Below are 72,089 nucleotides of genomic sequence, written 5' to 3' on the forward strand. Positions count from 1 at the left end.
TAATTGCGTTAATTTCATTGTGCAAAGTGTGGAGGTGTGAAAAGAGCTTTCATTATGATTCCTCTGCACTCTGCATAGTGAAAGCTTTCGTTGCACCTCTGCACTCAGTATAAGCTTTATCTGCACTTCAGAGTGAATTCGAAGCAACTATTGTAATGACTGTGAAGAGTGCATATCTCATGGTTTAGGATTCATTGTGCGGAATATGGAGGTGTAGACGCGCGGAGGAAGCTTTCATTGTATGCAATGTAGAGGTTCGGTTTGCGGAAATGAAATGTTCTCAAATAACAACATAGTGAGGTCCCCGCACAAAAAAGACAAAGATTATGTTTTTATGCCTCTATCACGCTTATTAATAAAACATATAATTCCTTTACCTTTAAAATCTATTATAAAAATATTTACCATATATTTACATTATTTAACTTAATACAAATTGGTTAACTCTTATTATTCTTGTCGCTGGCAGGATATACCGTCTTTGATATTCCATTGACTTTAGATTAGTTGTAGTTGGACTAAAAATCAAATTTTTATCTCCAAAGTTAACATTAGTAAATGATCTAGGAGGATCCTTGAAATGCTCAAAGTTCAAAATTGTCAGATGCTCACAAAACCAATGCCAAGTCGAAGAGCTCATCTCGTTGATTCTGATAGTATATTCAGTTTCAAAAATGGCCTCCGTATGAGTGAGAAAACACACTCTGAAATTTATGGCAAATAGGTAAAAAAATGGGCCTTGCAGGCCGACTGGCAGTCTCTCAGTGTGACACATGGCAGTCAACATAGTTTAAAGTCAACACAGGTGGTCAAAGGTCGGTCGGATGGATAGGATCGGGGTTGAATTCGCAACCAATATGATATGCACTTGATTTATTAAAGTTTGGGTGCATTATTGTATATATTGTTTTCAAGTATGGCAAGTGGGGGTAAGGTTGACGGAGCCTGCCACATCCGGCAACCCCGCCAACCCAAAGCTTGGTGTTTATTTTGTATAACAACAATTCTTATATAGCGGAGGTCTCATACCATGAAACAGAGTATTGATACATGGCAACAACAATCCAACAGGCGCGGAGTGAAAACGTTATGTGGCAACAGAGTCACATGGCACGAGATGCCACAGGTTGAGGTTGGGTTCCACTGCCACGGTTATAGTTAAGACTTATGCCATAAATACATATTTTGCCAATCTAATAGATATTCTGATATTCTATGTATTAAATACAATGCGCCAAATTAAATCTATTGTTATAACATATGGTTTGTAACCATATGGAATTGCGCCAAGTATTAAAACTATATGCAATGATTTTCCATTTATAGCCTGGGAAGTCCACAGGCTTGAACTTGGGACCTTCCAGTGGCCTTAAAAAATTATTTTCCAATGCGCCATCAGCACGGGTGTTGTATAGTGAGGATAAACACTATGTAATACTTGTGCCTGCAAATGCCTTTTTTGGCATATCTTGGCCATCCTTGGGCCTTTTTGTAATCTGAAAGATGCGTTGGAGAGCTAAGGCTGAGAGCTATCAGTTGACAAAAAAATTCTAATGTAAAGAGACTTACGAGCATTTGTAATACATCAGACGCCCACTTAGAAGCGGATCGATGTAGTCCAGGAGGGACGAACTCCGTCATCAAACATCTTGTGCTTGCTTCTTATTTTTGTTGTTTATGCTTATGTTCAGATTTCAAATTTATGTTTTAAGGCACTTAAAAATCAATTTTCTCTCATTCATTCACATATAAGAAACCTTAGTTAATATTCAGTGAAATTGCGCAAATAGTCAATCCTGTGTTTTCAGATCATATTTTGGTATCAAAGTGAGGTTCATCATGTTTAAGCAGGATATTTGCCAATGTGAATGTTGACTAGATCCAGGTCGCAAAGTGGAGAAGGGAAACTTGAAGAGTTAAATCCAGAGATTGGAAGAAGGAAAGTATCGAAAAAATGGCAGGTTCAAATGAAGGATAAGCTCTTGAGAAAAGAGCGAGGAGAAATTTCAATAGATGTTCCTTAATATACAAAGGATGACTGCAGAACTTTATGAAGACAAGAAGACTCGACATGCAACTTCATCTTCTAAAGGCACGAAAGTGAAAAGGGGCAAGGAAAGCGCTAATGGTAATGAACCTCCTTCTCCTCCATCTTTGTCTTCTTCTTCTTCCCCATCCTCGTATCATTCCAATTCAGATTCAGACTCACAAAAGAAACCAAACAAATCTCCTTTTTTGAAGCTTGACGTTAAGTTTGAGTTGCCAATATATGATGGTGAAATGAATCCTTAAAAGTTAGATAAATAGATAAAGCAACTTGAGGTGAAATGTAGAATTCAGAATATTGTTGATGAGTTTGCAAAAATTTAGTTAGCTACACTTAGAATGGGGGGAACAACTTTGATTTGGTGGGAAAGTAAAACTCAATCGTAAAGCATAAAGGTAAAATTATATATTCATGGTCTAAGTTTGTTAAAGCTCTTAGAAAACAGTTCTATCCTTTAGGATATATGCAACATGTTGTAATAGATTGGCAACATTTAAGGCAAGGTAAAGGACAGAGTGTGCAAGAGTTTACACAGGAATTCAGGAAAAAGGCATTAGCACTTGATGTTCCATTAAACACATGGGAAACTTTGTTAAAGTATATTGGAAATTTTCATTCTTATTTGCAACATACATTGCTTATGTTTAATCCAACTAACTTTGATAAAGTCTGTGTACAAGCCATTCATATTGAATCAGGTGGCAGACCTTTTTCAGTTCAAATTTTCAAAGAAACCATTCAAGCATTCAGAAAACAAAGACTCCAAAGACAGCAAAGGGAAGAGAAAATCAAAGGGGAAGAAATCGGCAACAACTAAGAAAGAAGGAGAAACACCTACTTATACTCATTATCAGAGGGTTGGACATGACGAGTCCAAGTGTTGGAAGCTTCATCCAGAACTTAAGCCAAAGAAGTTCCTTAAGAAGAAGGGTGAGATGAAATCTAATCCTGCAGTCCAACAAGATTTGGGATCCGACTCCGGTGATGAAAAGAAGATAACAACTATGGGTTTGACAGTTGATCCTTCTGAATCTAGCTCTATTTCTACTTGTTCTGATTCTTCTTAAAATCTAATGATGTGATTGAAGAAAAGAAGAGATTTGAATTGTTTCACATAAGGATTATTTCTAAGAACACTAAGATAGATACATTATTAGATAGTGGATCACAGGAAAATATAATATTTGAGGAGCTAGTAAGGAAATTTGGATTAGAAACTAAAAATCATCCAAAACCATACCCTTTAGGATGGTTGAAAGAAAACACTCAGATGCAAGTCACAAAACGGTGTCGTTTAAGGTTTGCAATTACAACTAATTTTGTTGATAAAGTTGAGCTAGATGTGATCCTTTGGATATATGTGGAGTTGTGTTGGGTATTCCTTATCTTTATCATCGAGATGTCATATTTCATAGAAAGGAGAATAAGTATCATCTATTTAAAGATTGAATTGAATGTGTTGTTAGGGTACAGAGAATTAAGACAAGCTTGGATTTAATCAATGTTAGTCAATGAAAAGACTCATAAGTTCCAGTAACAAGTATGTTCTCATGTTTGTTAAAGAACAAACCAAAGATAAGTATGATTCTTTTCAAGTATGTGATTCTCAGTTTAAGGACAAATTGGTTGAAATAGTATATTCTTATAAGGAATTGTTTAAAGAACCAAAAAGTCTACCTCCAAAACGAGAAATGCAACATGAGATTCAATTACAATTTGATTCCTTGGCATGTATCTTATTTCAGTCATAGAAAATGAAGAAATTAAGAAAAAACTTCAGGAATTGGTTGATAAAGGCTTCATTCATGCTAGTTCTTCTCCATGTGGATCACTGATCATATTAGTCCCTAAGAAAGGCAAAACTTCGAAAATGTGCATTGATTTTAGAGCCTTAAATAAAATCACCATTAAGAACACGTATCCTCTTCCGAGAATATATGATTTTATTGATCAGTTAAAGAATGTTTTTTACTTTACAAAACTGGATTTAAGAAGTGGTTATCATTAGATTCGTATTGTAGAGAATGATATATGGAAAATTGCATTTAAGACTAGACAGGGGCTTTATGAATGGTTGGTTATGTCGTTTGGTTTATGAAATGCTCCAACAACTTTTATGAGAGTGATGAATGATGTGTTTCATCCTTTTCTTGATAAGTTTGTCATAGTCTATCTGGATGATATTCTTATTTTCAGTTCAAGTTTGGAAGAACATGTAAAGCATGTTAAACAGGTTTTTGATTTGTTGCAAAGGGAGAAATTGTATCTCAAACTTTCTAAGAGTGAATTTGGGAAATCTTCCTTAGTTTATCTTGGTTGCATTGTTGGAGGAGGTCATCTCAAAATAGATCCAGCTAAAATTGATGTAATCATTAAGTGGCAAAGACCTCAAAATGTGACGGATGTTAGAATTTTCTTGGGTGTAGTTCAGTATTGATGGAAATTTATTTCTCATTTCTCTTTTATTGAATCACCACTTCATGCTTTAGGAAGTTCTAAAGTCTCCTTCCAGTGGGGAGGGAAACAACAAAAAACATTTGATACTTTAAAGCAAAAAATTATGATAGCTCCAATCTTAGAATTGCTAGATCTTCAACAACCATTTGAAATAGAAACTGCTGCCAGTGGGTATGCAATGGATGAAGTGTTATTGCAAAAGGAAAGCCTATTTGTTTTCATTCAGAAACATTTTCTAAAGCAGTTGCTAACTATCCAACATATGATAAAGAATTGTATGCATTATTGGAAAGTGTTAAAAAATGGAAACATTATTTAATGGGCAAAGAAAAAGTGATTCATACAGATCATCAACCACTTCAATATCGTCAATCTCAAACTAAGTTTCAACAGTCTTGAAATTATAGATGGATTTGTTTTTTACAACAATTCCACTTAGTAATCAAATATAAGAAAGGTACCACTAATAAAGTAGCTGATATGTTATCAATACCTTCTTTGAATGCTTCAATTATTCTGCAAAATAGTTCTTTAGCACATGAAATTTAGATTGATCAATATGCTAAAGATGTCGATTTCAAAGATGTTTATGAATCACTAACTCATGGTGTTGAGGTGGAAGAAGTGAATTATCATGTTCATGACAGGTTATTATACCATCTTGGTAATTTGCGCATACTGCAGGGTGAAAGAGCGCATGTGATCAGAGAAGCACATTAGTCTCGTATTTCAGGGAATTTTGGTGTAGGTAAGATAGTGGCATAGTTGCAAAGGTATTTTTATTGGCCTTGAATGAATGAAACAGTTGCTAAGTACATTAAAGGTTGTGTCATGTGTTCAACAAGCAAACCAAGCAATAGAAAGTTAGGTTTGTATATGCCTCTTCTAGTTCATTCTAGACCATGGGACAATATAACTACGGATTTTGTAGGAGGACTTCCAGTGTCTAGAAAAGGGCATGATTATTTATATGTTGTTGTTTATAGATTTAGCAAAATGTGTATTCTTGTTCCATGTAGAAATAAACTTACTGTTGAATACACTGCACAATTGTTCTTTCAAAATGTATGGGTTCATTTTGGGTTGCCTAATTCTATCATTTGAAATCGGGACTCTCATTTCATGGGAGAGTTTTGGTCCACTTTGTGGGGACTCATAGACACTAAGTTGAAAAAGAGCACAAATTTTCATCCACAAATCGATAGGCAAACAGAGGTGGTGAACATAAAAATGGTACATCTTCTCAAAGGCTATTGCAACAAGCATCCTAAGTTGTGGGATGAATCCTTACACTATGTCCAACATGCTTACAACCGGGCCTTGCATTCTTCTACAGGTAGATCTCCTTTTGAGACATGTTTTGGGTACCTGCCAAAATCACCAATGGACTTCATGTTTGGTGAAGAAGCTAAGGAGGATGGACATGGAGATGCCGACAAAGCAATCAAGTTCATTCAAAGAATCCAAAAGATTCATGAAGCAGTGCAGGATCAATTAGAGAAAATTCAGCGAAGTACAAAATGTGCCATGACAAGCATCGGGTGGATCATCACTTCCAGGTTGGTGATCAAGTATGGCTACACATCAACAAAGAAAGGATGAAAGGTGAAGGTAAAAAGTTGAAACCTATCAGGTATGGTCCATTTAAGATTGTTGAAAATATTGGGCACAATGCATTCCGGTTAAATTTGCCTCCATATATGCACATATATTCAATTGTAAATGTTGAAAATTTATTGTATGAACCTCCAATGATCATGGATCCAGAGGGAAATGCTCAAATTCCAGTTGTAGATGATTTTTCACCTGAATGTATGACTGAGTTACAGGAAGATACCATATTGGACAAGAAGGTCCTCACTTCCAAGCGTGGAGATGTCGAGTATCTTCATGTGGGACTCAAAGGCATGAATCTGAGAAAAACAAGGTGGATGGAGATTGGAAGGGCGAGGGAGTTGTACCCTCACCTCATGTCTTTTTAAAACCAAACTTTTGGTGGTCCAAAAGCTTCTAGTGGAGAGGAATGACCCAGGATGATCCTTGAAATGCTCGAAGTTTAAAAGTCTCATATGCTTGAAAAACTAATTCCAAGTTGAAGAACTCGTCGCGCTGATTTCGGCAGTATATTTAGTTTCAAAAATAGCCTCCGGATGAGTGAGAAAACACATTATGAAGTTTATGGAAAGAAAACACATTATGAAGTTTATGGAAAATAGGTAAACAAAATGGCCCTTGTAGGCCAAGTGGTAGTCTCTCAATGTGGCATGTGGCAGGATCTCAATGTGACACATGGCAATCAACACAGGTCAAATGAATTTTATGGAAAATAGGTGAACAAAATGGCCCTTGTAGGCCAAGTGGCAGTGTCTCAGTGTGTCATGTGGCAGTTTCTCAGTGCGTCATGTGGCAGTCAACATAGGTGGTCAAAGGTTAGTTGGATGGACAGGGTTAGGGTCGAACCCGCGACCTCTTCCAACATATTCCTAAACCTTACCAATACGCTATGCATTTGATTTATTAAAGTTTGGGCGCATTATTGTATATATTGTTTTCAAGTATGGCAAGTGGGGGTAAGGTTGGCGGAGCCCGCCACATTCGACGCCCCGCTAACCCAAAGCTTGGTGGTTATCGACGCTAAAAATAATTCTTATATAGCGGAGGCCTCATACCATGAAACAAAGTATTGATACGTGGAAACAGTAATCCAACAGGCGCGAATCGAAAACGTTATGTGGCAACGAAGTCACATGGCACGGGATGCCACGGGTTGAGGTTGGGTTCCACTGCCATCCTTAGAGTTAAGACTTATGCCATAAATACATATTCCGCCAACTTAATACATATTCCGATATGCTATGTAATACAATGCGCCAAATTAAATCTATTGTTATAACATACGGTTTGTAACCATATGGAATTGCGCCGAGTATTAAAACTATATGCAACGTTTTGCCATGTATAGCCCGGGAGGTCCGCGGGTTTGACCCCTGGACCTGCCCATAGCCTTATAAAACTATTTTCCAATGTGCCATCAGCAAGGAAGTTTTAGGGTGAGGCTGAAGACTATGTAATACTTGTGCTTGCAAATGCCTTTTTCGGCATATCTTGGCCATCCTTGGGCCTTTTTGTAATCTGAAAGATGCATTGGAGAGTTGAGGCTGAGAGCTATTAGTTGACAAAAGCATTCTGATGTAAAGAGACTTATGAGCATTCCTAATACATTAGACACCCACTTGGAAGCGGATCTGGAGATGTAGTCCAAGTGGGACGAACTCTGTCATCAAATATCTTGTGTTTGCTTCTTACTTCTGCTTTCTATGCTTATGTTCAGATTTCAAAATTATGTTTTGAAGCACTTAAAAATCAATTTTCTCTCATTCATTCACATAAAAGCAACCTTAGTTAATATTCGATGAAATCGCGTAAATAGCCAATCCTGTGTTTTCATATTAGTAAACTAATCTCTATGCTTGTTCCTCTTATTGTGTAATGATTATTCCTTTATACTCTTCTGAGCTCGGGCATGTTCGACTCCTCTAGTTTGATGTATACAATAAGTACTTGTTAGTACTACCTATATATAACCTTGTCAATATATAAAAATATTTAAACTTTCCCAAATCATCCATGTCCATTAATTAACCCGCTATATCCAACTTATCCGTGAGACCATTGCACGCCATCATATTTTGCGATATGAAACTAGACACATACCTACTATAGTTGTCAAAGCACTCCACACATCTAGAGTAAGTAGAATTGTGTTTGTTAGTATTTCAATTAAAACTATATTATATAAATATGATAACATCCATATAACAAATAGATTAACACTAACATGTTTTATGTTAAATAAATAAACAAAAAATATATGCATACATAAACATGGAGATAGTTATGAGATACTTTAATATAGTACATTTCTACTGTACTAATTTAAATAGAATTTATATAAATCACTATTCATTATTATTTTATCTTTAAGAGAAATTGTGATTCCATTATATATCTTCTAATAATATATATTATTATTATCCCCGCAGCAAGGTATAATGCACTTTGTAATGTGTTGACCTGCGATTAAGTTAAGGTTGACTAAAAATTAAGGGAACAATATTTAAGGTTTACATTATGCAAGAGAAACACTTTATTTTTTTAAATAAATTAATTTTTTTTATTTAAAATTTGATTGGTTGATTTTATTTAGCTCTTATTCTGCAATGATGACCGACATACAACTATGGTCACTTCATAAGATCTCCCTGTATATGGCTTCATAAGATCTATATGACTAGATATGGTAAAAGAATGTTGCACTTTATTGACAAGGCACAACATTCATCTATCAAATCATGCCTCAGTGAGGCTCCTTCTATGTTAGTATATTGCATGTATTTAAATGGCAAATGATGCAGGAGCATCCAGCTCTGAGGAGACAGAGACTCAATGACTGGTTCGTGCAGAGACAGGACACGACTTTCAAGGGTGATTGGACAGGTCACCAAAAGGACTAATTGGTTGTTGTTTTTAATTAATCATTATTCATTTCCTTTCTTTCATTTAATTACAGCACAAGTTAAGTTACTGGTAGTTAGCTAGGTAGCAACAACTGTTTTAGTTAGTTTATTGTTTAAAGAAACAGGTAGTAGTTATTGCATTCAGTTTCCAAACAGTTACATTCAGTGTAGCTCAAAAGGAAGAAAATACGATGTAAGAGGGTTCTGTTTTTTTTGGTTCACCTCAGAAGAGAAATTAAAAAAAAATATAGCAAGACAACATTCAAGCAAAAATAGAAGGACACCCTCTGTAATTGAAACTTTGTTTCCTTTTCCGAATATAAAGTATTGTTCATTACTTTACTGTGTTATACAACTGAGAGTTCAATTATTTGTTATTTTAAAGACAAGTTAATATAGAACGATATTCATATGCTGTAACTAGAAACATTGAAGCATCACAGGCCTCAGGCCGAAACCATAAGTACGTTGCCAGAACTATCATACAGCAAGAAGAGCAAGTGGACAAGCAGCATATGTGTACATCGTTGCGAGGATAAAGCAAAGACAGACTTCATATCAAGTCGAGTTACGGCCAAACCGAACAGAGCCCATACGCCAACACAAAGAGTCACACAGCCATTATTAAATCAACACAGCGACTATCAACAGAGGTAACAATTCCAGAACCATTTGTTTTCATTTAAATACAGTATTTCATAAGTCTTCGTACACCACAGTCCATTAGACAACAACAGAGTCATATAAACAAAAGCGGCACTGCCGTAACAGCAAAGTCTAAGATATAGACGCATGGAGGCCATACAATGAGACAGAGAAGCGAAACCCTGAAGATGTGAATGCCAGCGAAGGGCACGCCCATTCTACAAACCCTAACCAGCAGAACCCTACAGCTAGTCCGTATTACATACTCTAAAGAAATGCTGAAATGAGAATAGACCCTACCCGGTCAAAGGAAACCAGAGATTGGAGGAAGCCGAAGACTGTATAGAAGAAACCCTCACGAGCATAGTCCCAACCCACCTGCACAGGAGCACAGAATGAATTAATTCATCTCTATAACCAGAATAATGTCAGAAGAAGCCGAGTCATATTGTAAGTTGCAGGAGTAAAGGAACAGTGAACTTACCCAAGGGTCGACGAAGGTTGCCGAGCCACAAAACGAAACCACAAGCTGAAAGGCACAAGAACATTGTAAGTGTCGACAACAGATGGCAGAGGACGATAAATCATAGAACAAGAGGTTACCTTGAAGCCTGGTTGCGTTCGGAGGGAAGGTAACTCTGTGGCTGCGAATACCTGCACAGGACCAGAGTTCAGAGACTGGAAACCAAAAGACTGTTTAGCTAAAGCCATTAAAATACAAATCCTTACCACAGACTTCCAAACCGGGTCGACGAAGACAGCAGCTACAGCAAAGGTTTTGCATTTCGAACAAGAGCCACAACCAGTGACAGAGTAATGAATATGGTGGGATAACGCGCGAGAGCAGCGCCATAACAATACAGAGCAGGTAGCAGACGGAGACGGAGTGTAGCTGGCCCGAGAGGCCACCATCAGTGACAGAGTGAGAGCTAGGTAGGTGTCAGTGCACAGAGGGCAGCGCTATAGCCATGCGGAGCTGGAACAGAAGGGGAGACGGAAGCAAATGAGCCAAGACTAAAACCTTAAGGGTTTTACAAAGGCGGGAAGCCACGGAGAGGACCGGTGATCCACCTGGTAACCGGAAGATGAAAACTTAAATGCGCATCGGTGCTGGAGCAGATATTTACCCACGCAAGTGTGACCACGTGGGACTGAGGTGAGTCACGTGGCCGAGACCACGTCACCAGGGCTGGGCCATCATAAGTGGTATCAGAGCTAGTTTCTTGAGTTAGAACCAATGGAACAGGGAGAAGGTGAAGGTGAAGGAAGAGGAAGAGGAAGAGGAAGAGGAAGAGGAAGGGGAAGAGTAGTCCGGAGGGTAGTAGATGATGGACTTCGAGAGGAGATTCGAGTTTTGCGTGAAAGATTGGCAGTAGTGGAAGCTGGGGGAAGAAGAAACCCAGCAGATGACAGTGATGAAGAAGAAGTTGAACCAGAGGAGGAATTAGAGGGGGTGACACCAGAATTTAGATTGTTGAAGTCGGTCTTGCTGTCAAGTCATAAGCCAAAACATGAGTTGTCGACTTATGACGGAAGTCTGTCCGCAGACGTGTTGTTGGATTGGTTAAGTGAAGTCAACAAGTATTTTGAATTTGAGGAAACCAGCGAAGATAAGCAGGTGAAGTTCGCCGCCACCAAGCTGAAAGGACATGCGTCCTTGTGGTGGGACAGTGTTCAGGCGGAACGGAGGAGGCTTAACAAACAGCCTATAAAGAAATGGTCTAGAATGGAGGCCAAACTGAAAGAGAAATTCTTACCACAGGATTATCAGATTATGTTGTACAGGCAGGTACAGAACTTGAAACAGAGAGGAATGACTGTGAAAGAATTTACAGAAGAATTCTATAAGTTGAATTTGCGAGCAGGTTATGTGGAGGACACCCCGGAGAAAACAGCCAGATTTGTGAATGGCTTAAGGGGAGAAATCTTAGACGAGATTGGTATCCTTTCACCCCGAACAATGGAGGAAGCCTATCAGTTTGCACTGAAGGCGGAAGAAAAGATTAATCGGAAGCAGAATGCCAGGAGAGGAGGTGGAACTGGCAGGGGGAAGGGTAAAGTATTTGGAAGAGGTCGAGGTGCAGGCCCAAATGAAGAAAGCAGCAGTTCTAAATCTGCTGGAACAACAGAGAAAGACAATAGCACGAGAGGAGGACGACCACCCCAGCGAGGGCGAGGAAATGGTCGGGGCAGAGGAGCTGTCCAGTGCTATCGCTGCCACAAATGGGGGCACAAGTCTTATGAATGTCCTGAAGCTGAACCAGCAGGCGGAAGAGGGACTTATGTTGTTCAGACTGAGGATGCTGAGGCAACACCTCAGGAAGCAGAAAATGCACCAGAGACAGGTGAAGCTTTGGTGTTGAACAAAGTGCTGTTGAAACCAGCAAAGGAGGTTGCAGAACCAGATCAGCGGAAAGCCTTGTTCCGTACTGTCTGCAAGTCGCGGGGCAAGTGCTGCAAATTGATTATAGATAGTGGGAGTACGGACAATCTTGTGGCGGTAGAGATGGTGGACAAGTTGGGACTGAAGAAATTAAAGCATCCTACACCCTACAAAGTGTCATGGCTGCAGAAAGGGCATCAGCTGTTAGTTGATGAGCAATGTGAAGTAGAATTCCAAATTGGCAAGTACAAGGATAAGATCCTTTGTGATGTCATGCCCATGGATGTCTGTCACCTACTTTTGGGACGACCTTGGCAGTTCGATAGAGGTGCAGTTCATGACGGGAAAAAGAATTGCTACAAGTTTGTTAAAGATGGGATCAAGCACACGCTTGTACCCATCAAAGAGGAAAATACAGCAGAAACCAGTGGAGTGAAGGCATTGCTATTAGGAGGAAAGGAGTTCGTGAAACAGATTGAGGACAGCGAAATCAACTTTGCTGTCATAAGGAGGCCAAAGGCAGTAGTGTTACACACACAGCTGTCAGATTTGCCAGAAGAAGTTCAGCAATTGCTGCAAGAATTTGGGGACATAGTGGTGGATGATCTTCCAAATGAGTTACCACCAAGGAGGGGTATTAGTCATTGTATCGACTTTATACCAGGCGCAAGCTTACCGAATAAGGCTGCTTACCGTATGAGCCCCAAGGATCATGAGGAAATTAGAAAGCAAGTTCAGGAGTTACTTGACAAAGGGTTGATTCGAGAGAGTATGAGCCCTTGTGCAGTACCGACTGTTTTGGCTCCAAAGAAGGGAGGAGAATGGCGAATGTGCACAGACTCCAGAGCCATAAACAAAATTACTGTCAGGTACAGGTTCCCCTTACCAAGGATGGACGATATGATGGATTGTTTGAGTGGGGCAGCCTATTTCTCAAAAATTGATCTGAAGAGTGGGTATCATCAGATTCGAATACGAGAAGGCGATGAGTGGAAGACAGCTTTCAAGACAAATGAAGGCTTATATGAGTGGCTGGTGATGCCATTCGGATTGAGTAACGCTCCCAGCACATTCATGCGGTTGATGAATGAGGTATTGAAAGAGTTTAATGGGAAATTTGTGATAGTTTACCTGGATGATATTTTGATTTTTAGCAGGACTAAAGAGGATCATTTCAGGCATTTACAGAGTGTGTTGAGGAAGCTGCAGCAAAACAAGTTGCTGATAAATTTGAAAAAGTGTACCTTTTTCCAGCGAGAGCTAGTGTATTTGGGGTTTGTTATTGCAGAGAATGAGCTAAAAATGGATCCGGAAAAGGTGGCAGCCATAGTCAGCTGGCCGTCACCAAGGAGTTTGTTTGAAGTCCGGAGTTTCCATGGACTAGCCAGTTTTTATAGGAAATTTATCAGAAATTTCAGCGAGATTTGCGCACCTATGTTGGACACGATCAAGAAGGCAAATCAGCCTTTTCACTGGACTGAAGCGGCAGAAAGCAGTTTTCAAACTTTGAAGAAAAAGATCACTGAAAGACCAATATTGAGACTGCCAGATTTCAACAAACTTTTTCAAGTTCGTTGTGACGCCAGTGGGACAGCCATTGGAGCAGTCCTCAGTCAAGAGGACAGACCGGTCGCTTTCTTCAGTGAAAAACTAAATGAGAGCAGGCAGAAGTACTCAACCTACGACAAAGAATTTTATGCAATCATACAAGCGTTGAAGCATTGGCGGCATTATCTATTGGGAGATGAGTTTGTTTTGTTTACAGATAATTCTGCCTTGCAGTATATTATGCAACAGCACAAACTAAACCACAAACATGCAGCTTGGGTGGAGTATCTGCAAAATTTTACATTCGTATTAAAGCACATTAGTGGCCAAGCGAATAAGGTGGCAGATGCACTGAGCAGAAGAACCTTGCTTCTGCAGGAGAGTACAATGCAAGTTCTGGGTTTTGAACATTTGAAGGAACTGTATCAAGCTGATACCGAATTTGGGGAGGCATATGAAGCCTGTCAAAACCCTTTGACAAGGAATGATAGCATGTGGCTAGATTATAACTTGCAAGAAGGGTTGCTGTTCAAAGGAGGACAACTATGTATACCCAACTGTTCCATGAGGGAAAACATAATACAGGAGAAACACAGTGGAGGACTGGCTGGACACTTTGGTATCGACAAGACGGTTGCTCAAGTACAGCACTTTTATTTCTGGCCGAAATTGCAGCGAGATGTACAGAGGTACGTGAGCAGATGCAGAGTTTGCCAACTAGCAAAGGGTCATAGTCAAAACACTGGTCTTTACTCACCATTGCCGATTCCGAGTCGACCATGGGATTCAGTGAGCATGGACTTTGTTTTGGGTCTACCAAAGACACAGCGGGGCTTCGATTCAGTCATGGTTGTAGTTGACCGATTCTCGAAAATGGCACATTTTGTACCGTGCAGGAAAACCAGCGACGCTACTTACATTGCACACCTATTCTTTACTGAAGTCGTTCGGTTACATGGACTCCCGAAATCCATCATCTCTGATCGGGATGTAAAGTTTACGGGTCACTTTTGGAGAACTCTGTGGAAAAAGTTAAATACACAATTGCAGTTCAGCTCTGCTTATCATCCGCAGACTGATGGTCAGACGGAAGTCGTAAACAGAAGCCTGGGGAACTTACTTCGCAGTTTGACAGGAGGAAATTCCCGGACGTGGGACCGTGTACTTGCTCAAGCCGAGTTCGCGTACAACGATTCACCTAACCGCAGCACCGGTTACAGTCCGTTCCAGATTTTGTACGGTATGCATCCGCGAGGAGTGCATGAATTACGGGATTTGGGGAAACTTGAGAAACGGAGTGCTGATGGGGAAGAATTTGCTCAAGCAATGAGCAATTTACACGAACAGGTCAAGCTGAAGTTACAGGACAGCAGTTTGAAATACAAGCAGCGAGCTGACACAAAGCGTCGGGAAGTTCAGTTTAACGTTGGGGATGAAGTCCTTGCGTATCTACGTAAGGAAAGGTTTCCGAAGCGGGAGTATAACAAGCTAAAATTTAAAAAGATCGGCCCTTGCAAAATCATCCGCAAATTTTCTGCGAACGCTTACGAAATACAGTTGCCGCCCGAAATTGGAATTTCTCCCATTTTCAACGTGGCAGATCTGTTTCCCTATGTGGCCAATTCAGAAGATGATGCAGCAACTACAGCACCACAGAAAGACAGCTATGAGGAAGGTTCTTGGACGAGACAACTACCAAAGGCACCACCCCTTGAGATCGAAGGAATACTGGACACACAGGTAGCTAGACGCACACGCAGGAAGGAGTATCTGCGATATTTGGTCAAGTGGCGGAACCGTCCAATAGAGGACAGTTCTTGGCTCGACACAGCGCAGATAACTAAAGCAGGCTACTCTGTTGACGAGCTCATGGAACGGAGCCATGACTTTTTGCCACCCCGGGAGCCTGATGCAGGAGCATCCAGCTCTGAGGAGACAGAGACTCAATGACTGGTTCGTGCAGAGACAGGACACGACTTTCAAGGGTGATTGGACAGGTCACCAAAAGGACTAATTGGTTGTTGTTTTTAATTAATCATTATTCATTTCCTTTCTTTTATTTAATTACAGCACAAGTTAAGTTACTGGTAGTTAGCTAGGTAGCAACAACTGTTTTAGTTAGTTTATTGTTTAAAGAAACAGGTAGTAGTTATTGCATTCAGTTTCCAAACAGTTACATTCAGTGTAGCTCAAAAGGAAGAAAATACGATGTAAGAGGGTTCTGTTTTTTTTGGTTCACCTCAGAAGAGAAATTAAGAAAAAATATAGCAAGACAGCATTCAAGCAAAAATAGAAGGACACCCTCTGTAATTGAAACTTTGTTTCCTTTTCCGAATATAAAGTACTGTTCATTACTTTACTGTGTTATACAACTGAGAGTTCAATTATTTGTTATTTTAAAGACAAGTTAATATAGAACGATATTCATATGCTGTAACTAGAAACATTGAAGCATCACAGGCCTCAGGCCGAAACCATAAGTACGTTGCCAGAACTATCATACAGCAAGAAGAGCAAGTGGACAAGCAGCATATGTGTACATCGTTGCGAGGATAAAGCAAAGACAGACTTCATATCAAGTCGAGTTACGGCCAAACCGAACAGAGCCCATACGCCAACACAAAGAGTCACACAGCCATTATTAAATCAACACAGCGACTATCAACAGAGGTAACAATTCCAGAACCATTTGTTTTCATTTAAATACAGTATTTCATAAGTCTTCGTACACCACAGTCCATTAGACAACAACATAGTCATATAAACAAAAGCGGCACTGCCGTAACAGCAAAGTCTAAGATATAGACGCATGGAGGCCATACAATGAGACAGAGAAGCGAAACCCTGAAGATGTGAATGCCAGCGAAGGGCACGCCCATTCTACAAACCCTAACCAGCAGAACCCTACAGCTAGTCCGTATTACATACTCTAAAGAAATGCTGAAATGAGAATAGACCCTACCCGGTCAAAGGAAACCAGAGATTGGAGGAAGCCGAAGACTGTATAGAAGAAACCCTCACGAGCATAGTCCCAACCCACCTGCACAGGAGCACAGAATGAATTAATTCATCTCTATAACCAGAATAATGTCAGAAGAAGCCGAGTCATATTGTAAGTTGCAGGAGTAAAGGAACAGTGAACTTACCCAAGGGTCGACGAAGGTTGCCGAGCCACAAAATGAAACCACAAGCTGAAAGGCACAAGAACATTGTAAGTGTCGACAACAGATGGCAGAGGACGATAAATCATAGAACAAGAGGTTACCTTGAAGCCTGGTTGCGTTCGGAGGGAAGGTAACTCTGTGGCTGCGAATACCTGCACAGGACCAGAGTTCAGAGACTGGAAACCAAAAGACTGTTTAGCTAAAGCCATTAAAATACAAATCCTTACCACAGACTTCCAAACCGGGTCGACGAAGACAGCAGCTACAGCAAAGGTTTTGCATTTCGAACAAGAGCCACAACCAGTGACAGAGTAATGAATATGGTGGGATAACGCGCGAGAGCAGCGCCATAACAATACAGAGCAGGTAGCAGACGGAGACGGAGTGTAGCTGGCCCGAGAGGCCACCATCAGTGACAGAGTGAGAGCTAGGTAGGTGTCAGTGCACAGAGGGCAGCGCTATAGCCATGCGGAGCTGGAACAGAAGGGGAGACGGAAGCAAATGAGCCAAGACTAAAACCTTAAGGGTTTTACAAAGGCGGGAAGCCACGGAGAGGACCGGTGATCCACCTGGTAACCGGAAGATGAAAACTTAAATGCGCATCGGTGCTGGAGCAGATATTTACCCACGCAAGTGTGACCACGTGGGACTGAGGTGAGTCACGTGGCCGAGACCACGTCACCAGGGCTGGGCCATCAACAAATATCATTAAAAGGCATTAAGGAAGGGATCTTTGTGTAGGAAAGACCACCATTCTTCCATGACATACAGTACAGGAAGAAGGACAAAGTTTTGAATAGATGTTTCATGAGTGGCTAAATCATTGCATGAAGAGAAGCTTTCATATTTTACTTTCATAGCTATCAAATTACGCTAAAATCTATTAAAAATGCTATACTAGTGCATCTTCTCATGGGTGATATAGCTGAGTTCAATTTTTGCTTTAAATACATTTTCAAAAAATAAATTAATATTTTAAAATCCGTTAAAATCCCTTGAAATAATATTCTAAAATATTTTTAAATAAATACAATTAGATTATCTTCCAAATAAATATAATTAGATTATCTTCCATATTAACAATAAATTATAATAATAACTTAAAAATAGATAAAAGTAAATTGGATTATGTTTAATGTTAACACAACTTTATTATTAATTGGGAATAATGTGAAAAAAAATTGTTATGGCATGTCACATCGCATAACGAAATAATTAAGTTTTTTTATGTGCTGTCAATTTTACATATACAAGTTTGCACATTTATGAAAGGAAACATTATTAGCAAGTTGCATCAAAGAGTTGATGTAAGAGCATTTTCCATGCACAAACATGATGGGCCGTTTTCTTTTTAATCTTGGTGTGATGCAATATTTTCCCATTTTATTTCAATATCTTGCTTTAATATATAATATTATTTTAATATCTTGCTCTAATATATAATATTTTGTATAGTATTTGAGTTCGTAATTGTTGTTTATAATAATTTTAAATTTTTTATTATAATTTTTATTTTATTAATAAATTGTGATTGTTTTATTTTATAAAAGTTGTAAGTTTGATGGTATATAATATTTATTTTTATTAATGGATGTTATGGTATATTTTAATGTTTCGATGCAAATGCAATATTGTGTAAAATTAGAATTTGATGCCAGGTATATATATGTGTGAGATTTCTAATGTAAGATAACAATATATTTTTAATAAAGTAGAAATATTTTTAGGTTGAAAGTATGATTCAATATAAAATATAATATTTTATTAACTTAATAAAATATCATTCAGGGTGATATTCAATATTATATATAAGTGATATAAAATTGAATTAAGAAGTTTTTGTTGATTGTGAAAGCTAAAGCATAATAATTATGGTTAAAAATATGGGTCAACAATTCATTTTTTTTTTTTCAATTCTATTTTGATTGAGTTAAAAAGTTTATATATATATATAGATAGATAGATAGAAAATTTGATTTAATCAAAATGTTGAACTAGGCACATTAAGTTACAACATCACTACCATGCTAAAAAATTGTCCTTTTTTATTTGAAGGAAAAGTCACTATAATTTTCAATTTGTTTTAAAATGGGGAGGAAATAAGGAAAAGAGTTAGGTTACAACTGTAACTACAAAATTATAGCAAAGCATGTCATGCCACCTAACTTATAACAAATCAATAGTAGAATAATTTATTTTACTTTAATCAAAAGTTTAATTCTTTTACATTTTAAATTTACATATAAATAAAATTAATTAAATTACAATTACAATTAATGAATATATAATCAATCAATATATTAAATTAAACTAAAATCAATAAATAAAATGTAAAACAATTCCATATTTTAATTGTTTTAATTTAGTTGTCTATGGGACTTTGAATATACGATGATTAGGTGAGATGTTAAGTCACTCATTCAACTCTTTGTCCTATTTGCCTATTATTCTTGGACATGACTATGATGTAGCCTCATTGTTGCCAAACTTACAAAAAAATTGTTTTAAATTAGCTATATTTAATCTAAGGGGCACCAAACACTAGCTATGCAGCCTTGTTACATTAACCACATTATTAAAATAACATATACTATACCACTATTATACATAACATTTAATTTTACTTGGACTCATATTACATTAATCACATTATTATATACTATACCACTATTCTACATAACATTTAATTTGACCTGGACTCCTATTACATCAATCACATTATTATACCTGCGGGGGATATGGTATTAGGCATTCAATTTTGTCTTTGAATTTTGTCGTTTATCCATACTTTAACTTTGGGAATTCATTTTCTTGTTATTTTTTATTATTATTATTTAAATCTATTTATGTGTAAGGTGAATAGTTGAGGTCTTATTATGGGTTGTTTTAATAACTTCCATTTCTATTAGTTACTAATTTTTTATTTTAAGTTTTATTTCTTTTTTTTTTTTCTATTATTCTCGATTTCATGAATTATAGTTTTTTTCCACATTTCAATTTAAAATGACTTATTATTATATTAAAAAACTATTTTAATAAATTATAAAATTATACATATTAATAAAAAATAAAACACACATATACAAAATAAACATATATATTATATACAGACAAAATAAACATATATATTAAAATCTATATATGTTAATATAAACAATAATAATAAATTATATTTGATAAATTCAACACACTTATTTCTTAATATTTATTTTTATTAATTTTTAATTTAATTATACTATATTTAAATAAAATAAGAAATACCAACTACTATATAACCCTAATTAAAATAATAGCGACCCTTATAGACAATAATAGACGAAATGTAATTTCTCCCTTGACATCGACATTGACATTTTAAAATTACATTGACATTTACGTTATAGTTTAATATTTCCTCGCGACAAAAGGCACCCCACGCATCATTATCGTTAACTTACCCATTTTCATATACTACGTCGCTCACTTATTAGACGTCCTTTCAATTCGACAACCATCATAAAGAATGGTCGAAAGGGCATTTGATAATGCCACTCCAATGCAAACATTAACAAACACATGGCAGTGGCACGATTCACTGCAGCGACCTCGTTTAAATCAGTCGTTTTTTTTAAAATTAGAAATTTGATAGTTTTTTTGGTTTTTTAATGGAATAGAAAAATTTACGTAATTCAGTTGTCAAATTAGTAATATATAATTATTAGTGTTTGTCAAATTAATAGTATATAATTATTAGTGTTGGTCAAAGTTAATATAAATTGATTTCTCATTATTTTTCAAAAGAACTTTATTATTTATAATTATAGATTAATAATTTATAAAAAAATAAAATAATTAACTGAATTCTTTAATATTAAAAAATATATTTTTAACCTAATTAAAACAATTTTAAGCATAATTACGAAGTTTAATGATACTTGAAAATTTTGAATATGTGATTCACTTTGTTAACTCAGTGTGGATTAATCCGCGGATGAACAATAAAATTATTAATTCCTCATAGCCCACTTACTTTTCAAGCAGCGTTTGGGATGCATGGCTCACTTATTTTTCAATGGCAACAAATGAGCAGTGGCTGTATATGCTTACCGTTCGATTTTGCCGAGGTTAAAATCGAATGATGGGAATATACAAGCGCCGCTCAATACAGCCCAATAGCATAAAACTTATTTGTTGCCTTTCTCACGCAGCGTTTGGGATCATGAGATGGTTTTGGTTAGCCATTAACAAATGGTGATGGTATTTTAACTTTTATATAATAATTTTTTTCAAAGTGAATTTCTTATTAAAGGTGTTAATCAATTTAGTTATAGTTTATAGGTTATAACTAGCTCAGGAGTGTATTTTTTATTAGAAATTTGAATAAGTATTAAAATGTAATATTTTATTAGAAATTTGAATAAATATTAAAGTGTAATATTGGTATTTTGCATTATACAATGAAAGGTGGTTAGATTATATTAACAAATAATTGTTATAAATTATAATTTAATTTAGTTTGAAAAATGAGTAATAATAATTGAGGATATAAATGTATATTTTTAAAAATTGTTTATACACACTTTATATATGAACACATTCCAAACATAAACTTGGTTGGTAATTTGAGATTTATATTGTTCACTATAATGTGGAATTTTTAAGAAGTTAAATTTATATTGGGTATTATATAATTTTTAGTATAGTTGGCTATATAGATGAATACATAAATTCTTATAACGTGTTATTGATGTAAAAATATACATTTTGTTCCAAGATATAATTATGTTTGCAATATATATTATTGACAACAAATTTTAAGGGGTTTTTGAGACTTTCAATATTATATTTTCCTTTTCAAATTTTTTTAATATTGAAAAAAAATAATATTAGATATTTTGGGATTCACCAAGACTTTCTGGGAAGGTCACCCATTCTAGATCCCCTTTGGCCCCATCTCAAATCACCTATGGCTCAAACGTTCTTAACTATGGAATTTTCCCCACAATGAAGCTTACTTAGCTTGCTACCCCATTTGCAAAACCTTAGCAAGTATTGTGCCTCATGAACCATTCAAGTAGAGTTCCCTTCACTCTTTTGTGTTTAAGTATTGAGGGGTTTTAGCAGTGCATTATATTAGATATCATTTTTTGGGATTCAACTGAGTTAAGTAAGTCATTCATCTATGACCATTTCTATGAGGAGTAGTTGTAACTAACTAATTTCTCATGATTTTTTAATAATCCACTTAACTTACAAGGGTGAAAAAATAAGATTGAAATAAGTGAAATGAATCACATAACTTTAACCATCACTAAAAAATAATATATTGAAATGTTTAAAAAATATATAAGGCCAATTTTGACTTTTAAACCACAAAATTTTAGCAATTATTAAAACATATTCCACTGTGATTTTATAAAATATTAATATTTTGAATATTTTTTAAAATTCAAATTATATTAAAATTAAAAGTATCCCAATTTTAAAGCAAAATAAAACGGAGAAAAGTCGGCTTCCTCTGCCAATAAAATCTCCAAAGCCAAAGAAGATTCCATACAAATTATTTTAATTAATTCCTTTATTGATGAGGATGGGTCGAAGAGTTCTTTTAATGAATGCCTTCGTTGATAGAGATGGCCGAAGAGACCGGAGAGTGAGAGTACCGAAGATTCGCGCATGAGCACCTGGCCAAATCACGGAGAAGGGAGTTGACTTAAGTTTCATATACATTTGATGGGCAAAATTATATGTTTATGCAAAATTGTCCTTTGAATTTTATTGTTACTTGTCGTTTGAACATTAAATGAATTTTATTGTTACTTGTCGTTTGAACATTATATTGTATGTGACTTTGTTGCGAATATAAAAGCATATTTTCGTTCTTTGTGTTTTTCTTAATAAATTTATTAATTTTGATTTTAACCTAAAATTACATTTTCGAAATTAAAAAGTTAAATATATTCAATTAAATTACATTGGGTCATTTATATTATTTTAAAAAATATTTTCAAAATTAAAAAGTTAAATATATTCAAGCAAATTACATTTTTTTTATATTACTTAAAAAAAGTTAAATATATTTAATAGTATTTATTTTTATGGTCAGTGTAGTTAATAATGTGGTGCAATTACATATAATTAATATTTATATAATTATAAAGATTTTATAAATTAGACTAAATTATTTTTTTGAAAAGTTTTCAAGTAGTATGGTTAAGCATATTAACTATAATACGTTCTTAAGAGTAATAGTTGATCTCAACTTTTAATATGATCACTTAGATTAAAGCAAGACTTTGTAAATAATAAAACAAGTTTGAACCCACTTTCAAATATGAATTTGGGAGGATTCTTACTTGTCAAACAATAATCATATGCATAGCATGTATTTTGAAGAAATTCTTAATCTTCTGGCACAAATAGAGCTCTCGGGCAGTGTTGCTAACACCTAAGAGGTCCAAACTCAATTGTGTTTAGATTCAAGTATGAATGTATCCAAAGCATCATAGCCTTGGTAACCACACATTTGAGACTTCCATATCTAACTACAAAATATTTTTGTTTCCTAATCAAACTAATAAAAAACCATTTTATTAAAAACCTAAATCTATCACTAGTGTACCAACAATAAAGAAACTACATAGAACTCTTAAAATCAAAAGGAATGCCCTCATTCCACCCACACAAACAAGAAAAGTAAGTGTTTTATAAAGAATATCAATGGCTCATAGATACGGACATGTTGTGTGAGTCTCGACCTTTAAACTTCATGAAACTTCATGGCACTCTATGCTTATCTTGAATTGCTAGTTTTTTTTTCTTCTTGCAATTTTATTTAGAATTGCTTGTATATATGGTTTTTTATTTTTATTTGATTTGAACTACACATCATATGGTTAGTTGAGAAAGTAAAATTGGGCTTGGAATATGTTCTAAAATAGCTTTTACTTTGATAAGAGCTAGTTTTCCTTTGATGTAAATAAACATATTAAAATTTGTCCCCTACAAACAACCAATAAAATAATTCCAAATATTCTAGTTTTCTTTAAATAATGGTGCGTGTGAGTCTCGACCTTTAAACTTCATGGCACTCTATGCTTATCTTGAATTGCTAGTTTTTTTTTTCTTCTTGCAATTTTATTTAGAATTGCTTATATATATGGTTTGTAAAATTAGATAATTATCGTCACTAACATGCAGATTTTAAAATGATGGGTATTAGATGGTTAAGTATAGAAAATCTCTATAAATACATGTCAAATTTAACCCTCACTTCCATCATTTACAAAAGTAGTTATTTTATTTTTATTTGAGTAGAACTACACATCATATGGTTCTTTGAGAAAGTAAAATTGGGCTTGGAGTATGTTCTAAAATAGCTTTTACTTTGGTAAGAGCTAGTTTTCCTTTGATGTAAAGAAACATATTAAAATTTGTCCCCTGCAAACAACCAATAAAATAATTCTAAATATTCTAGTTTTCTTTAAATAATGATAATGAGTCAACTTACACTAACCCATAACAATAAATAATAATTGTCCCCGTTACTAATTTAACAATTAGATTTAATAAATTTATATCTATTATACAAACAAGCAAACAATAATTTTCCCATTACTGATTTAACAGCTACCTCTTGTACAGATGGGCAAACGGAAAAACATAAATATTGAATAATCTAACCATAATTGTCCCCGTTACTGATTTAACAACTACCTTCTGTACAGACAGGCAAACGGAAAAACGTAGATATTGAATAATGTAAATGTGTAATAAGGTGAAGTTAACCATCAGAAGCATCCCATATTTTGCGATGATGATCAGGTCAGGTAGGACTGCAACATTCCATTAAACAACAATAAGAATGGGGCAATTTATACCATATGGCACAAATTTGTTTCTGTACAACTGCAACAAATACGAGCTGAAAACTAGTCATCTATTTTTTTTGTTCTTGCGGTAGAACATAGCTAGTACATGTATCCGTGTCAACCATGGATCAGTTATGCATCATTTTGTTCAGTGTGAGTCCACATCCCATGGCAGAATGAGGCAACCTTCCTACTTTTTCAATACCTTCTGCGAACATCACCCCCATTCCCATGAAAAAATGAGCTTCCAAATGGCAGTGGAAAAGCCACGCTCCCGGATTGTCTGCCCTGAACCGCAGAGCTGTCCATCCGTACGGAAACAGTGCCACCGTGTTACGAAGAGGAGGATTCACCAAGTTGTATTTCTTGGGATCCTCTCGAGGATCGAACACGCCGTCGCCGTAGCCGAGAATCCAGAAAGAGTGACCGTGCAGGTGCCATGGATGGATCTCCGAGTCATTCGCAGTCAGTGTGTTTGCATTCTGGAGAATCACATCAACCACAGAGTTCAGCTCGAAGACGTACACACCATTCCCTGCAACAGCATTTGGATTGGTGGCAGGGATTGTGATGTTGTAATCTCGGGGATGGTAGACATCCGGAGGGGGCGTGGAATGGTAGGCGCCCTGGATTTTGTATTTCATGGCTGCCAGGAATGGAGTGGGAGGAAGAACCAGCGATATGTTGTTGATGGCCCATTTTATGAATCCATTGATCTTGTTCTGTGTGTTCAGTAAGATCAATTGCCTGGTGGGTTTCATAGGAGGAGGTTCTTCGTGTCCGACGAGGGCCACAAACTTCTTGGCGAGCGACTTACTATAAGCATAATCGTTCCAGAGTGGGCTCGGAGGGGGCGGCGTGGTGGGTGCCTTGGTTGAGAGATTGGGTAGATAGTTGAGGATGGCCAGGCCCGTAGTCGTATTGGGCTTCCGACCTCTCACACTCACAGCTGCCCAATAGTTTTTGGAGGAATCCTGGTCGGCCCTTATCAAAACTGAGTACGACTCTCCCGAATACACGTCAAGATTTTCCAACTCCACCGGTTCCACATAGTGTCCATCCGCCTCAACAACGGTCATGTTGTGTCCCTGAAAAACATAGAACAAACAGTTATAGTTCATCATTTTAACTTTTGATTAGAGATGAAAGAGTGTAGAATCCATGAATCTGTTATTTCACCTGAATCAGAAAATTCAGAGCCGATAAAGAAGCAACGTTGGCGATGCGTAGGCGGTATGTCTTGCCAGGCTTCACTGCTAAAATGTACGGTAAGCATTGGCTGCTGGTGACGTTGCATGTTTGACTACGGTCTAGCGAGCAATCGTATTTTCCTCTGCCCTCTATCAATAGGGACTGCAATACATTGAATCCAGAAATTCACTTCTGTTAATTTGACTTCCAAGTTTCACCAACAAACAAAAAAGTAGTGCCATGGCAGAATAATACCTGGGGTTCTCCAACCCAGGCGAAGGGATTGAATAAGAGGCCTACAGTCTGTTGGTACGTGTTAGTATGCCACCAGTCATCGAGGAGGATGCTGAGTTCTCCGTCATAGACGAAGGGCTCTGTTTTCGCGGAGTCGACTATCAAAGACCCATACAAACCGGCCGTCCGCTGCAGACCATAGTGGCCATGATAGAAATATGTCCCAGCCTGCACACATGATTAACATTAGCGGCCGTCTTCTTACAGAATCGCAACGAAATATAACCATGCTAAGATGCAATTGTGGAAAAGGAAATATGATCTAAACATACTCTGTCAACAATGTATTTGTAAATATAAGTCGTGCTCGGCTGAATCGCACATTGAGATATGGAAGCAGTTCCATCATTCCACGGAGTTCCGTACTGAAGCACATGAACGTTACCAAAAGCACATATGGTGGGGAAAGAAAGAACCAATCAATCAAAATAAGACTTATCTCTCAAATTACTTTAATGAAAACCGAATCGCACCTGGCGAATTCCATGCCAGTGAATGACAACATTTTCAGTGGGCATCTGGTTATTTACTTCAACGACAATGGTGTCTCCTTCCCGAGCTCTGATCGTCGGACCTGGATATTGCCCATTAATGGAGATGATCGTTGCTGGCATACAATCAGGAGACCAGTTTTTGTAACTTAGTTTCCATTTATGGTAATGGACTTTCGCCTCTGACACAGGTGCCATTCCCAAAACCATCACCACTGCAAACATAAAGCATAAGGATCGACACTCCATCTTTTCACAGTTCCAAAACTGTTGTCTCAGGCTATCGATGCCTTCAAAGGGGATTGGCTTTATAGCCTGCAGACAGAAGCAACCATATAGGAACAAGGCACATTCCAGTCCCTATTCCCGGCTGCCTCATACGCGTTACACATACGAAAGGGACCATTCTCTCTCTGACGTCATTTAATTAGATGAGTCACAAAGTTACCTTCTCAACTCCACCGAAGAGGACACTCATGAAGTCATCTCAACCTCAGTTCCTCTCTCCCTCAGTTACAAGGTGAGACTATATCTATAAGAAAATAGTCATTATAAATTTTTTTAATAGAAATTATAACAATTTTTTGAAATAGTCATTATAACAATTTCTTTTCACTTCGGTGGGAGATAACAATTATTTTATGTAACCATTCAAAATGACTTAATTAATATATTTTCGATCATATTAACAACTATTTTACGTAACAATCCTAAATATTATTTTTTAATATATTTTTGATCGTGTTCAATTTATATTTATGACAATTTATATATAATAATCTAATTTTAATATATTTTTAGAATTATTATTTTTATATTTTAATAATATTTAGAATTAAGTATGTTTTGAAAATTTCTAAAAAATTGATGGACATTCACATATCAATTTTTTAAATTTAATAAAAATCAATACAACCTAACTCTCTAACACACTATAGCTGTTGAATACTTTCTCTTACACACTATCATTGTTGATAAAAATTATATTGAATATATTCCTTTAAAAATTAATCTAAACATCAATTAAAAAAATCCACATATCCCCATCCACCATAAATTGAATATTCATATTCATATTCAATATTATTAATAACAAATATTTCATAAATTTCCATTTAATTAAATAATATATAAATTTTCAACATTAATTAATTAATCATATATATAATTAAAAATTCTTGCATGTTACTAACGTCATATGAATGCCCGATCAAAACGCAAGTTTCTGCTTTTACACTATTATACTATGAATTAAACACCAAAAAATGAACATATCAGGACAAGAAATTACGAAAATCATTATCTTGAAAAAGCACGTACCGGCCTCCAATAAATTTAAATTGGTCAAACGATATACTGATATCCGTGACGTGAAAAAGACGAACATGAGTGTTTTTTTTAATAATTATTTATTAAGCAACCGACCATGCTTCATTATTTTGATTTCAATTATATGTTTTGTTAAATTTCTGTCCAAATGAACTTGTCCTTCCGAAGCAAATGGTAAATAATATTAAACTAATTAAATGAAATCTCGAAGGGAAGCGTACTGTCACGCCCCTACACCTGCGGTGATCTTTCAACCGCTTGTAGCGAGGTGCGGCACCACCGAACGCTTTCTTTTTAACAATACTAACGTTTATGGACTACGCCTACTCCAACATAAACTTATTTTAACTTATGTTCTCTTGCAACCAAGTAAAGAGTTATCCTTTATACTTTAAAGAAGATCATTCTCAATCATTAACCATGTACAATAAACCGAGAACATCAACAATAAACAAGTACAAAGGGAGGGGCAACTCCCAGAAACTCTGCCCAGCAATATATATTATAACAGCTTTACTTCAATTGTACAAATGCAAGTGATGCTTGACAAACTTCAAGCCAACACTTAGAATATTTTACATCAAGGCATAGAACAGCCTTCTTACAAATTATGTGCACCTTTGCACAAAGTGAAACACTCACCCGAGCCTCCTAATTCACCTTGCCAAATCCTGCACACAATTGCCTGCACAATCTCCACCTCTCAACCCGGGTCAAAATTCCATCTCCACACAAGGGAAGAACTACACATAAGACATGTGTATTCTTCTTTTACCCCTGCGCAGCCTTTTTACCCCTATGCGTAGATTAGAAGTGCGAAGTTGCTTGGTGAGAATGAGGAGCAGTCCTCCCTTACTTATACGCATTCCACCCTTGCGTTAAGCCTTGGGCCGACCTCCTAAATTCTATCATGAACGCCCTCAAGTCCTTGTTTACCATGTCGGCTTGGGAATGTTTTGTTGTCCATCGTTCCACGCATATAAACCTTCGTGTCCTCATAACATGTGCGTTCAACACTTAGGCAATTTTCGTATGCTCCCTTTCGTCGCAAACTTTGTCGCAACTAACCGCAGTTTCGTCGCATTTTGCCTGCCCGCGCGCCCACGCGCCCGTCCGCGCGCCCGACTCGCCTTCGTGCACGATGCGCCCGGCGCTCCGCAGCTCGGAGGCCTTACATTCTCCTCCACCTGAAATCGTTGTCGTCCTCGACAACATACCATCAACCATGATATGGTCTCCTCCACATAAGGCAAACATCACCGCAACATATGTAGAACCACTGTCATCTGCAATACGTTGTCCATGTGTGTGTCTCCTCCAAAGTGAAGAGATCATCTCATCAAACCGACTCTCGATGTGCCCCATTCAGGTCCATGAAGTCCTCTTCATCATCTGCAATGTGCCACCATCAATCATACCTGCTCCATGTGCTTGAGGGCTCACTGCCATGAGCAGCTAACAATGAGCCCACCTTCTTATTCATCTAAGAAGATGTAGAGGGAGCAGAGCCTGAAGGCTCCTCCTCACTAATCAATTCAATCCATCTATCAGGATCCTCAATCTCCATCCTTTGTAGGTAAGCAACCCGGTCTTCCTTCTGGACATCTGGCCTCACATATACCTCATCATCATCATCATCATCCTCCACCAACTCTAGCCTCCCTGTTAAGTCCAAGATGCTATCTGAGAGTGATCTAATGACCAATGACTGTTCCACAAGCTTTGCCTCAACAGTGGACAACCGCTTGTTCTCCTTTTCCTTATCCTCCATTTGCATCGCTCCCACTTTACAATGAGGCCTTGTTGCACCAATGGTAGGCACACCAATAGGTACATCTTCCCTTCCATCGTAAATGTAGAGCTTCTTCAAATGTGGTACAATCATAGCATCAAACTGCTTCATAAACTCCATCCCCAATACAGCCTCATAGTCATCAATCCGCACTATAGTGAAGTTCACCTTCCCGGTCCATTCACCAAGTGTAGTGTCCACCTTCTCAGCTATACCAAGGATGTTCATAGGAGGAGAATTCACTGTCTTCATTTGCGCCTTTGCCGGTACAAATTTCAGCCCAATTCTTCTTGCAGTATCTTCTCCCATGAAGTTGTGAGAAGCCCCACTATCTACCATAGTGAGCACATTAGTATCTCCAATCTTCATTCGAACATACTCTAACTTGTTTCTTTCTGGATCGTCCTTAGAGACTGCTTTTGTAGTAGCAGAAGCACCAAGTATCTACATCATCCCCACAGAAGCATCATTATCCTCATCATCAGATTGTGCAACCGTAGCCACCTTTAGTTTAGAGGGACAATTCTTCACTGTGTGTGGTCCTTCACATAACCAACACTTCAAAGGTTTCTTCATCTTTGCACCATCATCTGATTTTGGAATATCATCTTTCTTCTTCTCTTTTGGCTTTTCAGACTTCTTCTTCTTGTCATCAGAAGTTTCCTCAAAGTGATCCACCATCCTATCAACTACAACAAAAGCTTCTTCAGGTGTGTTGATCTTCTACCTCCTTACCTCATTGCGTGCCCAAGGTTTCAATCCCATGATGAAGTTGAACACCTTGTCCTTCTCTGCCATGTCATGAAGTTCTAGAGTTGCACTTGAATACTCTTGCTGGTATGCTTGTAGGCTTCCTGTTTGCTTTATGTACTTGAGTTTGGTCCTTGCTTCCCATGTGTCATCTTGAGGACTGAAGTGGGTCTGCAAGGCCTTCTTCAAGTCTTTCCACGAAGTAATGTCATCAGCACTGCCATTGGCAATCTGGTCCACTCTCCTTCGCCACCACATCTTAGCATCCTTTGTCAAGAACTAAGTAGCTACCTTGACTTGTGTCTCACCATCAACCAGGTTCAACCGCTCCAAGTACTGCTCCACGTCCCACAAGAAGTTGCCAAGAATTGCTGCCTTCCTCGTTCCATCATAAGATTCCGGTTCCTTGACCTTCATATGAGGCACTCCTCCACCTGAGTTATGCCCCACGACCTTCTTCACAATTGTAAGCTCATTCTTTGTATCTTCAAGAGTCTTCTTCAAGTTCTCAATTTCTGCAAGACCTTGATCCCTTGATTCCTCGACTTCTCTGACCCTTTGTTCGAGTTGTGCACAACTATATTCAGTGTACTCATTTTGTGTCTTGAGCTCATCATTCTGCATTTGAAGTCTATCGAGTTTCTCTTCAAAAGAAATCTCCATATTTTCAAACTTTACCAACACCCTTTCAATGAACTCCATAGGAGTTTCTTTGCCACCATGACTAGACCCGGTTGCCATCTCGACCAGCTTCTTCTTCCTTTGTGATCTAGTCTCGACCATACAAGAACTCTACCGAGTATCCTGCAACCTGAACCAACCCTTGTTCCACTTCGTGTGAAACGGTTTCCTTCACCTGCAAGTACCCTTATCTCTGTCTCGAGCAACCTTTGCTCTGATACCAACTGTCACGCCCCTACACCTGCGGTGATCTTTCAACCGCTTGTAGCAAGGTGCGGCACCACCGAACGCTTTCTTTTTAACAATACTAACATTTATGGACTACGCCTACTCCAACATAAACTTATTTTAACTTATGTTCTCTTGCAACCAAGTAAAGAGTTATCCTTTATACTTTAAAGAAGATCATTCTCAATCATTAACCATGTACAATAAACCGAGAACATCAACAATAAACAAGTACAAAGGGAGGGGCAACTCCCAGAAAGTCTGCCCAGCAATATATATTATAACAGCTTTACTTCAATTGTACAAATGCAAGTGATGCTTGACAAACTTCAAGCCAACACTTAGAATATTTTACATCAAGGCATAGAACAACCTTCTTACAAATTATGTGCACCTTTGCACAAAGTGAAACACTCACCCGAGCCTCCTAATTCACCTTGCCAAATCCTGCACACAATTGCCTGCACAATCTCCACCTCTCAACCCGGGTCAAAATTCCATCTCCACACAAGGGAAGAACTACACATAAGACATGTGTATTCTTCTTTTACCCCTGCGCAGCCTTTTGACCCCTATGCGTAGATTAGAAGTGCGAAGTTGCTTGGTGAGAATGAGGAGCAGTCCTCCCTTACTTATACGCATTCCACCCTTGCGTTAAGCCTTGGGCCGACCTCCTAAATTCTATCATGAACGCCCTCAAGTCCTTGTTTACCATGTCGGCTTGGGAATGTTTTGTTGTCCATCGTTCCATGCATATAAACCTTCGTGTCCCCATAACATGTGCGTTCAACACTTAGGCAATTTTAGTATGCTCCCTTTCGTCGCAAACTTTGTCGCAACTAACCGCAGTTCCGTCGCATTTTGCCTGCCCGCGCGCCCACGCGCCCGACTCGCCTTCGTGCACGATGCGCCCGGCGCTCCGCAGCTCGGAGGCCTTACACGTACCCTGATGAGTTAGGAAAGCTTTGATTGAATCTGAATCTGGTCAGTTACAATTAGTTTAAATCGGATAATTAATTATTTTAAAATAAATTAAAAACAATTAATAGTTATTTTTAGGTATTTTTTTATTTAAATTTCTGTAATTTATAATAAATTAAGCAAAATTTGTCAATAAAAATTAGATATGTTAAAAAATTTCACTTTCAAACCAACAGTATCAAAATTTTCAAACCAACCAATTTAATTCATCATAAATACATAATAAATATATAATAGCCTTTCGTAAAACACGAACCATTCCAAAGACCATAACATAAACCAGAAACGTCGGTTGACCAAGTGTGAATCTCCCGAGTCCATCGCTTCACAGTTCAAAAATTGTTGTCTCAGCCTATCGACGACTTCACAAATGCGCTGAGTAATGTTGCAAATCTAACTTTGAAATCATACAATTCAATCCGGATGGGCTATATAGCAGAAGCAACCTTGCCTAATAAAATAGGGAGTCGTCCAGCGAGGCAGAGGAATTGCTCGGACAACTAAGAGTGGTCGGAATCTGGTTAAAAAAATTTCAAAATTATTTGTAGAGGTAGTGTTTGAATCTTATTTTTATGGTGGAAATGGATTCAGCGCCATCAAAAACCTCTAGTACACCTAAAATGTTAAAGTTTAACAACTATAACTTGGATTTACAAAAATCCTTGCCGGATTTTCTCTAAATATGATTGGAATTTCCATAACTTTCCAGGCAATTCCTCCGGCTAGTTAGACTACGGCATAAAATATATATTCCACATTTATGTACAAGAATATTCTTGTTTCTAATTGTACTAAAATTGTAATATGTTTGTGAAAATAATTTCGGCAAAATCACATGAAAAATCATTTGTCGACACTTTTCGAACCAACCAATGTGGTTCATCCTCACGACAGGTTGAAGATCCAATCTAAGCGATAAGTTAAATAGGGACATCAGGCCATTCCAACAGCTATATTTGACCAAGCAACGGACAAACAAGACTTCTAACGGCTAGATTTGACCAAGGGCCAAGGGGAGGGGTCAAGGTTGTTAAAAAACTTTTAAATAAATTATTTATATTGTTAATAATATTATTAATATACATTAATATTATTATTCTTATAACCCGGATGCGGGTGATTTTCATTTGCATTAATGGTGACATTTATGAGGGACAGCGCCTGGCCTTGCCACCTGTTGGCCAGCGCTATTCTCCAAGTCTTCACATGGATCCTGATGGCTCACATAGGGTGCGAGCAGGTCCGTCTGCAAGTTGTTTTTAATGCACACATCGGCCGAGACAAAGAAGGTGCTGGTTTTATCATGGAGTATTCGGCCTTCAAGCCCATTGTTTGCTTCCCGTCTTGTAACCTCTGCCCGCCGAATGCAGGATTCCTATGCAGTAGATTGGTCTCAGGTGTTCACTGCCGGTTCCTGGTTGCACTTATACCTAATCCTGGGTCGTCCATATCCCATTCTCTTTCCTGCTCTCTGAGCCCTCCCCAGGTTCCTTTGGTGCAGTCGGGGCTCTCCTCTAAAGTTTCTTGTGCTTTTGTGTTGTCCCCTAGCCGCTTAGCCATGGTCCGTCATCGTATGCGAAGCCGACATGGCGGGAGCCGAGGTGGTCGCACGCGGCCTCAAACTGCTCATTCTGTGGATCAGCCTATGTCCCCTGTCTCTCTGTCTTCTTCCCAAGCGAATTCTCCATCGCCCAGTCCAACTCGCAGACCTTTCCCGCATAATGCTTTCCAAACGACTCACTTTAAATTTCAGAGTAGCTTGAATAAGCCCATCATCACGGCTAACATTACCATAATTTTCTCTGAGGAAGAAGCTCAGAGTCAAGCTCCTGCGAATACTGTGGCAGAGCATCCTCAGGGCGTTCTCAGAACTGCAGGCAGCCTTGGTACTGGGCAGCCTTCGGCAGATGAAGGTAAGGAGGATAAGTGTGGCGATATGCATGGTGAGGAGGTCAATCCTAACGCTTCTCAGCCACCAGGTGGCTGCTCACATGATGCCACTATCTCGCTTGCCATAGCTGGCAGCTCTAGTGGCGCCCGTCCTATGTTGGTTCCTCCAGGTGGCAGCGGAGAGGGTGATGCGGATCGTGATGGAGATTTCTGGTATGGCAATGCCTGCCCGGTCGTCGAGGAGCCGCTGGAACAGGATGTCCACATGTGATGCTTCCTTCTCAGAGTTTTCTCCTTGGTCACTGGTCAGGTTCGGTCTCTTCTGGTTTTGTTGTTCTGTCTCTGTTTCGGCGGTTCAGCATTTTGGTACCTTGTCTTTGTGGCTCGGAAGTCTATTGTTCTGGTTCTGTTCCTGCGGTTCGGCGGTCTGGTTCTATGTCTCTCTGGCTCGACAGTATGTGGTTTTCAAGATGACATGTACAGTTTTGCATTCTACAGGTGTTTGTTTCCACTGTTCCAAAGGGGTTATCCCAAATCCGCACTATGGCTTGCTAGCAATTTACAGGCTTCTATGTATAGTTTTTGCATCACTGTAACTGGTTTTGCTCAAATGTGGGACAACTCTGTTCTCCTGAAAGCATTCTTATGCTCTCGTCTGAGGCTTCTGCCTCTTTGTAACCTTATTTTTATTTCCTTTTAATAGAATTAGTCTTTACACAAAAAAAAAAATTATTATTCTTATATATAGTATAAATATTAGGGGATAATTCTATTAAGAATAATATATTAATATTAAAGATCTTAATCTTATGGTAAATCCCATATTTTAAGTGACTGTTGTCTTATATAGATATTAATAATATTACTATTAAATAAATATTATTACTATTATTAATAATGTCCAGGGTAAAAAATAATAGTAAGATTATTGTTATTATTAACTTCAAACTAATACTACTTAGCTAATATTACTAACTTATAATCTGAATAATTCTATTAAAAGACTAATATTATTATTACTAACTAGTGTTACATTTTTGTATTATTTATAATTGTTAATGATAATAGTAATAATGTTATAAGTTTTATTATAAGGTTAAATTCTTTTTCTAAGAAGTGACTTAATGTTAAAAATATATTAATAAGATAATACTAATAAAATAATGGCCTATGGTGAAAAATTCATTTATTACTAATTATAGTAAAAACATTTGTATTTCTAATTCTATAACTATCTTATGAAGAAATATATTTAATTTTAATAATATATATTCTGCAATTTCAATATAAAATATATAAAATATTTTCAGCTCTATGTAATATATAAAAATAATTATATTTCTAATATATAAAATAATTATAATTCTCACAATAAATATAATAAAATTGATATATAATTTTAATAATATATATTTTATACTTTTCTATATATATTTTTATTTTTATTTTAAATTATATTAAAATGGTTTAAATAAAAATATTCTTTTCCTAATTTTATTAAATTTATCCTAAAATATACCCCACATATATATGTGTAATAATATAAATGTCTATTATCTCAACTGTCATATCAATAATAATTTACTTTGAGTTCTTTTAAGGAGGTTGTCCAATAATCGGTGTTCCCTATCTTGATATGATGCCAACGCCATCTTGATATGATGCCAACGCACAAGGGATTGCTTCTCCGACTATACTTGGTGCATTGCATGTGCTCTTGTAACTTTATCAATCATGGTATGAAGTCAGTACAAGATTAAAAGTCATTTGAATATTGCAGGTCACCTAGGGAGGTAAAATAGGAGAATTCTATTAGATTGAATCGTAAAAAATTGATGCCAACTCACAAGAAAAGGGGAGGTACAACATGAGAACACTATAGTTGATGCATTGCATGTTCTCTAGCCACGTTATCCATCATGCAATGAATTTCTTATAAGATTAAAAGTCATTTGAATATTGCAGGTTGTATAGGGAAGTACACTTGGCATATGGAGGTACAAGAGGAGAATCCTATAAGATTTGGTGGAGTAAAAAAATAACATTATATCACAAGTTTACCATTCTAGCTAAAAGATTAACTTATATCTCCTTCTCCTAGGTTGAGGGTAGTGACTAGTCAATACTTATCCATGAAAATTCTACCCAATAGTTGTTATGACTCATTCGTTTTTTTTTCTTACAACAATATAATCTTTTTTACTTAGCATGTTGATATATGTCAAAGTCTGACCAAACCAACCTATCATTGGCATTTTTTTCTATGGTATTTTTTCTTAGAATGTTGATATATGTCAAAGCCTCACAAAACCAACTTATTTTTTATGTTTCTATTTACAAGATGCTTTAATTAAATGATGTCTTAACAACATGAAGACTTTGAACTTATATTACTAGTTTAAGTGATTTCCCTTATGGCCAACCAATAACAATTTTCCTTTTCAATTTATGTAATCCTCATTTGAAATAATACAATGTGCCTAACTAAAAAACCAATTCACTCTATGTAATACTAAACATTCACCATCATAATCATAAATTAGTAAGTGTTTACTTCACACAATTAGTTGATAACATTAAACAAATTAAATTATTTCTAGGATTGATAGATAACATTATAACAAACCTATAAGGATTTATTAATTAATTAAAAATTGAATAAATTAATCAATTAATTAAAATTAATAAATAATTAAACATAAAATAAAAACAAAAAGAAAATTAAAAATTAATTATAGACATATTAACCAATAATAAATAATAAATAATAAATTAATAAATTTAATTTAATCAAACAAATTATATAATTAGTTAAAAATATTAATAAAAGTAACTATAACTAATTTCACATTATTAAAAAATAAAAAAATAAATAAAAAATAAATAAATAACAAAAAAAACCTACCAATAAAATCAAATAAACAAATTATTAAAATAAATTAATAAACATATCAATAAAGATTAGTTAGTAAAATTAATTAATTTATCAATATTCTTTTAATTAATTAATTAAACTAATTAATTTATAATAAGTAATAAATCAATTAAAAAAATAAAAAAAAAATAAAAAAATAAAAAATAAAAATAAAAATAAAAATCAATTAAAACATTAAAGCAAATTAATAAATATAATTAGGAATTATATAAATAATAAAATTAATTAAGTTATCCCTTTAACCTAGTAATCAATTAATTTATCCTTTAAATAATAATAATAATAATTAATTAATTAATAATGATAATAATAATTAAATTAATTAATTAAATAACTAAAGTAGAAACTTGTAAAATAATAGCAGACCTATTTTCTTTAATATCCTTTATATATAACCTAAATTCTAGCTCTTGGATACATCATTAGGATCTGAAAATATTACTCACTTAAGTAGTCCGAAACGTTGGGTTCTCAAAACTCTATAACAGGTCATTCCTCCTCTACTAAAAAATATCTATGTAAAAATGAATTTATGAATTTGAAAAATAAATACAATCGTATTTTTAAGTCCAAATTAACGATTAAATTACAATGTGCTGTAAAATTATATATATATATATAGAGAGAGAGAGAGAAACTTATAGATAAAATAACATTTTTTACCAAAATTAAATAATACAATTTCAAGTAAGAATGTGATTTTTTGTTTCTTCAAATACATTTTTTAATGTATAAATGAATTCAACACCGGGCACTCGAATTCTACATATTAAACAACTTAAACTCAAGTTTTTAAAAATCTTTACCAAATTTTGTTTAAAATTAACCGGAAAAATGTTGTGGAAAAAGCTATTCTAGAAGTTATATATATATATATATATATATATATATATATATATATATATGTGAAGTAAATACTTATATTATAAAATTAATTAAGTTATAGTATATTTGTTTTATGTTTTGGAGGGTTTTTTACATATTTTATGGTGTAATTTGTATAGATGGGTAGTGATTCCTTGGAATCACAAGTTTTAGTTGTAAACTCTCCACAATCCAAGTGCTCCAAAGAATTTTCACATGTTGAATCCATATATGTAGTACAAACCCTGTTTTAAACAATAAAACTTAATATTTGACCGAAAACAATTTGCTATATTCCAACCAAAACGTAAAAACATAGTATATTTAGGCAAGACTATTATATATATGAACGAGTATTTCCTATTAATCACAACAATATTTTTAGGGCCAATGTTTCTAACTCTCCATCGATTGATCTAACAAGAAGAATAAATAATGAAAATGATTCCAACGGAGTAAAACTTTAGAAAGTCAACTTGAATTATTAACAAAAACTGATTACTTAATAAAATAATAATTTATTTAAACATATAAAGAAATAAAAAAAAATAAAAAAAAAATTATTATTATTTTTCCAAGGAAAAAGGCTTAATTTTATTAATGAAAATAAAATTACATGTTGCGTTGGCAAGTAATATAGCATCATTTAGTCAGAGACCAATGATAATAAAAAACAAACAGAAAAACACAAGTAACGTACATGATGGAAAAAGCGAAGCTTTTCTCCCCTTCTTTTTCTCGACCCTTTGCCATTTCCCTTGGTACGGCAAAAGCGAAGCTTTTCTCCCCTTCTTTTTCTCGACCCTTTGCCATTTCCCTTGGGACAGCACAGAAGAGACAAGTGCAAGCTTATTCCCTACATCCAACATGGAAATATCTTTGTCTGAGTCTGAATTATCGAACAAGTGAATACTGTTGTTCCCACCTATGTTCGCTTCTTTAGGAATCATGTTTGATTCCAACAGGTGAATCTGAAATTTAGTTGGGCCTTGTGGGGTTCCCTGTTGTATTTTAGGTTCCATTGATGTCTGGTTATTTCCTTTTGGAGTTGGATCTTCCTTAGCTTCACCCACCTCCTCTTCAGGTTACGGCGGGGGATATTTCCAGCCTTTGGGTTTTTTCCCAAGACTCTTCTTTCTTAGAGTGTCTTTTTTAGCTTTTGGACATGAATTGTGTAGGTGCCCTATTTGCTTACAATTACTACACCTAAATGTTGTGTTCTCCTAATCTAAAATCTGAGTCCAAATTTTCTTGTTGTGTATTAGGCGAATGTTGTTGAGTAGGCCTTTGTTGAAGTCTACTTCTACACATATTCGTGCAAAAGTGTAGACCCTTTCCTCCACTCGTTGAGTATCATTATTGATGAACTGCCCAATGTTGTTACTTATGCCTGCAAGTACCCTATTGTCCCAGAAGTGTAGGGGAAGATTGTCCATCCGAAACTAAACTGGCATGCTAGAGAAAACCATGGTGTTTGCATCAAAATTAGGAGACCAGGGAGTAGTGAATAGGCCAATCGAACCCAGAACCATGGTCCTTCCTGAAGGATTGAGTCTCTAGCCTCAGTTGTTGGGAAGTTTACAATAAAGAATACTTTTGACCAGAGATGTATTTGGCATTCTAATGACTAGTTAGTTAAATTCTAATGGAAAAGTTTTACTGGTTTTGGCCAGAAGCAGTTGAAATAATATATAATGTCTTGGGATTCAAAAGAGGCGCAATGCTCATCTGTTTCTAACATGTTTATGTTTAGTTCTGGGGTGTAGTTCAGTTGCTCCACTATGTATGGGCTTGGAGCGTTTCCTGCCTTTTTGGTTGGTTTTGTGTCTTATTTTTTCCCTCAAGTATTTTCTTGAATGATGGTCTCCCATTTGTTTGCTTGTTTGCTTATGTTTTGTTCTAGTGCCTTTTGCAGTGTTGCTTCCCACCCCCCACCATTTTCATTTGTGTTGCTTCCCACCCCCCACCATTTTCATTTTTGGTGTAACTGGTTGCCGCCACTCCTCCCTAAGTTTCAGGTTGAGGATTATGGTGGAATTTGGTAAGATATGGTATTCCAACGTGGGCTGATTACCCTATCCAGTTTTATGTGTGATGTATTGTTTCAGGAGCATCACACTGTTTACTGTGTTTACCCAAATTAATAACAAGATCCCAACAGGGGTCTTAAGGAAAATTTGAATGGAGGGGGACTTACTAGTTTCTTGGACCGGATTTCTTCCTTGTTGCTACAAGGTTTTTCTATTTCAGGGGCTCCCATTTTCCTCGGGTTCCATTTGGTGCGGATGCAGATACAAAGCTGGATAGGGTGTGACTCTATTGAGCCAGAGCACAGGGCCTTTGCCGGTTCCGACATGGAAAGGCGTAGGATAGATCGGCTATCCCAAATCCGCAGTCGTTCCCCATTTATTTCCACCAAGCACTGAGTACCCCACGGTTCTGGTAATCCCTTCGGGGCAACAACAACGAGCAGTTGTGTGGTTTCCAAAAACCCCTGCGACCCGGTGAACACTGAATACAAAAAGTTCTATATTTCAGGGCAAAGGTACCAAAGGATGGACAGAACCACAACAAAATAAAGGTTGCAATCATCGAAATAAACTAGAAAGAAGGGAAGATAACGCCCCACCACCCGAAACCGCGTAGGAGTGATAGCCTCTGCCGGCCAAAACCAAGACCAGCCACCGCGTAGCGAGAGGCTGAATAAGAGACTCGGGAAAAACCATTTCCAGGAATTTCCCGGCTGCCTCATACGCGTTACACATACGAAAGGGACCATTTCTCTCTTTGACGTCATTTATTAGATGAGTCAGAAAGTTACCTGCTCAACTCCACCGAAGAGGACACGCATGAAATCATCTCAACCTAGTTCCTCTCTCCCTCAGTTACAAGGTGAGAATATATCTATAAGAAAATAGTCATTATAACCATTTTTTTAATAGTCATTATAACAATTTTTTTCACTTCGGTGGGAGATAACAATTATTTTATCTAACCATTCAAAATGACTTTTTTAATATATTTTTGATCATATTAACAACTATTTTACCAAACAATCCAAAATATTATTTTTTAGTATATTTTTTATCCAGTTCAATTTATATTTATGATATTTTATATATGATAATCCAATTTAATATATTTTTAAAATTATTATTTTTATATTTTAATAATATTAAATTTCAGAAATATTTAATGAAATTTATATTTTTAGAATTATTATTTTTATATTTTAATAATATTAAATTTCAGAAATATTTAATGAAATTTATATTGATCATATTTTATATATAATAATCTAATTTTAATCTATATCTTTAGAATTACATTTCAAATTTTTTAATGAAATTCAAGTCAATTATTCAAAATATTTTAAATGTGTATACTCACTTTAATCTATGTCAAGACCCTTGGTCCTATTTTCATGTATGTATTTTTTTTTCTTCTTCCTCATATATAATTTCTAATTCTAATCAAACTCATTAACCTTAAATCAAATTAATTTGACATATTTTTATATTAATTTGAATGCTAGTTTATTTTTATAATGTATATTTTTAATAATAATTTATATAATTTTATTATATATATATGAGTATAACCACATTAAAAATATTAATAAGATTGATATAGCTGAAAGCTTTATTTGTATCTACCATCAATAAATAAATTAAAAAATTATTGTAAAAAAATATTATTATTTTAACTATTGCAACAAAAATATTATTATTATTAATATTGATTTTACTTAATCCTTAAGAATCTCAAATCTTCATTAAAAACAAAAGTGTTGAAGAGTTTCTATTTGTACAACCAAGATATAAGGCAGTTTTTATAAAATTAAATATGTTTTGAAAATTTCTAAAAAATTGGTGGGCATTCACATATCAATTTTTTTAAATTTATTAAAAGTCAATACAACCTAACTCTCTAACACATTACAGCTGTTGAATGCTTTCTTTAACACACTATCATTGTTGATAAGCATTCAAACTAGGCATATATTGAGCCTATTCCCTTGAGAATTAATCTAAACATCAATCAAAAAATCCACATGTCCCCATCCACCATAAATTGAAATAAAAAACATTAAATTAATAAATATTATTTATATTCATATTCATATTATTAATAACAAATATTTCATAAATTTTAATTTAATTAAATAATATATAAGTTTTCAACATTAATTAATTAGTTATATATATATAATTAAAAATTCTTCGCATATTACAAACGTCATATGAATGCCCGATCAAAATGCAATTTTCTGCTTTTACATTATTATACTATGAATTAAACACCAAAAAATGAATATGTCATGACAACAAATTACGAAAATCATTAACTTGGTGTACTAATTACCAATAAATTTAAATTGGTCAAACAATATACTGATATCCGTGACGTGAAAAAGACGAACATGAGTGTTTTTTTTAATAATTATTTATTAAGCAACCGACCATGCTTCATTATTTTGATTTCAATTATATGTTTTGTTAAATTTCTGACCAAACGAACTTGTCCTTCCGAAGCAAATGGTAAATAATATTAAACTAATTAAATGAAATCCCGAAGGGAGGCGTACCCTGATGAGTTAGGAAAGCTTTGATTGAATCTGAATCTGGTCAGTTATAACTAGTTTAAATTGGATAATTAATTATTTTAAAATAAATTTAAAAAAATTCATAGTTATTTTTAGGTATTTTTTTATTTAAATGTCTGTGATTTATAATAAATTAAACAAAATTTTTCAATAAAAAATATATATGTTAAAAAATTTCACTTTCAAACCAACTGTATCAAAATTTTCAAACCAACCAATTTAATTCATCATAAATACATAACAAATTTAATTCATCATAAATACATAATAAATATATAATAGGCTTTCGTAAAACACGAACCACTCCGAAGACCATAACATAAACCAGAAACGTCGGTTGACCAAGTGTGAATCCCCCGAGTCCATCGCTTCACAGTTCAAAAATTGCTGTCTCAGCCTATCGACGACTTCACAAATGCGCTGAGTAATGTTGCAAATCTAACTTTGAAATCATACAATTCAATCCGGATGGGCTATATAATAGAAGCAACCTTGCCTAATAAAATATGGAGTCGTCCAGCGAGGCAGAGGAATTTCCTGGACGACTCAGAGTAGTCTGAATTTGGATAAAAAAATTTCAAAATTTTTTGTAGAGGTAGTATTTGAATCTTATTTTTATGGTGGAAATGGATTCACCGCCATCAAAAACCTTTAGTACACCTAAAATTTGAAAGTTTAACAACTATAACTTGGATTTACAAAAATCCTTACCGGACTTTCTCTAAATATGACCGGAATTTCCATAACTTTCCGGACAATTCCTCTGGCTAGTTACACTAACGCTATTTTATATTCCACATCTATATACAAAAATATTCTTATTTCTAATCGTATTAAAATTGTAATATATAAAAATACTTCATTTCTAATTCTATAACTATCTTATGAAAAAATATATTTAATTTTAATAATACATATTCTGCATTTTCAATATAAAATATTTTATATTTAATTTTAATAATACATATTCTGCATTTTCAATATAAAATATTTTCAGTTCTAATTGTATTAAAAATGTAATATATAAAAATAATTATATTTCTAATTATATTATAATTTTCATAATAAATATAATAAAATTGATATATAATTTTAATAATATATATTTTATACTTTTCTATATATTTTTTTATTTTTATTTTAAATTATATTAAAATGATTTAAATAAAAATATTCTCTTTCTAATTTTATTAAATTTATCATAAAATATACCCTGCACACGCTCCCGACACACACACACATATATATTTGTAATAATATAAATGCTTATTATTTCAATTGTCATATCAATAACAATTTACTCTGAGTTCTTTTAAGGAGGTTGTCCAATAATCTGTGTTCCCCAATCTTGATATGATGCTAGCTCACAAGGGGTTGCTTCTCCTACTATACTTGGTGCGTTGCATGTGCTCTCGTAACTTTACCAATCATGGTATGAAGTCAGTACAAGATTAAAAGTCATTTGAATATTGCAGGTCACCTAGGGAGGTACAAGAGGAGAATTCTATTAGATTGACTGGTAAAAAAATGATGCCAATTTACAAGAAAAGGGAGGTACAACATGAGAACACTATAGTTGATGCATTGCATGTTCTCTAGCCACTTTATCCATCATGCAATGAATTTATTACAAGATTAAAAGTCATTTGAATATTGTGGGTTGTATAGGGAAATACACTTCGCATATGGAGGTACAAGAGGAGAATTCTATAAGATTCGGTGGAGTAAAAAAATAGCATTATATCACAAGTTTACCATTCTAGCTAAGAGATTAACTGATATCGCTAGAGATTAACTGATATCTCCTTCTCCTCAGTTGAGGGTTGTGATATCTTGTGACTAGTCAATACATATCCATGAAAATTCTACCCAATAGTTGTTATGACTCATTCGTTTTTTTTCTTACAACAATACAGTTTTTTTTTCTTACCATGTTGATATATGTCAAAATCTGACAAAACCAACCTATCATTGGGTTCTTTTTCTTACAATAATATAGTATTTTTTTTCTTAGAATGTTGATATATGTCAAAGCCTCACAAAACCAACCTATTTTTTAAGTTTCTATTTACAAGATGCTTTAATTAAATGAGGTCTTAATAACCTGAAGACTTTGAACTTATATTACTAGTTTAAGTGATTTCCCTTATGGCCAACCAATAACAATTTTCCTTTTCAATTTATGCAGTCCTCATTTGAAATAATACAATCTGCCTAACTAAAAAACCAATTCACTCTATGTAATATTAAAAATAATATTATTCACTACTAATGATGAATTAAAATTAACATATCTCTCACATCTATGTAAAAATGAATTTGAAAAATAAATAAAATCGTATTTTTAAGTCTAAATTAACGATTAAATTACAATGTGCTTTGATGAGTACTAGTAAAATTATATATATATATATATATATATATATATATATATATCTAGAGAGAGAGAGAGAGAGAGAGTGAGTGAGTGTGTGTCTAACTCATAGATGAAATAACATTTTTTTACCAAAATTAGATAATACAATTTCAAGTAAGAATGTGATTTTTTGTTTCTTCAAATACATTTTTGAATGTATAAATGGATTCAACACTGGGCACTCGAATTCTACATATTAAACAACTTAAACTCAAATTTTTAAAAATCTTTACCAAATTTTGTTTAAATTAACTGGAAAAATCTTGTGGAAAAAGCTATTCTAGAAGTTAAGCTGCTCTGCGGTAGATCTGGTTCTTGTCAACGCCTGCTCTGCGGTGGCTCTGCCGTCTCTTATCAACGCCTGCTCTGCGGTAGATCTGGTTCTTATCAACGCCTGCTCTGCGGTGGCTCTGCCGTCTCTTATCAACGCCTGCTCTGCGGTAGATCTGGTTCTTATCAACGCCTGCTCTGCGGTGGCTCTGCCGTCTCTACCATACATATAATCTGTGATAGTTCTGCGGTAGATCTGCGGTATCATACATACATATAATCTGCGGTAGCTCTGCGGGCATGTAGTTCGCTAAGGGTATCTCTTCAGATCCCTTCGTATCTCTTCGTATCTCTTCAGATCTCCACGATTGGGAAGAGATTTTTCTATTTTTTTTTAGCTTTCGGTATAGATCTGCAGTAGATCTGGTGCAGATCTGCGATATGGCTCCGAGCTTCGCAAAAATAATTAGTGGCTCATCGGCCTCTGGAGGGCAATTTCCTGCCCATATCGTGAGTGAAGCCCCAGCTCCCACTATCCAAGTGGTCCAGGACTCACTCGATGAAGCTTTGAAGTTCTCTGAAAGTGCCCTAATTTGCCGGTTCAATGGTTTTTGGCCGCGGCTGATAGCACTCCACAATTGGATCTCGGAGGTATGGAAGCCTATCATTTCTGATGAAATTAATATCTACCCCTGTGCTAGAGGTTTCTTTATAGTAGATTTTGAAAATCCTGAAAGCAGACAATGTATTCTAGATTCCGGCCCTTGGTTTTGGGAAAAATCAGGCCTATTCATGAAACCATGGAACCCATCATTCGATCCCTCTACAGCAGTGATAACCTCAGCACCAGTTTGGGTGAGATTGCCAAGCCTACCCTTGCATCTCTGGAATCTCTCCTCGCTAAAAGCCATCAGAAATGAAATTGAGAAATTTTACTGCAGGTGCCCAGAAACAGAGGAATATGCCAGAACCACCTATGCACGCATCTGTGTGGAAATGGATTTTAGTGCCGGATTCCCAGCTGAAATAAACCTAACAAGTAAAGACTATGTGTGGAACCAGAAGCTTGATTATGAAAGTGTCCTCTTCAGATGTCGATCGTGCTTTGAGATAGGGCATCTAGCCAAAAATTGCCCAAAAGCCTCTGAGAAAAATTTTGCTAGAAAAAACCACCACAGATCTACATGGTGGGAAGGAGCACAAAAAGAACACTACACTGTCATCAAAGAAGAATATTCTAGAGAAAACTCTGAGTCACAAGAAATCAAGGAAGAAAGAAACAACTCTCAAAACAAGCAAGGAGAAAGCCTGCCCCAACAAATCAATAGTTATGAGGATTTGAATACCGCAGAAAATAAATCTTCATTTAACAGCGAAGCAGATCTTCTAAACCAAACTTCTTCTCCGACTATTTTCAAAAGAACGAACACAATAGATCGCGAAGCTAAGACACCAATGTCCCAAGAACCAGAAGAGATGAAGGAGATGCAAGACAAAGGAAGTTGGAAGACCGTAGAGAAAAGAAAGAAAGCTACAACGCCAATCTCGCCAAGAAAGACGAGGAGCCAGACAAGTAAAAATTAAGAAAATTGTAGGTCCGATAGACCAATTTGGTCTCAGTGGACGTTAACCATCATCATCATCATCATCATCATATATATATATATGATGATGATGATGATGGTTAACGTCCGCTGAGACCAAATAATGATCTATCGGACCTAAAAAGACAAATTATTTATTTTGATTTAAGATTTTATTCCTATGCTCAAAAAGCTTGGAGAGAAGCCTCCCGAGTTCACTATAATTTTGGCATTGTAAAAGGCTAGGAAGGTCAGTATTGTAACAAAGGTTGTGAAATTGAGATCTAATGTGGTTGTATGCAGGGCACTCTAAGAGGAAGTGGTTTTCATCCTCGATGCTCCTATATATATATATGATGATGATGATGGTTAACGTCCGCTGAGACCAAATAATGATCTATCGGACCTAAAAAGACAAATTATTTATTTTGATTTAAGATTTTATTCCTATGCTCAAAAAGATTGGAGAGAAGCCTCCCGAGTTCACTATAATTTTGGCATTGTAAAAGGCTAGGAAGGTCAGTATTGTAACAAAGGTTGTGAAATTGAGATCTAATGTGGTTGTATGTAGGGCACTCTAAGAGGAAGTGGTTTTCATCCTCGATGCTCCTATTCTCACAAATATGGCAGATCCTTTCCATCCATGGCGTTTTAGGAACTGCCCAGCGGCCAGTTTCACTATGGAGCTCATGAGAATTCGTTCTAATCTTTGCTATATTAATTTTCTTCTTTGAGCTAGTTAGAATAGAGAGATACTTTTGATCTTCAAGGGTGGGGTTGATGACCTTCTTATAATAACTTAATTTTCTTTTAGACGCTAAATCTTTCTCACACCACAATTTTTCTTTGAACTTAGAAGTAACAATATATTTAATGTTATTTATGTTTTGCAAAGCATCATTCTCATTGATCTCCCAATAGTTTAGCCAGGTCCTTGTGTCCTTATGCCATCCTCGGTTAAGCCTTAGGTGGTTTTGGCTGGAATTTAAAGCTAGCTTAGGAAGTCTATGATTGTCTATGTTATTGAGCTTGTGCTTGTACAACAGAAACCTGTGCATAGCTAGGCTCTCAATAGGAGAAAGACCTGCTTCTATAAGGACAATAGGATAGGGTGTATTACTTTTAATTTTCAGGTTATAAGTTATAAAACGCTTCTGGATTTGCTCAATCTTCCTCCATGATTCTCTGGAGATGCTGCAGCCCCAAACTTCACAGCCATATAAGATAACAGGAGTGACTAAAGTTTCAAAGAGGAACTTCTTTTTATCCCACATTACGAGGTTTGCTGTTTTACAATTATTTTCAAGACCAAAATAAGCTTTCCATCCCCCATTGATCCTTTTCTCAATGCTATGGTTCCAGTTGAGCTTGTGATGGATATCAATTCCTAGGTACTTGTAAGAATACACTTCCTCCAAGTTATTATTGTCATACATAAAATTAGCACAGGTGTCCTTCTTGGATTTGATAATCATAACTTTTGTTTTGTCTGTGTTAACAGTCATACCCATGGTAGAGTAGAAATCCTTAAGAAGCTTGAGTTGCTTATCAAGATCAGAAGGGCACCTTGCCAAAAGAACAATATCGTCAGCATAGAGAAGAAGGATAACTCAAGCTTCTTAAGGAAATATATATATAGATATGATAGAAGGAAATACTTATATTATAAAATTAATTAAGTTATAGTCTATTTGTTTTATGTTTTGGAGGGTTTTTTACATATTTTATGGTGTAATTTGTATAGATCGGTAGAGATTCCTTGGAATCACAAGTTTTAGTTGTAAACGCTCCACAATCCAAGTGCTCCAAGGAATTTGCACATGTTGAATCCATATATGTAGTAAAAAACCTATTTTAAACAATAAAACTTAAGATTTGACCCAAAACAATTTGCCATATTCCAACAAAAACGTAAAAACATAGTATATTTAGACAAGACTATTATATATATGAATGAGTATTTCTTTTTTTCCCTTTTAATTCCAGCCTATGGGCCGAAACGTTAAGGCTGTTAAAAGTTCCTTTTAGGTGGGAAGGGTAGGGGCTTTTAGATGCTTGGTAGAGGTGGTGGAACGAAACTTCAAATGACAGAGAGAGAACCATTCCGTTACTCATCACCTGGGGGACATGGCTTGCTAGGAATCAAGTCATCTTTAAGGATTCTGTCTTCCCTATTGGAAGACTTGTCGCAAAAGGAGTTGTTATTTATGAAAGTATTTGTTGTATATCTGATCCAAAACATATGATAATAGAAATAAACCCAAGAAAGAACAAGATCAAAATAGATATAAATGATTCATTTTATTGATCAAACTCTTAAGGTAGGGCAACACCATACATTCACTCCTTAAGGAAGGAGAGCACTCCACAAGCCATATGCCTGTTCATACAATAATACTTCTCTTCATATCATATCTCTCCATGTGGAGTCTCTAGCCTCTATAGGGGCCTCATACATACAATACCATGCATCATTACCATGGTTTCCTCATACCATCAACTAATACCATGGGCCCATTACATTATTATTAACTACTTGTGGTCCCTTACATGACATGGGTTAACCACCTTATTTATTACTATGGCCCATCCCATTATTACATTATTACCTTGGGTACCTCCCTTGGTACCCCATATTATCCCCCCTAGGTATATAGCAGTATTCCTGTTCCTCAATCTCTTTCTACTTCCAGAGCTGTTCGTCAAGAATCTATCAGATATTCTATGCCGCGGGCTTATTTTGACGGGGCCTCGGACATCAATGGTCGATGCGGGGATGGCTTGATTATTCACTTATCAAAGGAAAAGGTTGTTAAAGCTTCAGTTGGTCTGGGACAGGGCTCCAATAACTTTGCAAAATTGAAAGCCTTACATCTCCTTCTCTGTTGGCTTATTCTTAGAAATGTGAGAGAAGTCCAAATTTTCGGGGATTCAATGAATATTGTGAATTGGTTTAATGGGTCTCAACGCTGCAGCAATTTCATTCTGATTCCCCTGCTTAAAGAAGCTTCTTGCCTCAAAAGTCAGTTCATGGAGATCTCTCTCAGCCATATCTTCAGGGAAAGGAATTTTGACGCGGACCGCCTTTCCAAAGCGGGTTTTGAACATGATATGGGGGCGTGGGCTGTCACGGAGGAAGAAAATGGGGTGGTTCGATCAGTCGAACAACCCATTTTTGCTTAGTTTTTGTTTCATCAGAAAACGTTTTCTGTTCTTGTACATATTTTGTTTTGGTTCATCTTGTTTTTGCTTCCAATCTCTTCTGTAGAACTTCTTCAGGGCTTCTGGGCTGATTTGTGGAGGCTCGGGAAGCTGTGTTCTCTCATCGTTTCTTTTCTGTCTTCCGAGAATCCTTCTAGTGATTGCTGTGGATTCTTGAGGTCTCTGTTTGCCTCTCGTTTCTATTGCACTCTCAGCGCCATATTTCATACCTCTTCTGCGTGAATCGGATCCCGGGAGGTGCACGTGTTCTGGAGGAGCCACTTTTCTTGTTTTGGCTCACTAAGTCTGGTGCGTTTTTACACATCGGGCATGTTTTGTTAGCCGGCTGAGACTTCCTTTCCCCATATATGGTGGAATTGAGTCTCTCCGTAATGCTTTGCATTTTCTATGTAACCCTCTTTTTAATAGATGGTTCGATATTTTTCCTGTGGAAAAAAAAATATGAACGAGTATTTCCTATTAATCACAACAATATTTTTGGGGCAAATGTTTCTAACTCTCAACTGATTGATCTAACAAGAAGAATAAATAATGAAAATGATTCCAATGGAGTAAAACTTTTGAAAGTCAACTTGAATTAGTAACAAAAACTAATTACTTAATAAAATAATAATTTATTTAAACATATAAAGAAATTAAATAAAATTATTATTATTTTTCCAAGGAAAAAGGCTTAATTTCATTAATGAAAATAAAATTACATGTTGCGTTGGCAAGTAATATAGCATCATCTAGTCAAAGACCAATGATAATAAAAAACAAACAGAAAAACACAAGTAACGTACATGATGGAAAAAGCTATGCTTTTCTCCCCTTCTTTTTCTCGACCCTTTGCCATTCCCCTTGGGACGACACTGAGGAGACAAGTGCAAGCTTATTCCCTACATCCAACATGGAAATATCTTTGTTTGAGTTTGATTTATTGAATAAGTGAATACACTTGTTCCCACCTATGTCCGCTTCTTCAGGAATCATGTCTGATTCCAACAGGTGATTCTGAGATTTAGTTGGGCCTTGTGGGGTTCCCTGCTGTATTTCAGGTTTCATTGATGTCTGGTTATTTCCTTTTGGAGTTGGATTTTCCTTAGCTTCACCCACCTCCTCTTCAGGTTTCGGTGGGGGATATTTCTAGCCTTTGGGTTTTTTCCCAAGACTCTTCTTTCTTCGAGTGCCTTTTTTAGCTTTTGGACATGAATTGTGTAGGTTCCCTATTTGCTTACAATTACTACACTTGAATGTTGTGTTCTCGTAATCTAAAATCTGAGTCCAATTTTTCTTGTTGTGTATTAGGCAAATTTTGTCCAATAGGCCTTTGTTCAAGTCTACTTCTACACATATTCGTGCAAAAGTGTCGACCCTTTCCTCCACTCGTTGAGTATCAGTCTTGATGAACTACCCAATGTTGTTACTTATGCCTGCAAGTACCCTGGTGTCCTAGAAGTGTAGGGGAATATTGTCCATCCGAACCCAAACTGGCATGCTGGAGACAACCATGGTATTTGCATCAAAATTAGGAAACCAGGGAGTAGTGAATAGGCCAGTCAAACCCTAGAACCATGGTCCTTCCTGAAGGATTGAGTCTCTAGCCTCAGTTGTTGGGAAGTTTACAATAAAGAATCCTTTTGACTAGAGATGTATTTCGCATTCTAATGACTAGTTAGTTAAAATCCAATGGAAAAGTTCTACTGGTTTTGGCCAGAAGCAGTTGAAACGACATATAATGTCTTGGGATTCAAAAGAGGCATGTCTATGTTTAGTTTTGGGGTGTAGTTAAGTTGCTCCACTATGTATGGGCTTGGAGCGTTTCCTACCTTTTTGGTTGGTTTTGTGTCTGATTTTTTCCCCTCAAGTATTTTCTTGAATGATTGATCCGAATTGGATCCATGAAAATTCTAAAGTTCTATGACTATATCAAATCATGACAGACTTCAAAAACTTGTTAACAATGAGCTATCAAGAAGACCTCTGAACAGTGGAAGTTTGTAGCCAGCAAGGAACGACAAGCACCTTGGTCAAAGCGCGTTGACCGAGGCCCATGGAGACCATGCAGTGGCGCAAACTAGGAAGTCCAGATCAGAAAACAGAGGCCGTTTCTGACAAAAACCCTCGAAATGGAAAGGCCCCGAGCGCTCGGTCATAAGGGAAGCTAGAGAACTGTGGGAAAAGCACTAAAGCGAAAGGTGGGTCCCACTCTCCAAAACCGGCGGCATATCGAAGGAATTTTGGGTAGTAAGCGGAATTGTCAGGAGACCCAGCGATGCCATACAATGAACGACGCATGTCCGGCGGATGAGAGAGAAAACCGCCTCTCATCGCGGGCTAATGTTCGGGCAAGTCAACCGCGTGATAAGAGCGAACACCATAGGATCTGTGGGCTCCCGATCTAACGAAGGAGATTGCACCCGATGAATGACTGGATCTGGAGGGAGAAATAAGTGATGACATATAAAAGTCTGAAGTCCAATTTGACCGTTGAGTTGGCGGATGAATCATTACACAGAGTAACTAAAATACCGAACCATTTGAGGAAGAGCTAGCGCAGTTCATGAGAGGACAAGTGGCCACTTCCCTGTGAGACATTACATAGTGGCGATGACATGGAAGCAGGGAACTCCAAGCAAACAACAGTAGGCGATCCAAAGGGGTGGAAGAGGAAACGAACAATCATGAGACGGATTGGCTTTAAGCCATGAATAGATAGAGAAATAAAACAAGCGAGACAGAAGAGAAGAAAGAGGACAGTGAGAAAGGAAGGAGAAGAATAGTGAAGCAAGGAGCAGAGAGTCGAGCTGACCTATAGAGTTAAGGTAGCATCGAGTAGACAGAAGGCTTGAGAGGTTCGAGCAATCCCTGTGAGGATATCCTTCGGGAACTAGGTACCAAATTGGACTCATCCCACTCAGACCAGTTGAGGTCAAGATTTACTAAGGAAGAGTCTGTGCAGTCTAGTGGCTTGTGGAATCCAAGAACCACCCTACTAAGCATCATTTGTTTCAGGAGACTCAAATTGAGCTCGTCATTGTAAAACCTTTGCTTAAAAACACAATAAAAAGAAGGCCACCATTGAAAGCTGGACCGGAGACATAGCCCAAGAGGATTGGGTGAACTCCTTATTAATTTGTTGTGTTCTTGTATTTGCTTACTGTGTTTCTCTTATTGTTTTCCAGTGTATGTGTATTTTGCAATATTATCGATCTGTTGCCTAAGATAACATAGACACACACCAACACATGATTCTGTAATACCTTCATTAATTAATTAATTAACTGAGATCACTCATGAGTGATTTTCAGATCAAGTAGTATCAGAGCTCTAGGCTATTAATGTTATACAAGCTTGTGTTGGATTTGTTTGTTGAATGCTAACTAGATCAAAGCTCAAATTAGGAGAAGGAGAGTTGGTTGAAGCTAATCCTGAAATTGGGAGAGTCTATCCTCGGAAGACAATGTCAGAGGAAGGTTCTGTGGGGCCAGACCCTCAATTCATAGATAGTTTCCTAGCCATAAGGTCCATGGTAGAGGAAATGTATAAGGACTTTATAAAACATAAGGATGAAGATTCATCAGGCTCCAAACCAGACAAAGGAGAAGATGAGTCTCTCCTTCATGACCACTCAAAAGGCAAAGGGAAAGAAGAAAGCTTCCTCACACCTCCTAATAGCCCTGAACATAAAAGGAAGGAATCTTTGATTAAACTAGATGTTAAATTTGATTTACCCATATATGATGGAGAGTTGAATGCAGAAAAGCTGGACAATTGGATTAGACAAATTGATGTTTATTGCAGAGTGCAGAGTATTGATTTAGAAAAGAGAAAGATTCAACTGGCAAGCCTACGCCTTGGAGGCACTGCCTTGGTTTGGTGGGAAGGCAGGACCCAAGCTGACATGAAGAGACATGGTAAGACTATTTATGTCTGGATTGAATTTGTTTCTGCAATCAAAAAGCAGTTCTATCCATTGTCCTACATGCAACAAGCCATGATGAGCTGGCAAAATCTTCGACAGTTGAAAGGGAAAAGTGTACAAGGTTACACCCAAGAATTTAGAAAGAGAGCATTGATTCTAGGAATCTCATTAGACTCACTTGAGACTTTGTTGAAATACATCGATGGTCTACACAGCTACATGAGGCACACTATCCTCATGTTTAATCCCACTAGTATAGTTGAGGTATATATTCAAGCTACTCATCTAGAAGCTAGAGGAAAGAATGGAAGTCCAGAAGTTGGGGGATCATCCCAACCCACTGCAAGCCAAAATAAGGAGAAAAGAAGGCAAAAATGGAAAGAAAGGAAGGCTAACATTGCATAGAAGAGCAAGGCTTTGTGCACTCACTGTAAGAAGGATGGGCATGATGATGAGCACTGTTGGATTTTGCATCTGGAGATGAGACATAAGAAGTTCAAGGGTAAGAAGAAGAAGACTGTTGCAGCTATTCATAAAGATTTAGGGTCAGACTCAGGAGATGAAACAACTATTGCAGCCACAGGTATAAAAGGTAAGAATTCTGAAGCATCTACTAGTAATTCTGCACAATCTACTATTGATGAAGAAAATGAGAGAAAAATACATGAGCTTTTCCATATTCGAGTTATTTCCAAACATCAAAAGATTGATACTTTGTTTGATAGTAGCTCACAAGTAAATTTAATTGAGTGAGATGGTGAAATGAGGGGTTAGGGAAGGGAAATGATGATAGGGAAATTTTGGGAGATGGGCAGGGGTTTTAAAAATCTTTAGGAATGTGAATGGAGGGGAATGAATGAGGGAAATGAGTAAGAGAATTTAAAAAACAGACCTAGCTAGGGAAACAACTCAAATTGATAGGTAAGAGCTAGGGTTTGTAAGAAGATGAAGTAAATTGAAGGGAAATGATTTTTTTAGTGGATGGGATGGTGATTTGTATGTAAACAGAGGTATGGGATAGAAATTTCTAGGGTTTGAATGTTCTAGTTGACTAAACTCACCATTTGCGAGCTTTAAAACATGAAATTTATGTAGAAATTCCCACTGTAGATCACCTGGTAATGCAATGTACTAAAGAAAAACACTTGATCTACTTCTACAAACAATTTAGCGGAAGCTTTATCAAACATGAGCAACATCAAGCATGAACAAATATAACTGAGAATGAGAAGTAATCAACCATAACACAAAAGATATATCACTGGGGAAAGAACCAGCCTAAAACTCCAACTCTCTATTATCATACAAGTGGAAATCTTGTTCAAGTTACAAAAAGAATCATCTCTCAAGCTATCCTGCTCTCTTTGCAATCAAACAACACATCTCAGAGACTCAACAGACATAGAATATATCTTCCTCAAGCCCTCCAATCCTTCTATTTCCTTGCATTGATTGGGGTCCAAAGATATCACATGTGTGAATTGGCCTCATCACACTCACTGTAACCTCAAGTCCAATTGCGCAATCCATAAGGAATAATATTCCTTTTGCATGCAAGGAATATTCACTAAGGAATATCCTAACAACTGATAGTACATTGTCCCTCCATCTGATCTCAATTGGGTCTCTAACTGAATTGACATGCATGAGTTATCCATGAGTGAATGCTCAGTTATCTGAATTACAGTAGTTACATGCATGCAAGAATTAACTAACTGAACTCTCATTAATTTAACAACCTGTTAAATTAATCTAACTGGACTTGACTAAGTTAAACTAAGTCAACTAATTACAACTCAATATTACAACTCATCCTTATCTCTTTAACTGAAGGTTAAATTCCTCAATTAATGGAGAAACTGTTGCATGTCCTCACATAGACTTCAAGTTTGATTTTCCTTAACTAATTAACTCAAGATGAATTAATTAATTAATTTCCAAACTGCTGTTGATATCAAATTCGAATTTTACTTCCTATGTTTAGTCTAGGGACTGACTAAAATAAGAAGGGATCCCGAAATGCTATTTTTAGAAAATTTATTTTTAGCACTTTCACTTTTCACCCATTGTAGCTAAGATCTCCAATGGCTGAACTACTATTTATAGCCCGACTATTTATAGCAGTGCTATTTTTAGCATCTTCTATTTTTAGCATTTCTTGTTGCACATTTCAACACTCCCTCTCAACAAGAAAGGGATTATCAGTAACCCCGATCCTGTCTTTGTGGAACTCGAACTTGCATTTTGACAATGCCTTAGTCAAAATATCTGCATCCTGCTCCTCGGTCGAAACATACTGCAACATCATGATCCTCTTGACCACACAGTCCCGTAGATGATGGTAACAGATATCTATATGCTTGGACCTATCATGAAACATTGGATTCTCAGAGAGTTTTATGCAACTTTGATTATCACAGTATATCACTGTAGGATCCATCATCTGACCAAACAATCCCACTAGAATCTTCCGCATCCAAATGGCCTTGCATGTTGCCTGACTGGCAGCCATGTATTCAACCTTTGCTGAGCTAAGTGCAACTGATCTCTGTTTCGTGCTATACCAAGAAACTGCAACTGAACCAAGGTTGAAGATTCCTCCAGAACAACTCTTCTGGTATGATGGACTACTAGCCCAATCTGCATCCGTGAAGCCTTGCAGAATCACTCCCTCTATCCGTCTATACCATAATTCGTACTATGTAGCGCCTCTGAGATATCTCTGCACATGCTTTGGTGCCTTCCAAAACAGCTTGGTAGGCTGAACCATAGCTTCACTTAGCTAGTTCACCGCAAAGCATAAGTCGGGTCGTGTGTTCACCAGATACATGATTGAACCCACAATCTTCCGATAAATAATAGCAGCTACTACCTCACCTAAAGTATGATCCTCCTTCCTCTAGTTCCCAGCTAGAGGAGTCTACATGGGCTTGCACTTCTCCATGTGAAAGCGCTTAAGTATCTCATTGGCATACTTGCCTTGAGACACAAATACTTCCCCATCTTTCTGCCACACTTCCATGCCTAGAAAGTAGTGCATGAGGCCCATGTCCTTCATCTCGAACTCTCTTGCAAGGTCCTCCTTGCAAGACTGTATCAGCTGGTCATCACCTGTCAAAATTAGATCATCGACATAAAGTACAATAATCAATGGCTTACCTTCTACCATGATGTGGTAAAGGTTCGCATCTGCTTCACTCTTGGTGAAGCCCAACCTGGTGAAATAGCTGTCGATCCTGGTATACCAAGCACGGGGTGCTTGCTTCAGCCCATACAATGCTCGCTTGAGTTGGCAGACATGCGACTCGCGATCGAAGGTCTCAAATCCTTCAGGCTACTCAATGTATACCTCTTCCTCAATCTTCCCATTGAGGAACACTGTCTTCACATCCATCTGATGGATCTTCCAACCCATCTGAGCTGATAGAGCTAGCATCGATCTGATAGATGAGTACCTTGCTACGGGAGCAAAGGTATCATCGTAGTCAATCTCCTCAACCTGTGAGAAACCTCGGGCAACAAACCTTGCCTTGTGTTTCTCAACACTGCCATCAGCTGTCTGCTTTACCTTGTAAAGCCTTCGGGAACTAACCACTGACTTGTCCCTAGGTCTAGGGACAACATCCCACACACTGTTCCATATGATCGAATCCTTCTTTTCTACCATTGCATCAACCCAGACTGGTTGCTACACTGCTTCTTGAAAAGAAGAAGGTTTGGTCGCTACACACTCTCCAACTAGGGCCATGTAGCCAGTGTATCTCTTGGGAGATCTCCTCTGTTTGCATTGAGAGGATGGCTTCCCCACATTCTCTCTCGCATCTAGCATCAATTTGTCAGCTTCCCGCAAGCGTTTCTGCCCGTCTCTGGAAGACTCTCCAGGAGTGGTGGTCTCCACTACTGGATCCTCTGCATGTGGCTGATCCACATCATCAGGAGGCTCCTCCTCCTTTGGAACTAAAAGTTCCTCATCACCATGCAACTTGAGCTCCCTCTCAAGTGACACTCGCATGGCTCTCTGCTCGTCGAACTTCAGATCCCTGCGCACTACGGTCCTCTGACTAGCAGGCAGAAACACACGATAGTTGTGGGGTGTATCTGTGTACCCCACAAGTATCCCCAACTCAGTTGTTGGGTCTAGCTTCTTCTGAGCATATTTGGTCACATGATAGAAAACTAGTGATCCAAATATGCAGAAGTGACTCACATCTGGTCAGTTCCCCGAAAAAGCCTCCATAGGTGTCTTCATCCCCAAAACATGATGAGGACTTAGGTTCTGAAGGTACACTATTATATTGCATGCCTCAGCCCACAGATGAAGTGGTAGGCCTTGGTCACGTAATATCGCTCGAGCTGCTCCCACAATAGATCTGTTCCTTTCGGCCACCCCATTCTGTTGTTGGTTATGAGGTGCTGTCAGTTCCCGTTTAATTCCTTCTGTAGCACAGAAGTCTTTAAACTACTGGGAAACATACTCTCCACCATTGTCGCTACGCAAGGCTTTTACTTTCTTTCGTGATTCTTTCTCTGCCAAGGCTTTAAACTCAGAAAACCTTAAGAAGGTATGATCCTTCTTTTTCATAAAGTAGATCTAGCATCTACAAGAAAAATTATCAATAAAAATAACATAGTAACTTTGCTTAGTGGTGGAGGTTATAAAGAAATGGTCCACATACATCTGAGTGAACTCGCTCTAGGATTGCTCCAGCTCTACTATCCCGATCATGAAAGGAAGCTTTCGCATAGTTACCCAGGGTGCATCATTTTCATGTATCTGTTTGCTCCTGTTTTCCCTTGGGTAAGTCGGTAGAAATTTGTTGCATGATCTTCAAGGCCCCATGATGCAAGTGGCCCAGTCTTCTATGCCACGGCTCGCCAACATCTTGGCTTTGCACCACCTCTGCTTTGGAACTCAGTGCAACATAGTCTTTTACCTCTAGTTTGTAGAGATTCTTTACTCGAATCCAAATTTGCTTGGTCTGTCGGGTGCCAATATGCCTCAGGAAAACTTTTCCTTTACTAAAGAATACATCATAGCCTTTATCTTCTAGCATAGCAATAGACACAATATTAATTTTCAAATCTAGTACATACTTAACAGCAGATAGGGTGAGAGGAGCACCATGCTCTCTTTGAAACATAATTGTACCTTCACAAGAGACACAATAATTTCCATCATTGCCCATATCGATCCGCATTTGGAGATCCTTCTCCTCCAATGTACTGAAAAAATTCTTGTCACCCAACATGTGGAAAGGAGCTCCACTGTCTAGGTACCAAACACATCCCACCATGGATGAAACCATGCAGGCGATAAACGAGAAATCTAGCTCAAACCGTGAAGCTAGTGCATCCCCTGTAGAATTTTGTAAATTTTTTTTGCACATCAGCTAGCTCACTGAGATCATGTAGAAATATCACCTACAGATCAAACTAATATATGCAATGTACTAAAGCATAATACTAGATCTACATCTACCATAAACTTTGTGGAAGCTAATCAACCATGAGCAACATCAAGTATGAACACATATAACTGATAAGAAGGAATCAATCATGCATAACATAGAATATATCACTGGGGAAAGCACCAACATAAAACCCCAACACTGTATTATCAACCAAGTGGAGATCCTCAACAACATACAAAAAGAATAAGCTCAATAGCTATCCTGCTCTCTCTGTAATCAGAAGATGAAAACCATGGACTACCTAGGCCTCAATATATAAGCTGTAAATTGGCCTAATCATACCTGCTGTCACCTCATGTCCAACTAAGTAGTCATAGAAGAAAATAGATTCCTTCCTCATGCAAGGAATACTTACTATAAATATCCAAGCATCTGATAGTACATTGTCCGTCATCTGATCTCAACTGGGACTCTGTCTGAACAACCATGCATCAGTTATCCATGAGAGAATACTCAGTTATCTGAAAATAATAGTTGTCACATGCATGCAAGCATCAACAAACTATATCTCATTAATTTAACAACTTGTTAAATTAATCTAACTGGACTTGACTAAGTTAAACTAAGTCAACTGATCCTCTCAATATAGAACTGAACCTTATCTCCTTTAATCAAGGGATAAATTCCTAAATCAAGAGAGAAAATAATTGCATGATCTCACAAAGACTTCAAGTTTAATTTTCCATAACTAATTAACTCAGGGATATTAATTAATTAATATTTTAAACTACTGGTAAGACAAAATTCGCTTTTACTTCCTATAGTTAGACCAGGGACTGCTAAAAATAGGAAGGGACCCAGAAAAGCTATTTTTAGAAGATTCTATTTTTAGCAATTTCACCTCTCACCCAAGGTGGCCAACATGCTCATTGACCAAACCGCTATTTTTAGACATGATATTTTTAGCAGATCTATTTTTAGCAATTTCTAAATTTAGCATTTCTTGTTGCACATTTTTGAACACTCCCTCTCAGCAAGAAAGGCTTCCTCTCGAACCCGATCCTGTACCTCTGGAATGTTTTGCATGCAACACATCTACCTGGTCTGATTGTTCCTGAAGCTCTCAGAACAAAAACACTCCCAACTGACCTTTCTGTTGGGCTAGAAACATACTCTGATGCTAAAGCTCTACCTATTGCTGACAAGTGCTCCCTCTCTGACATCTGCGCTACTGCAACATCTCCATGCATCTCGCACCATTGCACACCTCTCTGTGCAATCTATCACTATGCAACACACTTGTGCCTCTCGCATTGTTGTAGCTTGCATGCTCTGCATTGTCCTGGGATTCCCTGCACTGTAGCTCTCTCTGCTGCTCCATCCGCATCTGTCTCTACCCAATAAGTTAGTTCCTGCTACTCCACATTGAGGCTCTCGTAGTAAGGTCTCATCCAAGAGGTTGGGTACCTCAAGGATCCTGCCCCTCCTCCTTGGGACGATCACTCTATATCACCCCACCTCCTACCTAGAGGTATGGCTTCATGTGATCCCTTTGCCCACCTAGCTCGAAGTTTCCCCCCCTACTGTAGGTCTCTGCATGAGTAGATGTATCTACTTGATCTCCACTCAGCTTCTCTTGTTGTGGCTGCTCCACAGCCGTCTAAGACTTCTTTTGGCGCTGCATGTTGAGAGGTAATATACCCTCCCTCTCAACCACCAAGTCTCCATCAGTTGCCTTGTTGTTCAAGGCTTTGCATGCATCTTGAACCTCAAAAGCATATACGTTCTTGACCCATGAACCAATCTGCTTCACCTGTCTAGTGATGATGTGTCTAAGGAAAACCTTTCCCTTACTGAATACTACATCATATCCTCTGTCTTCTAGCATTGCGATTGACACCAAGTTTCTCTTCAGTCTTGGTACATACTTGACATCTGTCAAGGTAAGGCGAGCTCCATGATCCCTCTGAAAAATAACCGTGCCTACACCTGAGACACTATACTTTTCATCATCACCCATCGCTGTGAGTACCTGGAGATCTTTCTCCTCCAAAGTACTGAACAAACTCTTGTCGCCAGTCATGTGGAAGGAAGCTCCATTATCAAGAAACCAACCACTTCCCACCATGGATGAAACCATGCATGTGAAGAGTGTGAAATCCAACTCAAACTGTGAAGCAAGTGCCTCACGTTCAGTTCCTTCCCCGAATCCCTTCTTGGATTTCCTCTATGGACAATTTGCAGCCTAATGGTACACCATGACAATGAAAGCATCTTACTTTCGATTTTTCAACCTTCTTCCCACCATTGGAAGAATTGGATTCAGAAAGAGAAACCTTCTCCTTCCCCTTCTTTTCCTTACTCGCTAAGGCATAATTGTCCTCATCCTCCATGGATGAAGAACCATCTCTGGTGCTCTGTCTGATCTCCTCCTGCATCAAATCCGACCATAGTCGTTCCAAATTTGGCAGTTTCTCCCTTCCATTAACCGAGTCTTGGTAGCTATGCTAGCTCTTAGGAAGGCCAAGGAGTGCTAGATTCACCATATCATCATCAGTTGTCACGACCACTACACTTGCAAGCTCATCACTGCATGTGATGCGCTTGGTCAGATACATAGAGATCGCCTCATCCTTTTCACACTTGATCTTTCGAAGTTTGTCCTTTAGTTCTAGCATCCTCTGATCACTGCTATTCTGATATAAATCTTTCAATGTTTTTCACATTGCAAATGGAGCCTCCTTCCCATGGAGGCTCGAGACGATGTGATCTCGCACTCCCTCTAAGAGAATTCTCCTAGCTCTAGCCACACACTTCTTCCATTCCGCCAGTTGAGTAGCATCAGTAGGCTTAGGGACTTCTTGATCAATGAAGTCCTTAAGGCCGTTATCTTCCAATACTACCTTCATGTGATCCTTCCAAGTTATATAGTTTGAGCTGCCATCAAGGGCATACTCAAGCCTTAAACCATAGAATGCCATCAGTGAAATAGATGTGATAAGAACTTGAGATATATATCCTGAATAATAAACTTCGTTCCTTCTTGTATATTGTTCTTCCTTGATCACCTGTGCTCCAATACTGTGTAGAATTTTGTAAAATTTTTCTACACATCAGCTAGCTCATTGATATCATGTAGAAATTTCACCTGCAGATCAAACTGATATATGTAATGTACTAAAGCATAATACTAGATCTACATCTACCATAAAATTTGTGGAAGCTAATCAACCATAAGCAACATCAAGCATGAACACATATAACTAATAAGAAGGAATCAATCACACATAACACAAAATATATCACGGGGAAAAGCACCTGCATAAAACCCCAACATTGTATTATCAATCAAGTGGAGATCCTCAACAACATATAAAAAGAATCAGCTCAATAGCTATCCTGCTCTCTTTATAATCAGAAGATGAAAATCATGGACTACCTAGGCCTCAATATATAGGCTGTAAATTGGCCTAATCATACTTGCTGTCACCTCATGTCCAACTATGTAGTCATAGAAGAAAATAGATTCCTTCCTCATGCAAGGAATACATACTAGAAATATCCAAGCATCTGATAGTACACTGTCCCTCATCTGATCTCAACTGGGTATCTGTTTGAACTGCCATGCATCAGTTATCCATGAGAGAATACTCAGTTATCTGAAAATAATAGTTGTCACATGCATGCAAGCATAAAAAAACTATATCTCATTAATTTAACAACTTGTTAAATTAGTCTAACTGGACTTGACTAAGTTAAACTACGTCAACTGATCCTCTCAATATAGAATTGAACCTTATCTCCTTTAATCAAGGGATAAATTCCTAAATCAAGAGAGAAAATAATTGCATGATCTCACAAAGACTTCAAGTTTAATTTTCCATAACTAATTAACTCATGGAGATTAATTAATTAATATTTTAAACTGCTGGTAAGACCAAATTCGTTTTTACTTCCTATAGTTAGACCAGGGACTACTAAAAATAGGAAGGGACCTAGAAATGCTATTTTTAGAAGATTCTATTTTTAGCAATTTCACCTCTCACCCAAGGTGGCCAAAATGCTCATTGGCCAAACTGCTATTTTTAGACATGTTATTTTTAGTAGATCTATTTTTAGCACTTTCTAAATTTAGCATTTCTTGTTGCACATTTTTCAACATCACCATCAGATCCCTTTGAGGAACCCATCTTGGATATTTTCTGTGGACAATTCATAGCATAATGGCCCACTTCATGATAGTGAAAGCATCGCACCTTCGACTTGTCAACCTTCTTCCCACCATGAGAAGATTTGGATTGGGACGCCTTCCCTTTCCCTTTCTTAGCTTTACTCGCTAAAGCTAGATTTTCTTCATCATCTTGTTTTGATGAAGATCCTTCCCTAGTGCTCTACCTTATCTCCTCCTGCATTAGGTCCGATCAAATTCGTTCCCAATCTGGCAGTTTCTCTCTTCCATTAACCGGGTCCTGGTAGCTATGCCAGCTCTTTGGAAGACCAAGGAGTGTTAGACTCACCATGTCGTCATCAACTATCACAACCCCTACACTTGCAAGCTCATCCCTGCATGTGGTGAGCTTGTTCAGGAACGTAGAGATTGTGTCGCCCTTTTCGTACTTGATCTTTCGAAGTTTGTCCTTCAGCGCCAACTTCCTCTGATCGTTGCTATTCTGATAAAGATCTTTCAATGTTTTCCACATTGAAAACAGAGTCTCCTTCCCATGGAGGCTTGAGACAATGTGATCTCGAACTCCCTCCAGGAAGATTCTCCTTGCTCTAGCCACACACTTTTTCCATTCCACTAGTTGAGTAGCCTCAGTTGGCTTTTGGACTTCTTGATTAATGAAGTCCTTGAGACCGTTATCTTCCAATACTGCCTCCATGCAATCCTTCTAGGCTATATAATTTGAACTACCATCAAGGGCATATTCAAGTCTTAAACCACTGAACGCCATCGGTGAAATAGATGTGATAAGAACTCAATTCAATATTCAAAAACCAAACTTCGTACTTCTCCTGCTTGTATATTATTCTTCCTTGATCACCTTTGCTCCAACAGCATGTAGAAGTTCCCACTGTAGATCACCTAGTAATGCAATGTACTAAAGCAAAACACTTGATCTACTTCTACAAACAATTTAGTGGAAGCTTAATCGAACATGAGCAACATCAAGCATGAACAAATATAACTGAGAATGAGAAGTAATCGACCATAACACAGTAGATATATCACCGGGGAAAGTACCAGCCTAAAACCTCAACTCTATATTATCATACAAGTGGAAATCTTGTTCAAGTTACAAAAAGAATCAACTCTCAAGTTATCCTGCTCTCTCTGCAATCAAACAATATAGCTCAGAGACTCAATAGACATAGAATATATCTTCCTCAAGCCCTCCAAGCCTCCTATTTCCTTGCGCAGTTTCGATTGGGGTCCAATGATATCACATGTGTGAATTGGCCTCATCACACCCACTGTAACCTCAGGTTCAACTGCGCAATCCATAAGGAATAATATTCCTTCTGCATGCAAGGACTATTCACCAAGGAATATCCTAGCAACTGATAGTACACTATCCCTCCATCTGATCTCAATTGGGTCTCTAACTAAACTGACATGCATGAGTTATCCATGAGTGAATACTCAGTTATCTGAATTACAGTAGTTACATGCATGCAAGCATTGACTAACTAAACTCTCATTAATTTAACAACCTATTAAATTAATCTAACTGGACTTGACTAAGTTAAACTAAGTCAACTGATTACAACTCAATATTACAACTCATCCTTATCTCTTTAACTGAAGGTTAAATTCCTCAATTAATGGAGAAACTATTGCATGTCCTCACATAGACTTCAAGTTTGATTTTCCTTAACTAGTTAACTCAAGATGAATTAATTAATTAATTTCGAAACTGCTGTTGATATCAAATTCGAATTTTACTTCCTATGTTTAGTCTAGGGACTGACTAAAATAAGAAGGGATCCCGAAATGCTATTTTTAGAAAAGCTATTTTTAGCACTTTCACTTTTCACCCATTGTAGCTAAGATCTCCAATGGTTGAACTGATATTTATTGTCTGGCTATTTATAGCAGTGCTATTCTTAGCATCTTCTATTTTTAGCATTTCTTGTTACACATTTCAAGAATTTAAACTCACCATCATTCATTTTATTTGCCAAAGGAAATGAGGGAGTGAAATGAGTATACTTGTTAAATGGCTTAGAGGAATAAAAAATTGGAATGCAAGCTTGAATTTTGAATTTGGGCAATTTTTGGTGAGTTTTGGGATACTTTGGCCTATGCACAATGCAGTTGATAGAAGCGCAACGTAGTTCACAGAAGCATGACACCTCTCCAAGAAACGAAATGCAGTTCATAGAAGCGCAATGCCAGGGGATTTTTGCTAATTTAAGCTGGAAAAGTTGTGTTTTTTCACCTAAGGAGGAAAGAGCTTGACAACCCAATGAAATAAGGATGCAAATGAAATGTTTTTTAGACTTATGCACTTTTATAGATATGGTATGATTCTCTTTTGAGTGAAAATGGACCCCACATATTCTTTTCAAACATGAATTTCACTCCTTTTTGAACTTGACCACCTCGGAGATTTGTAACGTGAACCTCTTTTTACCTTTTTTGAACAGTGAACCTTCTTTCTTTTGGAACCTTGAGACTGTAACCATGAAATACTTATGAAAATACATAAAAATTTATTGAAAATAGTTACTTATCACAACTCATCCTATGCCAGATTTTTATGCATGAAATGAAAATGTAAGTGACCTTGAAACCCTAATGACCTAATGAAGACATTAGACTGAGTGAATTCATGATGGTGATGACTGACATGATGATGATATTTTATTTATGATGATACACTTATCTGAGTGATGCAAATGATCGCCATGTGAGATTCTTGAGAGAATAGAGATAATCCTTGACAAACTAACCAGTGACCAAATTTTATTCTGAAAACATATTGACATGATAAAATTTGACCTTGAGAGCCCTAAAAAAACTTGGTAAATTCATATTTGATCATTGGTGACAGGTAGAAATGACTAACACTAACGAAATCCAAAAGTGCAAATAGACAATTACTCCTTGCATTCACTAAAAGGTCCCAAGTTCTCAAAACCATATACACTAGAATGAGTCCAACGCTAAAAGTGATTTACAATGTCTCATGAGGGTATATTTCTAGAAAAGATGGTGACTATGGTGACTTTTGGTCTACCCATGACTGTTGTACTTTCTCGAATTCGTACTTGATTCTAATCTATGTTATCTTTCTATGCACAACAAAACAACTTGTTCCTACCCTAACAACTTTAAGTAATAGACAATTATGGGACATCTATATGCATTGGATGTGCTATGGTAACTCGTACAATATTAAAGGTCATTTGAATATTGTAGGGTGTATAGGGAAGTACACTTCACATATGGAGATACAAGAGGACAATTGCTTACCATTCTAGCTAAGAGATTAACTTATACCTCCTTCTCCTTAGTTGAGAGTAGTGACTAGTCAATACAGATCCATGAAAATTCTACCCAATAGTTGTTATGATTCATTGGCTTTTTTGCTTACAACAATATAGTCTTTTTTTCTTAACATGTTGATATATGTCAAAGTCTGACAAAACCAACCTATCATTGGTTTTTTGCTTACAATAATATAGTCTTTTTTCTTAGCATGTTGATATATGTCAAAGTCTAACAAAACCAACCTATTTTTTAAGTTTCTATTTACCAGATGCTCTAATTAAATGAGGTCTTAGCAACCTCAAGACTTTCAACTTATATTACTAGTTTAGGTCTGATTTCCCTTCTGGCCAACCAATAACAATTTTCCTTTTTAATTTATGTAATCCTCATTTCAAATAATACAATTTTCCTAACTATAAAAACCAATTCTCTCTATGTAATATTAAAAATAATATTATTCACTAAAATCATATTTATCATAAGATTACAATTTCAATAATGATGAATTAAGATTAACATATCTCACATCTATGTAAAAAATGAATTTGAAAAATAAATACAATCGTATTTTTAAGTCGAAATTAACCATTAAATTACAATGTTCTCTAATGAGTACGAATACAATTATAAACTCTCTCTCTCTCTCTCTCTCTCTCTCTCTCTCTCTCTCTATATATATATATATATATATATATGGATGGGTAGGACTAGCATTTTCCACAGAAATTAGACAATACAATTTCAAGTAAGAATGTAATTTTTGTTGCTTCAAATATGTTTTGGAATGTATAAATGGATTCAACACCTCCACACTTGAATTCTACATCTTAAGCAACTTAAACTCAAGTTTTTAAAAAACTCTACCAAATGTTGTTTAAAATTAACAAAAAAATGTTGTGAAAAAGGCTATTCTATAAGTTATATATATATATATATATATATATATATATATATATATATATAAGTAAGTACTTATATTATAAAATTAATTAAGTTATAATCTATTTGTTTTATGTTTTGGAGGGTTTTTGACATATTTTATGGTCTAATTTGTCTAGATCCATAGAGATTCCTTGTCTAGATCCGTAGAGATTCCTTAGAATCACAAGTTTTAGTTGTAAACTCTCCACAATCCAAGTGCTCTAAGACATTTTCACTTGTTGAATCCATAAATGCATTAAAAAAACCCATTTTAAACAATAAAACTTATTTGACCCAAAACAATTCTCCATATTCCAACCAAAACTTCAAAACATAGTATATTTAGGCAAGACTATATATATATATATATATATATATATATATATATATATATATATATAGATATATATATCTGAACGTGTATTTCAGATTAATCACATCAATATTTTTGGGGCCGGTGTTTTCTAACTCTTGAACGATCCATCATTTGGACATTGATGGAGGACTTAATCTAACAAGAAGAATAAATAATGAAGATGATTCCAAAAAAATCAAAGTAAAACTTTAGAAAATCAACTTGAATTAGTAAAAAAACTAATTCTTAATACAATAATAATTTATTTAACATATAAAAAAAACAATAAAAATAGAAATAGAAATTTTTAAATAAATTTATTATTATTATCTAAATTATTTATATAAATATATTATTATAAACTCTTATTAAATTACATTATAAACAAAAATATGTTTTAATTTTATAACACTATATAAGTTTAAGAATAGACATATAAATAAGGATCCCTTATATCAGTCAAAGCCCATGTGGACCCTAAAGACATCATAGATGTTTACTTAATCTCCTCTCTTGTAGAATGCCCTACATTGGAGAGATTGGTCTTTCCATCAAGCAGATAAATCAAGAGAAGGTAGTAGACATCAAGCATAGCATATCCCACTCCTCTTCCTTAGTTGAGAATGGTGCTAAAAAAACTAAACACCACATATGTTTTGAGAAGTCCTAGGTCATTGCCAAGAATGATCACTTCCATCATAGAAGGTTCAGGGCGACTATAGAAATTGAGAAGCATGTTAGTAATCTGAAGGGACGAGGAAGATAATAAATGATTTGATTCCTACCCTTTCTTCCTAATTTCTAATTTTCTCCTTGGTTTGTTCCTCATTTATTTTTTATTTGTCTACCTTTATTATATAATGATACTTTTATATCTAATTGTTAATAAAACAATTTAATTAATATTGGCTTATACATATTAGTAATTATATATTTTTATCTAATACATTTTTTATTATCTATTTAGCTAAGACCGAGCTTCTAAATTTAGTCAGAACCCCCACCTATGCCTCAAGTGCTGGTGGCATCAGGATGCTTAGTCTTGGCTCAACCTTTGGGGGATTAAGGAGGAGATCATCATGGGAAACAAGGACAATATCAAAGATATCATTACGTCCAATTTTAAGGACAAGATGTGGGATACTAAGGAGCTGGAGGGTAAAAGGAAGCTAAGGTACTATAAAGAGGTGATCAACCCCACCCTCGATAACTAGATTTATCTCTCTATGTTGACTAGAACTAAGAAGAAAATGAGCATCACTAGGATTAGAACTAACTCTCATGAGCTTTGGAATTAGACCGGGCGGTAGTCTACTCTCAAGACTGCCTCGGACGATAGAATTTGTCAGATTTGTGATACTAAGAAGGTGGAAGATGAAAATCACTTCCTTTTAGACTCCCTAGCTCTTGCCCACATCTACTCTCAATTCCCTATCATCGGCCACATCTCTAGTATTCTTGACTTATTAAGCCAACCCAATTATAGCGATCTTGGAACGCTTATTTCCCTACCCTTTGATTACATAAACATGATTTTGAAGAATGGCAATTAGAATCTCTTTTCTTGAGATCCGATAGACTACATTAACCTTAAAAGACATTAATCATCGTCATTATTAAACCTAATTTATTACAATATTGGTATATATTATTCACCGCCTTCATTCAATTCTATTTTTGTATAACCTTATATTTAACCCTAATTATAACCTTGTTATTCTTTATTATACAAATAATTTGTTAAACATGATAGTTTGGTTCTAATGATTTATATTATATGTTTTCATATTTTTATAATTATTTATTTTTATTCTTAGTTTTTAATTTATTTTTATATTTATATTTATTTTATTATTTTAACATTTGTATAGTTATATTAATTAATTGTTTGACTATTTTTCTTTTTCCTAATAAATATTATGTATATTATTAATTATTCAGCGCATATATTTAATTTTTTTATTATTGATTCATAATATTTAAAAAAAAAATATAACCCCATTTTAATTCAAATATGGGGATATAATTTCCATCTCCATATAGCCTTATTTATATGCTTATTCTTTAGCTTATTTATATATTATTATACCATTAAAATATATTTTTGGTTATAATGTAATTTAATAAGTATTTCTAATTATTTATATAAAAAAATATAAAAAATTTATATAACAATATATTTAAATAAAAAAAATATTTATATTTTTATGGTTTGGTTTTTATATGTTTAAATAAATTATTATTTTATTAAGTAATTAGTTTTTTTAATGGATTGAAATTTGACATTTTAATGTTTTATTTTGATTTTTCTATTAGATTTTTTAGAGCGATATTAGATATTTTAGAGCAATTTTATTATTTATTCTTTTTATTAGATAGGTCCTTTATCTATGTCCTCATCATGAATAATGGAAGGTCCGAAATGTCAACCCCCAAAATATTATTTTGGTTAATGCGAAAGAGCCAATTTTTTAATCATTATGAATCATAAAACGTTACTTTAGAAATATTAGCCCTGCAAAGAAGGGATTTGCTAACAAAGTTTAACTTTGTAAATGCATATGTTTCCAGATTTCAAAGAACAGGTATAATTTACTGTTTCTAAAAAGGTGTGGAGATGTTTAAGTGGTTTCATTTTTTTTGAATTAATCACCGACTTAATAATTTTAGGAATTATCAAATATTTTTGAAAGCTAATTTTTTTTTTTGTTGCATTATGAAATTCAAGGGTTAAGAAGAGAATTGTATTTTCATCCTCGTAAGTTATTTACGCTCCATCTGCATCTTGCAAGTGTCCGTTTTGCACCTCTATGGATAAAAATTAAAATATCTAGTTCGAGAAGAAATCTCTAAAAAGAGGTAGACAACACAATTTATATAATTTTATAATAATATATAAAGTTAAGAATAGACATATAAATAAGGATCCCTTATATCAGTCAAAACCCACGTGGATCCTAAATACATCAAAGGTGTTTACTTAATTTCCTCTCATATGCAATGCTTTATATTGGAGAGATTGGTCGCTCCATCAAGCAGAGAATTCAAGAGAAAGTAGTAGACATCAAGAATAACATATCTCACTCCTCTTTCTTATGTGAGCATGGTGCTGAAAAAAACTAAACACCACATATGTATTGAGAAGCGCCAGCTCATTGCCAAGAATAATCACTTCCATCATAGAAAGTTCAAAGAAACTATAGAAATTGAAAAGTATATTAGTAATTTGAAGGGTAAAAAATAAACAACAATTTGATTCCTACCCTTTCTTCTTAATTTATAATTTTCTCCCTACTTTGTTCCTTATTTATTTTTTATCTATCTACCTTTATTTTAAATATATCTAATAATTAATAAAACTATTTAATTAACATTAACTTTTAATTAAAACCTTAATGATCATATTTATTATACATATTTGTAACTATATATTTTATCTAATAAATTTTTTATTATCTATTTATTTAATAATACATATTATTAAACCTAATTTATTAGGGTATTGATATATACTATTCACCCCGTTATTCAATTATATTCTTGTATAGCCTTATATTTAACCCTAATTATCACTTCGTTGATTCTTTATTATACAACTAATTTGTTTCACGGGATATTTTGGTTCTAATGATTTATTTATATTAATTAATTGTTTGGCTATTTTTTATCTTTTCGAAATACTATGCATATTATTAATTATTTAGTGCATATATTTAATTCTTTTATTATTGATTCATAGTATCTTGAAAAAAAATAAAGCTCCATTTTAATTCAAATATGCGGATATAATTCTCATCTCCATATAGCCTTATTTATAAGCGTATTCTTCACCTTATTTATATATTATTATACAATTAAAACAA

At 36.0% G+C, this 72,089-nt stretch overlaps 4 protein-coding genes across 7 annotated transcripts; 1 reads left to right on the top strand and 3 right to left on the bottom strand.

Annotated features, from left to right (window-relative positions):
- Nucleotides 1–9,663: 9,663 nt before the first annotated feature.
- LOC149163849 (uncharacterized) lies at nucleotides 9,664–10,870 on the bottom strand. Of its 3 annotated transcripts, XM_089430821.1 has the most exons (4): nucleotides 10,396–10,870; nucleotides 10,270–10,320; nucleotides 10,151–10,195; nucleotides 9,664–10,044 (listed from the first exon to the last, which is right to left on the bottom strand). In XM_089430821.1, the coding sequence occupies exons 1-4, from the start codon at nucleotides 10,576–10,578 to the stop codon at nucleotides 9,934–9,936; spliced, it is 390 nt and encodes a 129-aa protein (XP_089286947.1). In that variant the 5' UTR covers nucleotides 10,579–10,870; the 3' UTR covers nucleotides 9,664–9,933. The 3 variants fall into 3 exon arrangements, with proteins under 3 accessions (XP_089286947.1, XP_089286948.1, XP_089286946.1); XM_089430822.1 differs by lacking the exon at nucleotides 10,270–10,320; XM_089430820.1 differs by having other exon boundaries at nucleotides 9,941–10,044; nucleotides 10,151–10,320.
- Nucleotides 10,871–16,357: 5,487 nt separating this feature from the next.
- LOC149163850 (uncharacterized) lies at nucleotides 16,358–17,448 on the bottom strand. 2 transcript variants are annotated; one of them, XM_089430825.1, is made up of 3 exons: nucleotides 16,989–17,448; nucleotides 16,744–16,913; nucleotides 16,358–16,637 (listed from the first exon to the last, which is right to left on the bottom strand). In XM_089430825.1, exons 1-3 carry the CDS (start codon nucleotides 17,169–17,171, stop codon nucleotides 16,556–16,558), a joined length of 435 nt encoding a protein of 144 aa, XP_089286951.1. In that variant the 5' UTR covers nucleotides 17,172–17,448; the 3' UTR covers nucleotides 16,358–16,555. The 2 variants fall into 2 exon arrangements, with proteins under 2 accessions (XP_089286951.1, XP_089286949.1); XM_089430823.1 differs by having other exon boundaries at nucleotides 16,744–17,448.
- Nucleotides 17,449–24,643: 7,195 nt separating this feature from the next.
- LOC149163851 (L-ascorbate oxidase-like) lies at nucleotides 24,644–26,851 on the bottom strand. The gene is made up of 5 exons (XM_089430826.1): nucleotides 26,570–26,851; nucleotides 26,369–26,461; nucleotides 26,058–26,264; nucleotides 25,791–25,964; nucleotides 24,644–25,699 (listed from the first exon to the last, which is right to left on the bottom strand). Exons 1-5 carry the CDS (start codon nucleotides 26,834–26,836, stop codon nucleotides 24,740–24,742), a joined length of 1,701 nt encoding a protein of 566 aa, XP_089286952.1. The 5' UTR covers nucleotides 26,837–26,851; the 3' UTR covers nucleotides 24,644–24,739.
- Nucleotides 26,852–49,636: 22,785 nt separating this feature from the next.
- Nucleotides 49,637–50,095, top strand: LOC149163852 (uncharacterized). Its single transcript, XM_089429281.1, has one exon. It carries the CDS (start codon nucleotides 49,637–49,639, stop codon nucleotides 50,093–50,095), a length of 459 nt encoding a protein of 152 aa, XP_089285407.1.
- Nucleotides 50,096–72,089: the final 21,994 nt, after the last annotated feature.

The sequence above is a fragment of the Pinus tabuliformis genome, chromosome 5_1, assembly GCF_031772625.1.
Source record: "Pinus tabuliformis cultivar Carrire ecotype Pingquan chromosome 5_1, CPIR1, whole genome shotgun sequence".
NCBI classification, from domain to species: domain Eukaryota; kingdom Viridiplantae; phylum Streptophyta; class Pinopsida; order Pinales; family Pinaceae; genus Pinus; species Pinus tabuliformis.

What these genes read in the sequence shown, in the direction of transcription:
- LOC149163849 (XM_089430820.1), bottom strand. Translation starts at nt 10,578, where the DNA reads ATGGTGGCCTCTCGGGCCAGCTACACTCCGTCTCCGTCTGCTACCTGC. An exon ending in ACCCGGTTTGGAAGTCTGTG is followed by an intron (nt 10,321 to 10,395) that starts GTAAGGATTTGT and finishes GGTCCTGTGCAG; the next exon opens with GTATTCGCAGCCACAGAGTT. An exon ending in CAACCTTCGTCGACCCTTGG is followed by an intron (nt 10,045 to 10,150) that starts GTAAGTTCACTG and finishes GCTCCTGTGCAG; the next exon opens with GTGGGTTGGGACTATGCTCG.
- LOC149163851 (XM_089430826.1), bottom strand. Translation starts at nt 26,836, where the DNA reads ATGGAGTGTCGATCCTTATGCTTTATGTTTGCAGTGGTGATGGTTTTG. An exon ending in ACTGGCATGGAATTCGCCAG is followed by an intron (nt 26,462 to 26,569) that starts GTGCGATTCGGT and finishes CATGTGCTTCAG; the next exon opens with TACGGAACTCCGTGGAATGA. An exon ending in CCTGGGTTGGAGAACCCCAG is followed by an intron (nt 25,965 to 26,057) that starts GTATTATTCTGC and finishes AATGTATTGCAG; the next exon opens with TCCCTATTGATAGAGGGCAG.
- LOC149163852 (XM_089429281.1), top strand. Translation starts at nt 49,637, where the DNA reads ATGCCGCGGGCTTATTTTGACGGGGCCTCGGACATCAATGGTCGATGC.
- LOC149163850 (XM_089430823.1), bottom strand. Translation starts at nt 17,171, where the DNA reads ATGGTGGCCTCTCGGGCCAGCTACACTCCGTCTCCGTCTGCTACCTGC. An exon ending in CAACCTTCGTCGACCCTTGG is followed by an intron (nt 16,638 to 16,743) that starts GTAAGTTCACTG and finishes GCTCCTGTGCAG; the next exon opens with GTGGGTTGGGACTATGCTCG.